Source organism: Dermacentor variabilis, chromosome 9 (assembly GCF_050947875.1).
Source record: "Dermacentor variabilis isolate Ectoservices chromosome 9, ASM5094787v1, whole genome shotgun sequence".
NCBI classification, from domain to species: domain Eukaryota; kingdom Metazoa; phylum Arthropoda; class Arachnida; order Ixodida; family Ixodidae; genus Dermacentor; species Dermacentor variabilis.
This window is the reverse complement of record NC_134576.1, coordinates 91,603,157-91,675,245: the sequence shown is the minus strand read 5'-3', so window position 1 is coordinate 91,675,245 and position 72,089 is coordinate 91,603,157. Positions and strand designations below refer to the sequence as shown.

Genomic DNA, 72,089 nt, shown 5'->3' with positions numbered 1-72,089 from the left:
ACCTAAGTGGACGCTGTCACACTCTGTTCAATCTGCTCTGAGGGTGCCAGATCAGCGTTCTGGCTTCCACTGTCGGTATGCGCACGGCGCACACAGACATCAAGTTTAAGGTTTGCTGAAAGCCCGTCTGGTCAGGACGGAACATGGTGAAAGGTCTTTCACCACATACACATTAGTACTCCCTCTTAGCAGTTGCATGTGTGCATACCACACTGTGGTGTATATACCGGTCTGAGTGGAACGTGCAAAAACTGCAAGCTAAATTTGTGTTATCCTTTCTTTGGATGTTGACAATGATATGCTGACGGTTTTCTTTTGGCGTCATCTTGTATGCCATCAAGATGTGACGCCTGCAACACTCATTACGCGAGCATTCTGAAACGCCTTAAGCAATAAACTAAACCTAAACCCTTCCGAAGGTTTCAATGCTTCACCTTCGGATTAAATTGACAATTTTCCCCAACAAATGATGATACCAACTTGGTCTACCATTAGGATGATAACAAATGAGAACTGAACTCTCTATACACAGCACATTTTTGCAGAAATGTCTACCAAGAGTTCAAGAATATTATACTGTTTTCTTTTTTTTTTTCCGAGGAGGGTTACCTTACAGCATAATAAAAAAAACATTATTGTATATACCCTGCATCATGCAAGTCCAGTAAGGCTCTCTAATGACAAGAATCTTGATTCCACTTGCCGAAGTCAGCATCGCGGTTATGCGGAGGCCAGATTGCTTGAGCGAGGACTCCCGGATGCGTCATGTTCACTGCCTGGGCAAGTCCATAACAGGTGGTGCACATTGGTGCCTTAATTGTGCTATGGGTTATACAGTAGGGATAGGTGGCGTCGCTGTTGATGAAGCCCTTCACTTCTACTTGCAGGTGAGAGCAGGCACGAGGGCTACCCCTGCTCACATTCGCTTCAGGGTGATGACGTTGCAGAGGTAACTCACACAGTAATTATGCAGAGTTCGTATGAGATGGGTACATACAAAATATTCATATGCTTATGTGGACACATGCACATAGAAAATTCAATAAATACTTTGCCTGCTCATTGCTTTCCCTTTCCTCTCTTTCAAGAGCACATACGTGTTCAAACCAAATAATAAAAAATATTTCCAAGGATATCTAAGCACTTCTTACGAATTGTGAATGCAAAAGCATTGTCCAATTGAATGGCACTGAGCGCTCCTTCAAGTTTTGTGCTGTGAGTAATGTGCCACAACGACACATGCTGTCCGAGCCAGCGAGCCGCAGTAGCATGCAGTGCCAACGCCACATGCCGCCTATGTGGCGGTGCCCACTGGAAGGTGCCCTCTCCCCTAACACAACATCTGGCGTGTTAGGGCAGCAGATGTAGCCATAGCATTTCACGCACTCTTCAAACACCTCTACTCCAGTGAGGAGGACCACCCGTGCCGAAAGTGAGGGTGATGTGTTGTCACGGCAGAGCCCTCTGCCCTCACACCACACCTGGCAAGCTAATGTGGCAGCAGGCGCTCCCTTCTGCCTGCTGTGCTGTCAAGGTGCACCTCGTGACATGGCACTGCAGCCAATGGCGATGCGAGTTTAGGTGCCGTTTTGCTGCTACAGAGGACAGATGCCGGCTTTTTCGCTCAATGGGCCATTTGATGCTTTTGCATCAATAATAAATACATTTGAAACCTTGGCTGCAAGAACCGGCCAGGTTTGACAATAGAAAAATAAGCCATACATGCCCACCGGCCACCAACAGCATGAAAATAAAGATTTCATCAACACAAATGAAAACACCTGAGTGATGAAGGCTCCTGCTTCTTGCTTTCATGTCATGCCAGTGGGAAGGGGGACCTCTTGTGCAATCCAGGAGTACTACAGCTGCTGTCACCCACCCGATCAACAGAGCAGCTGGTGTTGGTTGCACGGGTTTGAGCTGGACAGAACAGCCTCCCACTGTTCGGGGATGGGCTTTCGCAAAAAAGAGCTGCTGGGCGCTGCTGCTGCTGTCTTGTTCAACAGCCCACACAGGGCAGCACTCGTATAACAAACCAGCATCTGTACTACCTCTACAGATGTGCCAGTGGCTGGCTGGCTCTATTCTCTATGGAATTATGCAGTGAAGCAACAAATGGTACCTATAATATAATCAGGGCAACAAAAACATATGGGGCTTCAACTGCATGACACTATTATGAATGCAAAGCTTTCGATGCAGTCTTTTCTAGGGTTTGATGTGTTCAGCTGCTTAGTCAACTTCTTGCTGAGTAATGTGGGCCGGTACTGTAGATAGCTAGTGCAACAGTAAACTGAGGTAATCCCACAGACAGCGCAATCTATGGATGGGTTACGTGGTGGAGATTTCTGCGTGCTGCCGATTTTCTGGGCAGGCACGTAATCATCACGCTGCAAAACATGTTGCCAAAGATTAACAATCTTATAGATTTTAATGAACTGCTTCACAAAAGCTTCACATAACAAACATTCCAAACTGTGCGTCAGATTTGCAAAATTTTCTTTACCTCTGCGCACGATCTGTGTAGTAAAGAACACGAGCCACAAATCCCAAAAAGATGACCGACAACCTCTTCACATTCGCGTCCACTCCAAGACATATCTTCACAATGTGAACACGTGGCATTCGACTGCTGAGCTAAAGGTTGCAGGCCTAACTCCCAGCTACTGCGATGGGTATTCTAATGGTGACTGAATGTAAAAAATGCTTGTGTGCCGAGCTTGTGAGCAGACCACAGGTAGTCAAAAGTTAATCAGATCTACCCCGCATTGTTTCAAGGTTTTTGTAGTTTGATTATAACTTAGGCTGAACACCGTTTTTTGTTTATCACATGTTAAGAAACTAGCCACAGAAGTTGATTATGCTTTTGGCAATAACCACACAAAGTCTGATGTCTGCAACTTCTATTTTTGACTGAAATAAGGTGTTTTTATTGTTTGGAGATAAGCGCTGCTCACGCCTCATACACATCCTTATCTACTGTTCAACACATTAACAGTACCTACAGTGCACTCGGGGACACATCACGAGGAGCCCGCCGTGTGTGTGTTGCCTCATGCCTCTTCAGATTGGACTCATCTGCACAAGCCTTTGGGCAGAAGCGACAGTGAAATGGCTTCTCGCCTGTGTGTACCCGTACATGGCGCACAAGGCTGTCTTTCCGCGAGAATTTCATGGGACAGAGGTGGCAGTAGAATGGTTTCTCGCCAGTGTGGATAGGTAGGTGTTTGTCCAGGATGCTCTTCCGTTTGAACAACTTGCTGCAGTAGATGCACTTGTGTGGTCGCTTGCCCTTTCTCTTGCTTGTGAGGGAAGTTGTTGTGTCACTGCACACAGGGTGCTGCTGCAGATGCCTTCCCTCATTCAAGACTTGTTGAGGGGACGGCTCCAGCCGGAGAGGTACGTCAATGAAGCCTGCACAGAAAGAAAAAAAAAAGAGAGAAGTTTTGAGCAAGACACGGCACCTGTCGGTGTCCCATGCCGGCAAGCACTGTTGCTTGCCCTCGTGAAGCTGCCAATTACCAAGGACGGTCACATTGCAACAAGCTACATCGAAACCTGAATCTTTATTTTCCCACGACATGTTGGAGGTATTCTAGGCGAAAAGCTGCCATAGGCTCCTTGACTGCACATAGAAACCGTTGTAGAACAGAGAACGTCCAGGTACTACAATACTTGAGCACATTTTACATGCCAATACTACGTACATAAATACAATACTACAATACATACATATAATACAGTTCAGCGAGTTGGAGTGCATCACCTAGATTCCTGTATACGCAGCATGCTTGTGTTAAGCTAGCAAGATGGACGAACTTCCAGATTCCCTTCATGTTAACATTCCAGCCCCACGACATGACAGCAAAAAAAGAGAAAGAAAAGCTGTGCCGCCCTGAAGTAGTACTTCGGTTTATGTGCAATCCCTACTCTCCTGTAGCACCCTCATGCCAACAAAAAGAGAGAATATCATGCCCACTCTTGACACTGCATTATATTACAGCACAAAAGGAGTGACCGAAAATGGTCAGACAAGGAACGTCTTTCAACAGTTCTTCAAGGAGAGTTGTATTCATCAGTGCCCTGACAAAGACAAGCCTCTTTGTCAAAATATTGGTGGTCGCGGAAGCAGCAGCAAAAGCAGCAGTAGTCCAGCTTGAGACAGCCTTTGTTTAACCACGGTTTACCACAGCTTTAGTGCTTCCTCTGAACCTTTGACCTGCGAACCTTTGTGTAAAACAAAAGGAGGCCACTTTAACATCTTTTGGATTGTATGCCAGTTTAAAGATAGTACACAAAGAAATGGGTAAATGGGAGGGACTGCAAGGAGCTACTGTGGCTGCAATGCTTTGTTTGCTAATGAATGTTCTTGTTGCTTTGTTAACAACATTACCAGCATTGCCCACGATGTCTACAGTCTTTGTCAAAAGTCTGAAGGCTATATACATTGTCAGACCACCAGGCTGATCGCAGGCTGTTTAAGGGAGTTTCTGTGGCATAACATAATTTGCAGCCCCAGGGAAAATTAAGAGAACTCTCATGCTTACCATTTAAAAGGCGTGGAGTGTCAGAAGCACCACAGGAACCACAAGACGGAGCCAAAAGACATATACCGTGAAGGTGCCGAGTAGCCTATAAACTTTTGACAAAGACTGTGCATGTTCATCATGCAACTGGGATCCGTTATCATGATACACCTTTTAGCACACCAATAAAAGAAAAATACTGAGCGAGAAACATTCCAAAACCTAAAAAGCACAGCACTACACCCAACATTTTTTATGCACTTGTTTACCACTACTGCCATCCGTGTCAGTGCAACTAATTGTTGTCTGTGCGATTCCACTCAGACAGTCTCATGCCTCATGTTTGTTACAAGACCACATGGCACTTGGCAAGAACACACCGGGGATGTACAACCACTGTGCATTTGCAGGGTAAATAAATGTTGGCATTTTTGGTAGCTGAGAAACACCACGTTGGTAACAGTGTATCAAGACTACAGTTGACCCCCTTTAAACGGAACCTCAGGGAACCAGGGAATTTTTTTCCATTTAACAGGAGTTCAACTTACTGAGAAACAAAGCTGAAGGGTGTTATGAATATGAACCAACCAACCATTAGGACATGGTGTTCCGTTTCAGTGGCACTTCTGTTTAAAGGATTTCCGTTTATCGAGGTTCCACTGTGTTTCTTCAATGCTTAGCAGACACCAGCAGATTTCCTATGTTTGAGGTTCGCACACTGAGTGAAAATGGGAAGGCAGTGGGAATGACAGTGGTAACTTCAGGAAGTTAACTGAAACAGGCTTGCTATTGATATTGGGCTGACTGACACCATCATAAGATTGTTATTTAATGTTTCCCGGTGTTTAAGCAACAGACCAGTGCTTTCTCCAAGGATGAAGTCAGAAGAGCTATGCACTATGTGAATAGCGTGAGCGAAATGCTGACACGCATTCTGTGGAAAAGGAGGGGGCCAACGTCTTCCACATACCTTTTTTCACACTTGGCCGGTTTCTTTCGTGACCAAATGACTGTCTACCCATTCACAAGGCAGAGGCAATTGCTTACAACATCCCCCTGCTGTGACAGCAGGTGTCTGAACATTGGTGAGAAAAAAGATCTTCCAGAGTGCCTCCGCCAACCTGAAAACGACCTTCGGAACTTCAATTTTGTATGCAGCGCAGTTGACAAGCACTCGGAAACTTAGGACCTCAGTAGGTCTTATAGTTCGCATAGTTGGTACAGGTTAACCTTCATAGAAACGGCACTAATCAAGATGATACATAGTAGTAGAAGGTGGTACAGGTGCTACTAACAAACTTTATTTTCTGAAGGTGGTGCAAGACATATACCCCTCTGACGGCAGTGCAAGTGCACCATGCCAATGTTCAAGTCACGTGTCATACAATATTTTGGACATTACCGGGATGCAGCATACAGACACATGCAGAAACATTGATGTATAACTTACATATTTGTCTCCCTTTTGCTTTATGAAAATACTTATAGTATCTCACGTGAGACAGTGTTCCTGCTTCTTCTCAAAAGTTTCAGCTCACATATCTGTGGTGGACATTTACGCTGCGCACTGTCTTTATGCATAATGGTAAGCACATGTTACCTAGCATGGTTGCTAACACAGCACCCCATGACGCGATGCAATTCTTTCCGCATGTGAAGGATATTTCATATACCAAGCCTGTGGCACTCAAAACGTAGTGCCTCAAAGCACTGGAGCTGCAAAACAGTAACATTTTGCTGTAACGTAGCCACTCACATGAAAATTTCAATGACGAATGTGAGCCCTCTTACGGGGAAGTACTCACTGCACCTTCTCACATATACACAAGCTCACTGGCCGAGACAATATTTTACTTTTTCTCTCAGATTATGTACTCTGTGTGCTCTGGAAACCTTCATGACTGACGGGAACATTCCAGTCTGTCTTGAAAATTATACAAGCATTTGGCAAAGGCAACGTCATAGCGACTAAAACCATCGCATAAAATGTTGACAGAATATGGCAAGGCCCTTTAGAAAGTAGTCAACTGCTTCGAATGCTCGATGCGCTCGTGGTTCCTTCGACGCAGCTTTCGTGAGAAAGCCACGGGGCAATAGCGGCACTGGTACGGCCTCTCTCCAGTGTGTGTTCGCACGTGACGCACGAGAGTCACCTTTTGCGTGAAGGCCCTCGGGCACAGGTGACACTGGAACGGCTTCTCACCGGTGTGGATGCGGAGGTGAATGGTCAGGCTTCCTGTCTTTGTGAAGACCTTGCTGCAGTAGCCAAAAGTGTAATGCTCATTGATGTTTGCAATTTCAGAGTAGCCTGGATTACTTCATTATTTGGTAAAAGGGAGGACTGCAGGTCTACTTGTCTGGTAGACGAGCCATCACCGAGATGATGAGAGGTGTGCTATAGTAGTCTAGTGGAGCCTGCAAGACAGAGGATGCCACTGGTCGCATCAACTGCAGCCTGTAGGACGGCTGATCATAGGACATGTATATCTGGCAAATACAGGGTAATAGAATGCAGAAGCACAGGCAAGAGGTAATGCATAAGTAGTTCAAAGTATGTCTCTATGATTCTGACCTTCATGTTAAACCTTCCTGTTTGAACAAAGACCTTCATGTTACGAAGTTGCACATTGTGAAAAATTTGCTTCGAAACCTTCATGTTGCATGTTTCTACAAATATGTAAACAATGCAGAGGCAAATACAGAATACAGTTGAATCTCTATTTAACTAAGTGATGAACATGCTCAAATTATCTAGTTATATCAGGAAGTTCGTAAAATGAAGAAAGGTATTGTTCGGTCCTTGAAAATCTAATACTGTAACTTAGCGACACCCAAAAGCTACTACAACATTGTATTTACTGCTAACCCATGCCTGCGCATGGGAAAAGTAACGTAAAGCTATGGCAAGCTGCCAATATGCAAAGATGTTGAGAAGGAATGCAGTGATTGTGCGAGCAGGCCGAGAAAGAAAGTTGCGAGGAGACGATCAATGTCACCTGTAGCTTAAAACATGAAAAAAAATGAAAGCAACCATCGCCGCCCATAGCGCCATCTGGCACGTAAGAGCGCTACCGACTGCTGAGTCCATTGTTCCATACGTGGACACGGCATGCACCCTCGTCAAAATAAAGGTATAGAGCAGTGACTATGGCTCCGAGATGTTTTAACGCGATAGTGTTAGAGTGCACGCTCAAAGAAAAACCAGTCTGTGTTAAAATTAGAAAGAAATCACTGCTTTTTTACTCATTTATTCAGAAAAAGCTTTGTTAAATTGGGTTTGGTGACCAAGTTAATGTCCTTAATTCGGGTTGATGACAATATTGAACCCTAGGGGTACCTGCCAGGGAATGGAAATTCCTAAGTTAATTCGGGAACTTCGTAAAATCAGGTTATGTTAGATCGAGTTCTAACTGTACTACATCCATGAGTTAAAAAAAAATGCTTAACATATGACACAAATTTTCAGCTTGTGAAGTTCTTGAAACGGAAGCTTGAAAAGAGGCATATAAATAATATGTTCACATAACGAAAATAATGTTCCATACTTCAATGGCATTCACTGACAGTAAATGACTTTTTACACATTTGTCTGCAGTGTCAGTTCCCTGAAAACTGTCATTATGAATTAAAAGATAAAAATTTTGATAAGCTAAACTTACTGAACATCAACAGGAAAGAATAACCAAAGTATATGATCATGAAAATGGAAACAAAAATAACACAAACAGCAAGATGGCTGAAGCAAAGGAAGATATCAGTAATGGTAACTGCTTTTGCTTTGGTTGTAGAAGTTGTTATTGGTTATGAAGAGACAGAAGAACATGATCATGAACACATCACACAATATGACAGCAGAAGGCGCTATGCTGTTCACTGCACTCCTATACTCTTCATACCTGGAAGGCATTGCTATGAAGACTAGAGAGACCTCGTTATCAAAAAACGTTGCGTCAGATATCAAAGAAAGACATAGGTATGCGTCATGTAATTTGATGTGACAATATGCTTCATACTTTTACATCATCAAAGATGACAAAATTACTAGATGGAATGCATTGGATACACAAATTTATTTGCCACTGAATGAGCAGAGTTGAATGTTTCTGTGGTTAGCGGCCACAGTGAAGTGCTTGGGTTTGCGACCAAAATATAGGATGTCAAATATTCAGAGTACAAAGGTGCACAATTATTGCATGCTTTGACGGAACCTTGTGTCCACTAGTTGTAGTTGTGATAGTAAGTGAAGTAGTTATTGCATAGTAAATGCCTCGGATTATGCAAAAACTGCACTGTGAGACATGTGAAACTTCTATGACTGCGCTACTCGCATAATTTTGGAAGAGCTCCTTGCTAAGTAATAAATGGAATATAATGACGGCTAATTTTCAAAGTGCAAAAGAATAGCACGTTAAAGAATCAAATTCTCAACTGTGAACTCATATACAATGCAGACAAGAACTACACTCGAAGTCATCTTCGTCTACATTTTCACAGATCAATACTTATGACAAGGAACAGACAGACCTAGCCCCAAAACATTACAACAGACACAAAACAGAAAGGGCTGCCAAGCTGCGCTTAGTGCGCTGACAATGAGCACTGTTTTCAGGAGTTACTTTACAAAAGACCAAACATATTGCAATCCCTACTAGCACAGCAAATTCCCTGGTAATGTGACAAAACGACATGAGCTAGAGATGCACAAGTAGGCGGCACCAACTCAAATGGTCGTAGTGGTGGATCCTATGCATCCTGTGGTGATGCTGCAAGCAAACTCAATAGACTTGCTTGCATGCAGACACTTGTGGATAAATGGTTAGCATCAGTTCCATTAACACAACCTTGTGCTGCCAGCTTGTATTCTTGTGCTTGTTCATCAGCCTGGACGCCTGCAAATCGAAGCGCAGAGAAGTGGACCTTTTGGAAGGTTAATCACTGTCACAAGTGATTTCTTAAAGTCAATGTCATGCACTGAATAACCGCATAAGTACTGGGCTCTTTAGGTGTACAGAACAGGGTGCATATTCACATTACTTCTTACGTAAGTGCAATTCACAAGTGGTCCGTGCCAAGATAGCTATCTTGTTACCATTCCAACTGCTGTCTTGTGCAGTGGGCGCATGACTGTTGGTCAATAAAGAAGCCATCTTATGTAAAAATATCTTTGTGAATGTGGTCTCGGATTCGTAAATTGCGACACTAAAGCTACTTGGTTTTGCCAAGAGCTGTTGCTGCTGCCAGAACTTTAAGGCAAGTTGGGCCTTTGTTACGACACTGTGGTATCAGAGTAAAAAGGTACTGTTTTGTAAAATCTTAGAATAAATTTAGTAAAGCAATGAAGGGGGCTAGTTGGTGGACGTTCATGATTATATTGTGCTTAGTGTTACACTAACGAAAGCGAAGGACAGGACGTGGACATACGTAGTGCTACGTATGTCCCCATCCTGTCCTTCACTTTCCTTAGAATAAATGTTTGTTCTCATGTGTGTGTGCAGTGCATCAACAAGCAGCATGCTGCTCCAGTTGAAGCTGTTGCCGGGACAAGGGGCGAGCTTCTACTGGTATACTTTTGGCCCTCAATGGCAGTGAAGTACAACCAATTTCTCACTCTCTCAACTGAAAGGGTAGGTTGAAACTCACCAGACAGCAACATTACCAGAGCTGCAAGAAAAACTTGTATAATGTTTTTGATAGGAAAGCTCCTGAAAAAAATATTCATGCTAGTTGAGGGAACCTGTCTGGATCTTTTCTAAAGCTTAAAGCTACAGCCTAGTGTCACTAGCTCGCTAATATCCACCCCCCAAAAGTTTTGTTTTGTTTTGTATTTATTCAAACTGTCAGCAGCCTTTTGGATGCATTGCACGATAAAACTGTTGAAGCACTGTGTGCTCAACAGAAGCAGCATTACATGGCCTGGAATGATCCCTAGTCGCATGCATTGTGGCCTGCGTAGTTTTCACAAGGGGTGTATCTGCTTCTCCAGCATTCACTGCATGCTGCAGCAAGTGCCAGACACATTTGATGTGTAGAACCAATCCCTGCAGATGCATTCCACATGATAACTGTAGACCGAAGTCCATCCTGCAAATATCAGAAAAAATGTACAGTGCAGTCTTGCATGTCCTGAGTGTGCGATTCACTGCATCCCGAAAGTCAGCGCAATACATGCTGTGCATTTTCTGCAATACAGCTGAAAACGCCTGGACTGCCCACAGGAACAATTTCACTCATTACATGCATTGGCATATTCGCTATAACTATGAACAGCACTGTAGAAGCTGGAATGAGGAACCTACATCACGGGCCGCAGTGAGCAATGAATGAATGCTTCTGGGGACAACAAAGGGATATATATATATATATATATATATACACATATATATTAGAGAGAGAGAGAGAGAGATGCCAAGGAGAGAAAGGCAGGGAGGTTAACCAGAGTTAAAGCCTCCAGTTCGCTAGGAAAGACAGAAAGAAGAGCGGGGACAAAAATAAAGGCATGAAAAAAAAGGGGGGGGAGGGGGGGGGATCATTATAGTTTTTCTAACAGGCCACTGCCACGTAAAAAGGTCAACAAAGCCTTGACAGACTTTCAGTGCGACGACAGTTCATGTCAGCATTCCAAGACAACAAAGTAGGTCCAAATTAGGCATGAGGTCCTGCAGCTCTCATTCACAATTGGAACTTTCACAATAAAAAATTTATTGAGGTGAGTGACTGAGCTGCTCTTTTCTCTAGCGTTAAGTTGTTGGCTGTGGCACACCCACCAGAAATATATTTTGATGCCTTTTATCTTTCAAAGAAAATTGCCAGGCAACAACAAACATTCCTTGCAACGTATTATTGATCCCAGCATCGCAGGATATCACTGCCGCCATTGCTGGCCTATGATATGCCTTCATGTTCCACCACTATACACCTGAGCAAAGATGTCCCCACTATACTAAAGCCCTTCGGTAGTTATGCATCAGTCACGAGTAAGGACTCATGCAAGCACAAGTCAACCAATGCATGAAGCACACATACTGACTATTGATAGTATTGCAATTTCGCACAGATTTACTGCTTTTCAAAAAGTTTAGTTTTATACCACGTTCGCAACCATTACTTGCCTCCCCAGTTTCATCCAGGATAAATCCAAAATGTCATGCAACCTGAATGAAGTAAACGTCATGCACACTGGTGCCTTTAGCGAAATCTGAGACGAGACCAGCCAGCAGTTTAACAGCAAGAATTATATTGTCATGATGCACAAACAACAGAAACCGTCAAAACAGTGCAGGTTGCATTAATTAGGTAGGTACACTGGAATGATTAGGCAAGAACCTCATATATTTTTCTAATTGCATGTCATCTTTGTGGTTCTCTACATGCTGGAGATTGGATGTGGCATTTGCCTTCCTCTAGAGAGAGCATTGTCCTAATGCTCCCTCAATTGGAGAAAGATGCCATGGTAGACAAAGCACTGGCACTTCATTCCGAGCAATTAGACTTCACGTGAACAATGTGCACGATTTCTGGTGGATGCTGCCATGCCCTGAAGGAAGAAGGGCTATCAGGGATGACCTCAGTTGAGGTTGCTGAGGTGTCATACAACTTTGTACATACCAAAGCACCTCCTGAGTAACTTTCCAGAAAGCCCCCATCAACAGATGAGGCTCCAAGCCCAACTTTCTCGCCTGGCTGACAGGTGACGGCTGATAAGTGATATATCAGGGCAATAGATTGTAACATTGTGCATTGCAGTCCTGATGCTGGGTAATACAGATGCATGCGACCTGTCTCGCTTCTTCAGCATGTGGAGTGAGTGTTTGTGTCTGTGCCACTTCAGCCATGTCGTGACACTGCATTGTGCATTGTTATCACTTCACGGCCATGAAGAAGAATAAATGGTGTCCCCCTTCATGCTGTTTCCTGCTGTGCCATGCTATAAGCGAATGCGATGTACACTAAAATGTCATCCCAATTTTTGTGTTCCCCATCTACGTACATACTCAGGATGTCTGCGATAGTCTGGTTTAAACTTTCTGTTAGGCTATTTCTTTGCAAGTGATAGGCTGTAGTCTTTCGATAAGCCATGCTGCTGAGACGAATCACTGTCACTGCCACAGTGTAACTGTGGAGGCCATCTCTCCGTCCGTTGAATGTTGTCATGAATGTTGGCACACCAGGCCTCGAAATCAGATTCTCAATAAGGAATCATATTGCTTCCATTGTGGTGCTGCTTGAAAGAGCCTCGGTTTCTACGTAGTGTGTGAGATAATAAGTGGTGATTACTCCCTTATTTCCAGTATTGCAAATCGGAAATGGTCTGAGATGGTCCGTCCCCATTTGGGCAAACGGCATCACAGGCAGCCAGCCCTAATGTAATAGCCAACCTCATTTTAAAACCGGCGGTTTGCATCGCTGACAATCAAGGCACATGTGCACATAATGTTTCACAACAGTTGTAGTCTTGGCCAGTGATGTCTGTTTGACTCGGGTCAATGTTCATGCGAAGCCAAGGTGGCCAGATGTCGGCTCGTCCTGGCAGGCTTGTAAGGCCTCATGACGGATAAATGTTAGGACGACACGTAGGTGGCTTTTCCCACTAGAAGAAAAGTTTTTATAGAGAAGAATATTGTGCAAGCAAAGGATGGCAAGCTTCTTGCAAATGTTTTGGGCACTCTTGACATCCGGCCCTTTAAGAAATCAATAAGCACAATCAGCCTGCCGTCTTCACACTGCTGATGAGCCAAGGTGCCTGTGCCCAGAACTCATATAAAAACCATGTTGTTGTCATCTTCTGCGACTTCTTCCTGCTCAATCAGTGACTTTGAGAGGCAGTCAGCATTCGACTGCTGTCATCTAAACTGGTGCTCCACCGTAATATCAAATTCTTGAAGTCTTAGATTCCACCATGCTAGCCAACCAGACGGATCCTTCAAGTTTGTCAGCCAGCAAAGTAAGTGATGATCGCTAACCACATTGAAGGAACAACTTTAGAAGTATGGGTGAAATTTTATAACTGTTCCTGTGGAAAATTTCCCTGTTTCCATGGAAATCTCCCTGGAAAATTAAACAGCATTTTATGCCAAGTTACGGCCGCAAATCCCAATGCTCATATTCTTTTATACGATGACTAACTTTCCTGCTATTGACTGGCGTGACCTATTTTCAGCAGCATCAACTAATGCTGAAGCTAGAGACTTCAACAATGTCTGTTTGAACTATAATCTTTCATAGCTTGTTTCTGAACCAACACATGTCTCACATGACTATGCAAACATCTTAGACCTTATTCTAACTAATCATCCTGGCAGCTTATCATTATTAACCTTCCTTCCTGCTATCAGCGACCACAAAGTTCTCTACGCTACCTTTTTCTTTTTCGTGCTACCACGTGCAACATATCGCAAAACTATCAGCCTATATGATAAAGGAAACTTCGAAGCCATTAATGATGAACTGACTGCCTTTTTACCAAAATTTCAATATAGATTTTACGAGCAATCTATTCACAATAATTGGACGCTGTTTAAAAGTAAAATTATTGAATTAGCAGACAAACATACCGAAAATTACCTTCTGTGCAAATCGTCAGAGCCCATGGTTCACTAACCATGTAAAGCGACTAAAAAATAAGAAAAAAGAAGACTTTTTCGAGCTGCTAAGCAATGTACGAATGCTAACACATGGGAAAAGTATTATTCTGCCAAAAAAATGTACTTATCTGCTGTTCGCAGTGTCAAGCATACTTTTTTTTTAACATCGACTTACCAAAAATACTCGGAGAAAGCCCCAAGAAATTCTGGGAAGTAATAAACCCCACTCAAGCTCACGCCATAACTTTTGCAGACGATTCGGGAGATATTATGACTGATACCGACTATGCCATTTCTTTTAACAATGCCTTCGCCTCAGTTTTTACTAAAGATACTAGGTGTTCTCTACAATTAATGTCTAGTAACAGAGTATCTGAAATGCCGGCCATCACATCCTGTGTGGATAGTATCTCCAATGTAATTGATAACCTCAAACTGTTGTCCTCCACTGGTATCAATGGTATTAACTCTAAACTATTAAAAAATACTAAAGATATCTCAGCTGCATTTTTGTGTCTCTTGTTTGCTCAGTCACTTTCAGCAGGCTGCATCCCTTATGACTGGAAAGTTGGAAAGGTCATTCCTATCTACAAAGGAGGCAACAGGAATAACCCACTAAATTATCGCCCCATCTCCTTAACGAGTCTTCCATGTAAGGTAATGGAGCCCGTCATTTACTCGCTCATCATGGACCATTTAGACGCCAACCATTTTTATCATTCTGCACAGCATGGATTTCCTAAGGGCCTTTCTTGCAAGACCCAACTAGCTGTTTTCATTCATGACCTTCATGTGAATTTTGATTAATCAACAGACTGATGCTATTTTCCTCGACTATGAAAAAGCTTTTGACAAAGTCTCTCACCATCACTTACTACATAAACTTTGTTTCTTGAATTTAAACATGGGTGTATTAAAATGGCTAGAAACATTCTTCACTAACTGCGAGCAATTCGTTACTATCAACGACCAGTCCTCCGTCCTCCTTCCGGTATTTTCACGTGTCCCTCAGGGGTCTGTTCTTGGTTCACTTCTCATCGTAATTGCATCAATGACTTATCCCTTCAAGTACCTTGTAAAATTCGGATGTTCACTGATGACTGCGTGATTCATCATACCATTAACAATGACACTGATGGAGATTCTTTGCAACAAAATCTCAACCATGCGCAGTCTTGGTGTGCTCGTTGGCTAATGACTCTTAATTCAAAAAAATGTAAGCATATGTCCTTTACCCGTAATCGTAAACCCTTCTTGCCTTCTTACACAATAGCCAACAATCCCATTGAAACAGTAAAATAATTCAAGTACTTAGGCACCTTTTTCCTGTGACCTTAACTGGGGCACGCATATTAACAGCATAGTATCATCGGCAAACAAAACTCAGCTTTATGAGGCACCACTTGCATCATGCCCCTCAGGATGTCAGATTTGTGGTGCACAAATCACTTATCAGGCCTAAAGTTGAATATGCGTCACCAATCTGGAAGCCATATCAGATATATCTCATTAACGCACTTGAGTCCTTCCAAAATCAAGCAGCAAGATACATTCATTCATCCTACTCATATGACGTAAGCACATCATCCTTAAATGAGAAATCTTAGTTACAGTCGCTCTCGCACCGCCGTAATATAGCCAGCGTTGGTCTTTCCCATAAGTTTTTCTACAGTTCACTTAATCATATGCCATACAAGCAAGAATATCACAACGCACTCATCATTCGCTCCAAGCTTTAAAACCACGCTCACACACAACTACCTTCTCTGCTTGGTTTTTTTTTCTCGGACAGCAACTTATTCGAATGCACTTCCCCACCATGTTGCATCTAGAAATAATCACCATGTGTTCATTGCTGATGTTGCTTCAATTTTGCCAAATTAATTGCCCTTTCTTGTACAGATTCATCATCTAACGTGCACCTTTGATTATATAGAATGTATCTATCTTTTTTCAAATGTTCCACTAGTTATTGAAGTGAATTGCCCATTGCAGATGTTCTTTCTCTTCTGTCAAAATAATTACTTTTTTTCCCTTTTAATTCACAATTTGTCGTGAGTATGTATTTGTTTATACAGGGTATCTACCACTTTTCAAATGTCCCGTTTATTATCACATTGAATTGTCGTTGCATGATGTACTCCACCCTTATGTAACACCCCTGATAAAGGGGCCTTTAAGGAAATAAACTGATCTGACCTGACCTGACTGTCCATACCAACAAGAGGCATCCCTTTTCTGCGGGTGAGTAATTGGGCTCAGCATGTTAGAGCGTCCTGCTTGCATATGCAATGACTCTCTCTGCCGAGTCTTACCACTGAACAAACACAATGCCTAGACCTGCATCGCTAACATTCGTATGAATTATGGTCGGAGTCAGCATAGGAGGTTCTTGCAGGCACTGTAGGAAATCACTGAATGCTGCTTGTTTTTTTTCATTCCATATGAAGGCAATGTTCTTTTTTAGTTCACTGACACTGAGACAATGTGTGAAAGAAAGGCAATAAATCTACGGTAATACGCACAGAGACCTGGGAAACACCTCACTACCTTCTTATCCAATGGCGCTAGAAACATTGTGACAGCAGCAATTTTGTCGGGGCCAAGGCGGACACCTTGAAAGCTCACAACATCACCTAAGAACTGGAGTTCTTTAAAACCAAAGTGGTTTTTGTGCATTAGCGCTGACAGCCAATGAGCCTGTGGCCAGTTGGTACTCACTGGTATCAGAACAATGGTATCAACTTTGGCTGGTCACCAATGAGTGGCCAACCAATGTTGATACTATCATTCCATTTATCTGGCATCTTTGTTCAAGCGATTTTCTTTTATTCATAGTCAACTGTACCTTTTAGTTTCTGTCATACTATGTTTATTATGGATACTCATTTTCAAACTGTATTCCGTCTAGTAAACCTTAGTCATATGTATGTTGGCAAAGGCCATGCTATGTGAAAAATATTTGGAACATTTTCCATGCCACATGACCATGCTCAGACAATCACTCACGAATAACGGTGGGAGAGCACAGGAAGAAAGGTAGCTGGATGAAAGAGTGGTGCTACCTTGCTACTTATTTAGGAACCTTAAGATAAGTTTTGTCATGCCATCTGTCATATAAAAACTAAACCTACCGTAAAGCGTTAGTAGCATAACCAAGTTTCGAGTAGGTGGTGCAAGCAGTCTATGTAAGTAATCAAGGGTTTGACAAAAGTTTGATCAGGTAGCACAATGATGAGGCCGCACTCATTGACCAAATCAGCATGAAAAACACAGACGTTCCAAAGCCCGCACGGGCTCCTTGATCCCACTAAGCAGCCTTACTGGTATTAAGGAATCCTTACGGGCCCCAAAAGGTCTCTGTGTTTTTTACCTTGACTTCACCATCAGTCTACATGTGTTCCACATCCACAAATTACCCCAGACATGACCAGGGATATGCATCGGCAACCTGTCAAGTCCATGAGCATGGCACTTCAACGGTTAATTACTTAAAACTGTAACTTATGATGCTGACGTCACAAAGTGCTATATGCATTCCAGTTCCACACCAAAGTACTTCTAAACGAATCACACCAGTCTCACAAACATAGGCAAATGTCGTGTGTTTGGGTTTGGTTCCTGCATGACAACACACCCACACCTGAAAGTAAAAGTACACTCGCCATGTTTCCTTGAAAGAATGAAATTTTTTTACGAGAGTGTGAAGTTGGGATAGTTGGCTGAGACGCATTTTGAGAAAAACAGTGCAGTAACCAGACCAATGAATTGTGAAACAACACAGTTGATAGTCAGGCAACAGAGTTTGAGTTGATAGTCACTGCTCTTACCTCTTGTCGTGCTACTCCACTGGTCCCTGTGTTGGTCGTTACTGTACTGCACTGTGTTATTGGGAGATTCTTTGTAGCCTATGTGCAAGTGCAAAACTGAGAAATGTAGTCTGAACGTGGATGAGAGAAGGCAACAACAAAACAATCAGCTCTAGTGTTAAGCGAACAGGATCTGAAAAAAAATTCAGCTTTTTTTTTTTGTGGACACATGGTCCATGTAACTGCAACTTTACTTACAACACAAGTCAATTACTATGCAAAGAATGCAACGTACAGAACTTGATCAGGCAGATGACAAAGGCGCTGAGCTGTCAACTGGAACGAGCGGCTCAAAATGAATTAACATTTTATTTTCATGGCTGCATTGCACCGAAAGAAAAATCACCAGAAAGGTTATGCGAGTTCAGGCACCTGGATTGATGCCTCTCATATCTACCACTCCATCAACAACAGGGTAACAATGTGACCTTGATGCAAAATTCCCAAGTTTTCATGCTACGCCTGAGCGACTGCAATGTAATAGCATTATGGCATCCCACCATTCAATGGTTATCTGTCAACATCCACATGCTTCCTTCCTTCTCTTCCCATGGTCATTCGTAACCTATTATGAATTTATGATTTTATTTACTGATGCTGCCTCCCAACTCCTCGTGACTTTCATCTCCAACATATTATTAAAGCTTGTATCTTTCTCTCTTGTGGCCTCAACTTACTAATGTTGCCTACCTACTCATTACCTGATGATCCACAGATTCACCCTACTTATGATGCATTATCTGTATGCCCGACTTCATCAGAAGAGGATCCCAGCTATTGGGCTACAGTGCCAGGTGTTGAACTGTACTCATACTGTTGTGTCACCAGTGGACTACTCAAAGTAATGCATGATGACCACCATGGTAGAGAGACATATCCACTACTTCGGTTCATACCGTGTGCTCACGGCCGTGGCTTCAGAGCCAGTGGCCAGTTGAGGCTCTCAGAGATGACACGGGGTGCAAGAGCCATTCAAGAGACAACCTTTACTTCCCGAAGCCTCAGACCAACTGAACAGCTTCCCGGTCGCCGCTCCTCGCACTCTGGCCCCAGGCTGGCTGCGCGTGGCATGGGCACATGAGCCAGGCCCAGATGGTGGTGATGGCAGCACAGCAGTGCATCCATGAAGCCGGCGTCACCATACTACCCCCTCCCCTGCAGATCGCAGATTCATGTCGAGGTCGAGGAGGTCCTCCGTGAGCACTTGTGGCTCAGGTGGAGCAAGTGCCTCCGCACCTGGCCGATGCTTCTGGTGAGCAGCAAAGGCCTCCTCTTGAAGAAGGTGTGATCACAAGGACTGGAGGAAAGCAACAGCAACTTCCGCATGCCTGGAATTGGCAGCTGAAGGCCAGGATTGCAAAGCACAGTGGTGGCGAGCCTGGCCCGGTGGAGACCTGCTTGATGAGTGCGCCAGGATGCTTCCGTAATACGGCATAAGGCGCAGAGTATGCAGGCTTCCTCTGGCGTGTAGATTAGAAGCTGCTTGGAGCGATATCTCTCTGTAAGGTGAAGGCCCCTGAGCGGCTCAGGAACCAGCTCTAGCGAGTCCCCGATGAGCGTCCGTGACTGCAGCTACCAAGGCAGCCATGAGACCCACTCAACCAATAAACAGAGCTGTTCGTGTGATGAAGAGCTGTCCAGCTTGCGATGGTGCGGCGGTCACCTGGCAGTGAATGGCGAGTAGCATGGGGGTAGTAGGGGGCACACCGGTTGTGGATCTGTGGACACTGGCGGTACTAGCGATGAGAGTGGGAGATCTGGAATATGCGCAGTACACTGCACAAAATTGCTGGCACGGCAATGCTGTTAAGAAACTTCTTAAGTCCAGCTTGAAATCTTGCAGCTTCAGTGCTGAATGAGCCAGCAAAGGGGGTCACGAGAATACCATGAGGTTTAAGAGGGGAGTGAAACATTATGGCGTTTGAGCTCCGAGACATGCACTGGTCCAACTAAGGTGCTGGTTGAGGTGTCTTTCAAGCAGTAAGATAAATTACCAAACTTGCATGAAATAGCAAATGGACCATCCCACTGAGGTGCCAAGGACGCTGAAAAACCTTTAGCCGAGTTGCTCAAATGATGCATTAGTGTAATACTAAGTCACCTGGCTCGTACTGAACGTCACGGCGGTGTGAGTTATTTTGGCAAGTTTTCTCGAGCCAAGCATTACGCAACTGCTCACGAGCAGCAGTGATAGAGTTTGTAAGCCTCTTACGTCGTGCATTCATGAAATGGCGGTTATTGGAATAGGCCGAATGTGACAGTACCAAAGTATTGGTTAGTGGAAATGAAATTTCCCTGCCAAAGTTCAAATATGCAGGTGTAAAACCAGTGGATCTGTTGACCGTGGTATGCATCGCAAATGTCATTTCCGAGAGCTTAGCATCCCATTCCATATGATCGGTGGTATGTGCCATAAGCATTGACCTAAGGTTTCTGTTGATGCATTCAGTTATGTTAGCCTGTGGATGGTATGGTGTTGCCTTAACACGCCTCCGCGAATGTGCGATTCGTGAAGTAAGAGGCGTTGCTGATTACCAGTTGAGGTGGGAAACCAGAGCACAAGAAGAAATCGAGGAGACAGTGCGAAATTTTCCTCGAAGTAAGTGCATGCAATGGGTATAAGTCAACCTACTTCATAAGTGGTCAGTAACCACCAATAAGTAGCAGCTTCCCCAAGGGGTATGGGGGAAAGGGCTCATTACGTCACACACCACGATTTGCCGGGGGCTTCGACTAAGAACTGGCTGCATCAAGCTGGTGACAGACAACCACATGGTTTTGCTCGTTGACAAATTGAACAGCTTCGTGCATATCGTAAAATGTTCTGCTGCATGCAGGCCAAGTAAAAGCCTGACATATTATCATAAGTCTTGCTGGCATAACTGTGACCAAAGCAGAGTCGTGGAAGTAACTAATAAAAGCTGTTCGGAGACTTTCGCGATCACTGTGTGAAAGGGAGAGTGACTGTCATCATCATGAGCTTGTGGAATGTAGCAAAGCAGAAGGCCATCATAGCGAGTACATAAACATAGAACTCACCAAAGGTAGACGTGCACTAGAGCCACCTAGCTGTTTGACGACACGCCAGCAGAGGCTGTTTTTGCATTGCACTTCGAGGAAGCACTTGGTGCTGACCAAGGTATCCTATTGGGGGTCTCAGTCAACATCAGCAATGAGAGAAGGTGACTCCTGGGAGGGAAAAGGCTCTGGCAAAGGCGCACGTGGGAGTGCATCAGCAACTTTTTGTGCAGCAGTACGACATTTGATGGCAAAATTATATCTTTGCAACGTTAATATCTAGCGAGCAAGGCGCCCTGCTGGATTCTGTAAATGCTGCAGTCAAGTAAGCGCCATATGGTCTGTTTGGACAATAAAAGAGGCACCGTCCAAGTACATGTCAAATTTTTTCAGTGCGAAGACAATGGTAAGACCTTTTCACTCAGTTACAGTGCAATATTTTTCTGCGAGTGTTAGAGAGTGACTTGCAAACGCAATGGGCCGTGACTCACCCTCAAATTCCTGTAGTAAAACAGTGCCTAGACCGTAGTCACTAGCGTCCGTTTGTAGCACAAACGGCTTGTTTAAGCAGGGGCTTGTAGAGCTGTGGTCTCAGCAAATGCACGGGTCAGTGTTCTAAATGCATTGTACTGAGAGTCAACCCAACTCCATTTTACGCCTTTGCGAACTAGTTGATTAAGCGAAACCATGAGCTCTGCGCAGCGTGGTATGAAAGAATCGTAGAACGCAATCATCCCCAGAAAATTCTGCGAGCTCTTGACGTCTTGCGGGCAAGGGTATTCTGCAATGGCGCAAAGTTTCGCATCATTAGGATGAAGCTAAGCATTGTCCACAATAAAACCGAGAATGTCTACTCTTGAGCACGTTAACTGGAAATTTTTTGGGTTGGCAGTAAGTCCCGCTCTCTGCATTTTCTGAAGAACAATGGCAAGGTGTTTTAGGTGTTTCTTGAAATTGCGTGAAAAGATGACATCATCCCCATATGTGCCATTGCAAATTTGTAACGCACTTCATTGAGAACAATATCTATTAGTGTTGGAAAAAATTAGGTGAGTTCTTCAAACCAAATGGCCTGCGGACAAATTTGAAGAGTCCTTTATAGCCAGTGGATGCTGTTTTGGGGATGTCAGCAAGTTCTATTCTAATTTGCGGAAATCCCCGAGAGCAATCGAGTGTAGTGAGCACCTCTATGCTACCCAGACCTGATAGAATTGACTTAATTAAGGGAACGCGATAAGTGTCCCGAACACTGGCATCATTTAAGTGACAATAGTCTACGCATAAGAGAGCTGTGCAATCTTTTTTAGGTGCCAGGACAATAGGAGAAGCCCAAGGGATCTGGGACGTTCTCACGACACTGGTGTCAATCATCTCCTGCAAGGCAACGTCTAGGAGCGCACGCCTGTACATGCTCAGTAGCCTTAAGTTGCAGCTCCAAGGTTGTGTGTTTCCTGTATCGATGTGGTGAAGCAGTACAGGAGTGCAGTCAGGCTTTCCAGTGAACATGGCTGCGAATGGCTCCAGCGTGCACACAAGATGTCATTCTTGTGCATCTTCAAAAGTGCATTTCTCGACAGTTTCCAGTACCTTAGGTGACAAAGCACAGTTAAAGAGGTACGTGGCCATGTCTTGAGTGCTACGCACTGAAAGAGAAGCCGGAGTAAACTGACACAAATCACCAGTGCAAGTAACTTGAAAGCTGCCATTTGCAAGGTCCAATGATGTTTTCACGGGCAATAAAGTTCCAGCCCAGTGGCATGGGTACTGCCAACCCCTGGCAATAAATTTATTTACAATACCTCAAAGGCCCTAGTGAAGGGGTTTTACATGAGTGGTGGGCTATTTAAAGATGGGTTAAATGTTATATAATTCTTCAATCGCTGTCTCAAGTAGGTGCTACTGGAGAGGAGTGCAACATCAGAGGGAAGGTCATTCCAATCTTGTGATGTGTCATGTGACCAACAGCCACATAGCAGGCATAAGCAACACTGCGAAAGCTATGCAAGGAGGGCAGTCATAGAAGTTTCGCTCTGCACATTTTGCATCGCAGTTGTTTTTGACCCTCAGTGCTTTATATAGAATGAGTGCTTCATATATGATGACTACGACTTTGGAATGCATCATGTAACCGCGCAAACAACAAGGGACAAAGAAGGAAACACACAGGACAGGCGCTTCTTTGTCCCTTGTTTGCGCGGTTACATGATGCATTCCAATATCGACCACCAACTAGCCCGCCTATCCCTGTTTATTAGACTACGACTTGTGGACGCAAGTTTACGTCAAATTACATCTTATTTGTGCACCCTTGTGCGGCCACCATATGGAATGCTACGATTTGGTCGCAAGCGCAAGTGGTATGCTGTGGCTGCTCGGCACAGAAACATGTCACTCTGCTCGTTTGGTGGTAAATAAGTCAAGATCTCCAATGCCTTCTATGTAGTAAATATGTGATTGTTTGCAACATAAAATAAGGAGAATTAGGTTTACATTCAATTAGATTATGCATACGTAGATCTTTCATATTTGACGCACTATTTCTTGGTAACGAATGTGAACATGTGAGAGACGTCTGTCCAGCCTTCGTAACACTGCCTGCTATTTAAGATGCGCAATATATATATATATATCTAGCACAGTGATTATTACGCATCACTGCAAGTAGTAATAACACCATTACAACCCATTACAACTGCAGTTCCGCACCCGCTTCAGTGGCTGTTTGCTGAACACAAGCTCATGCGTTACTGGCGACATTCCGCTGGGGGCAGAATGTAAAACCGCTCATTTACAATGCTTTGGATGCATGTTATAGAACCCCCAAGTCTTCCAGAGACCTTCACTATGGTGCCTCCCCCTGCCCGCTGTGCAGCTTTGGGACATTAAACCCCGCAATTTGAATTTTCACTGCAGTTTAATGCAAACATACTTATCATTCTTGCCATCTTTTTCGCATTGTAACCCTTTTAAGGCCGCATATCGTATCATATCTCAGCAACGATATGATTTATATATATATATATATATATATATATATATATATATATAATTTCGGTATCGGCACCTACGTCTTTAATTACACCGCCTCCGTGGTTGGCCAACTGAGTGTGTTGCGTAGAAACTTTGAAATAAGGTCTTTGACTGTCCTGTACAATGACAGCGCATTAAAAGTACATTCCTTCGAAAACGATAACTTGCGACCACGCCTGACAGGCGAGAAATCAAGCCACTGGTGACTGCGCCGGGTCACCAAAACCGAAGGAGCACATATGGTCAGCGGACTGGCCAAGACACGCGCCTGTCCTACCACGGCGTTGACAGTGAAAACGGAATAACGGTTTTGCCAAGACGCAATGGCGCGCGCTCTCGTCCTCACAGCTAGTGCGGGCCTTTGGCACTGTTGTGCAATACGGGTGCAATACCAGCGTCTCTCTTCGTCTTCAATGGCAAGAGGTTATTCGCTTTCCGTGCGTCGTTTCATCCAAATAAAGTGTCGTACCGTACCATTCGTATGGGCCGAATCCACTTTTTTGAACGACGGCGTAGGACCATTCGCCCGCGCTGTGGCACTGCATGGAGTGCGCGGTTTCCCGCATCATATCGCACTCGATCGCTTCGAGCACAATTGTGCGCTTCTTTAACACGCCCTCATAGGAGCTATTAATTTACGGAAACACTGCGCACCGCTTACGTGTATGACACAGTTCGTCGAAGCGTTCGCGTTTCTCAGCCTTGTTTCGGTTTCCACATGGCGCCGTATTCCAGCAATATACTTCATCAGGCCACACACTAGCTTTCACGCCGGTCTAGTACGAAGACGGAAAGCCTTGAATGCAGGGTCAACCAGCTTGGTCAAGCGGAGTTTATCCGTACTGCGTTGTGTCCAAACGTTGCAAAGCTTTGTGGCCAATCGGGAGCTCCAAGCTTCGCAATTCATTAGTTGCCAAACGTTTGGCGATGATCAGCAAATATGCACTCAGTCGTCTTTAGTGCGAACTGACAACACAAACACAAATTTTCGCTCACAAGAACTTAGGACCCGGTCACACGGCACGTCAAAAGGAAAACACGCGCGAAATGTCAACTATCAGCCGATAAATCTCATAAATTTCGTGCTTGCTGATGCTAACGACGATGGAGCTTTCTCATAGAATAAAGAACCAAGCTTGGCTTTCTAGGCAACGCCCGGACAGTTGTCGAGGGAGCTTTGCAAGGAAGCTGACGCGTCATGTACTACATACACACTTTTAAGCAAAATTACACCCTTTTGCGCCACACAGTAATAATAATCTGTCTTGTCCGCATTTCCTTTCTTTAACGCGGCGAGCCGGTACTTTCCAGTAACGAAAGGCATGCGCGTTATCAGCATGACATAGCATTCCCGACAGGAAAGTTGCGGGTGCGGCGTTTTCAAGAAAGGAAACGCAAGCAAGGCAGATGACGATTAACGTTGTGTGGCAGAGATACACCCTAAGAAACGTTTACACCCTTTGAGTCGTATCATTGCCATACAACGATAAACGTAATCTGTCTTGTCAGCATTTCCTTTCTCCCTGTACTTTCCACTAACGAACGGCATGCGCGTTATCACCATGCTAGCATTCCCGACAGGAAAGTAGCGGGCGCGGCGTTTTCAAGAAAGGAAACGCCTCAAGGCAGATGGCGATTATCGTTGTGTGGCAGAAGGGGCTCTCCAAATAAAGGGTGTAAACTGTTCTTACATCTCTAAGAACAGTTTACACCCTTTGGCGTGCCCCTTATGCCACACAACGATAATCGTCATCTGCCATGATGCGTTTCCTTTCTTTAACGCTGCGAGCCCGGTACTTTCCAGTAACGAAGGGCATGCGCGTTATCAGCATGATACCATTCCCGACAGGAAAGTAGCGGGCGCGGCGTTTTCAAGAAAGGAAACGCCTCAAGGCAGATGGCGATTATCGTTGTGTGGCAGAAGGGGCTCTCCAAATAAAGGGTGTAAACTGTTCTTACATCTCTAAGAACAGTTTACACCCTTTGGCGTGCCCCTTATGCCACACAACGATAATCGTCATCTGCCATGATGCGTTTCCTTTCTTTAACGCTGCGAGCCCGGTACTTTCCAGTAACGAAGGGCATGCGCGTTATCAGCATGATACCATTCCCGACAGGAAAGTAGTGGGCGCGGCGTTTTCAAGAAAGGAAACGCATCAATTGAGGCAGATAACGATTATCGTTGTGTGGCAGAAGTGGCACGCCAAAGGGTGTAAACTGTTCTTAGATTGTATAGATGACGATTATAGTTGTGTGGCAGAGACACACCCCAAAGAGCGTAACTTTGCTTACACTCTTCACTTTTAGAAAACTTTACACCCTTTGGGGCTTATCTTGTCCCACAACAACACTCTAAAAGGTTTACGCCCTTTGGGGTGTATATCTGCCACACAACGATAATCGTCATCTGCCTTGCTTGCGTTTCCTTTCTTGAAAACGCCGCGCCCGCTTCTTTCCTGCCGGGAATGCTACACTCTATCACTCTTAGGCAAAGTTACACCCTTTGGCTTGCTCCTTAATTTATGCCACACAATAATCGTTATCTGCCTTGATGCGTTTCCTTTCTTTAACGCTGCGAGCCCGGAACTTTCCAGTAACGAACGGCACGCGCGTTATCAGAAGGGGCACTCCGAAGGGTGTAAACTGTTCTATGCTGATAACGCGCGTGCCGTTCGTTACTGGAAAGTACCGGGCTCGCAGCGTTAAAGAAAGGAAACGCATCAAGGCAGATAACGATTGTTGTCGTGCGGCAGAAGGGGCAAGCCAAAGGGTGTAACTTTGCCTAAGAGTGTAAGAACAGTTTACACCCTTAATTTGGCGTGCCCCTTCTGCCACACAACGATAATCGTCATCTGCCTTGATGCGTTTCTTCCGGGCTCGCAGCGTTAAAGAAAGGAAACGCATCAAGGCAGATGACGATTATCTTTGTGTGGCAGAAGGGGCACGCCAAATTAAGGGTGTAAACTGTTCTTACACTCTTAGGCAAAGTTACACCCTTTGGCTTGCCCCTTCTGCCACAACAATAATCGTTATCTGCCTTGATGCGTTTCCTTTCTTTAACGCTGCGAGCCCGGAACTTTCCAGTAACGAACGGCACGCGCGTTATCAGAAGGGGCACTCCAAAGGGTGTAAACTGTTCTATGCTGATAACGCGCGTGCCGTTCGTTACTGAAAAGTTCCGGGCTCGCAGCGTTAAAGAAAGGAAACGCATCAAGGCATATATGACGATTATTGTTGTGTGGCAGAAGGGGCACGCCAAAGGGTGTAAACTGTTCTTACACTCTTAAAACGGTTGCACCCTTTGGGGTGCATATTTGTCCCACAACGATAATCGTCATCTGCCTAGCTTGCGTTTCCTTTCTTGAAAACTCGGCGCTCGCTACTTTACTGTCGAGAATGCTGCGTCACACTGATAACGCGCGTGCCGTTCGTGACTGGGAAGTACCGGGCTCGCAGCGTTAAAGAAAGGAAACGCGGGCAAGACTGATGACGATTATCGTTGTGGGACAAGATAAGCCCCAAAGGGTGTAAATTTTTCTAAGAGTGTGCCTTGCTTGCGTTTCCTTTCCTGAAAACTCGGCGATCGCTACTTTCCTGTCGAGAATGCTGCGTCACACTGATAACGCGGCGTCGTTCGTGACTGGGAAGTACCGGGCTCGCCGCGTTAAGCCCAGACCACACGTACGCTTGCGGACGCGCGCAAGCTCGCGTTCACGCGCCTACGCATGCGCACACGGTGTGGCATGGCTCGTACGCGTCGAAACGCGGCGTAATCTCCGGGAACAGCTCCTCTCTGTTATCGCGCGCTTGGGTTGCCTCGCGTCGGCGCGCCTGGCTACGCAGCTACGGCGCGGAGCGTTCAACTCTCAGTGAAGCAGATTTATATCGTGCAAGAATGTGATTCTTCCTTCCTTCTTGCACTGATCCAACAGCTATAAAAATATAACAATTACGTTTATAAATATTGAAGCATCTTGAAACGCTGTCAGTAACAAAGTACGAAGCGGCGCCTGCCGAGGCGTCTGTGAGTGAGCCCAGTGAACGCGCGCTGTCGCGCGTCTTTGTGGATGCAAACCACCATTACTCGCGAGGCGCGGCAGGCGCTAGGCGCGCGGACGCGAGCTAGCGCGCGTCCGCAAGCGTACGTGTGGTCTCGGCATTAGAGAAAGGAAACGCGGGCAAGACGGATGACGATTATTGTTGTGGGACAAGATAAACCCCAAAGGGTGTATATTTTTCTAAGAGTGTAGAGTGTATGTCATGCTGATAACGCTCATATGCCGTTCTTTACTGGAAAGTACCGGTCTCCCCGCGTTAAAGAAAGGAAATGCGGGCAAGACAGATGACGTTTATTGTTGTGGCAATGATACGACTCAAAGGGTGTAAAAGGGTGTTTCTTCGAGTGTGGAGATGCCTGTGACCTGGTGAAGGCGTACGACGTGGTGCGCGAAGGCGGCTCGGAGCTCAAGTTGCCGCTGCTCCCGTGCCAAGGAGGCTTGTTTGAACGTAAGCCGTCCGTAAGGCGCGCATGCTTCAAGGTCTAACAAAGTTATTGTACTACACATGCATATATATTAATTGTGCTGTGCGCATCGTGCTGCAGAAAAAAAAAGTTTCGTGTTTTCATTTTTTTTTTCGAGGATCTACAAAGCTCAATCAGGACATACTATACTCCGGTACATGGGACACTTTCACTCGTAATAAGCCCGATTGGGATCGAATTTCGCGATTGTTATTGACTCGATCCCTTTCAGAGCCTGTACAAGAAAGCCGATCGCGAATAAGAAATTTGATACCGGCTGGGCTCGGTCACGATCAAAAGTGCTCGTGTGGCTGGGTTATTAGAGGTGCTCACGCAACATTTACACTTAGTTCATTTTTCTAAACGAATGGGCTTTACGGACGCTGTTTCGGAATTATATTCGAAATTACCGCGCCTGGTACATAGTTTTCAGCATGGAGCGAACAAGGTGTTCTGGTCAGTCAATTAACCCCACTACGCCTCTAAACGAAGAGCTACACGGCGCGAAGGGCGCGGATTTTGTCCATGACTTTAGTTGCATATCACGTGACGCACGCCAGCATGGCCACCAGCCGTGTGCGCTTATCGTCCTTTCGAAGTTGTGCGGACAGTGTGGTTGTGCGTGAGCAGTTTTTCCACCTTGTGCGCTTCTGGACCTAGTGATTCTGCTCGCGGTGGTGTCTTTATTATTCCCAGTGGTTTGTGTTGCTTAACGTGCAAGCCTAGAAGAACGTCGTCAAGGGAGAATCGTTCACACCTACTTGTTTTGCCGCCGTTGCGTGTGTGGTGGTGGTGTTTGTGCTTGAGTGTTTGGCTTGTTTGGCGCGCTAGGCGTTCTCTACAATTGCTTTGGGGGCCGCCTTCGGTAAGTATGCATGTACCTTTCACACTACTTTGCAAATAGCTGCGGCCAGACTTCTCAAGAGCGCCTGGCGATAGGTACAGAACCTCACGTCTTCTTGCTTTCGACGATCACTTCGGCCGGCACCCTCCAAGGAGAGCTCCCCACCGTTATGTATTTTCAGAAAGCGGCAGTAAAAGGGAAGGACCGCGATGGAAAGAAAGTAGAATTAATCAATTTAAAATCGAGTGGCGTGGAACCACGATCCTCGTTGGTTCGCGGACTCGCTGTTATCCTGTTGCTTATCGCGATATGTGCTTGCGTTTGCAACGAGGGCCTGATAAGAAGAGCCGCCGTGGCCTTTGGCGTCGGCGATTTGGTCGCCGGAGCAAGTTCACTTGAGTAGCATTCGCGGTAGGCGCCAATGTCAGGGCTGTTCTGCGCTTGTGGACTTAGATCGCAGCAGCCCGGTGCACAGAGTTTGACAGACGCTTCGATCCATCCGAATAAACGTAGCACTGTGCTTTCACTTGCACAGGTTTGAACAGCGCACCGTTTCTTGTTTTGTCTGTTGTGCGACGTTCACCGCTGCTATCTCGGAGCGTTTCGTGAGTGACACGGAAACGCAGACATTACCCTAAGAGCGAGCTGTCGCTTTGCAGAGAGAGTTACTATGCACGTGGCAGCCTTTCTCGACACAACGAGAGATCCGCAGCTAATGCACCGGTCAGTTTTGTCAAACTGGCTTGCGCTTTCTGCTCTGCTTGTCAGCACCAGACAAAAACGTGCGTTGCCAACCGAACAGAATCTGTTTTTGTATCGTTTCAACATGTAAGTAGAAATAACACTAGGAGGTCCCATAATTTGAGACGGAATCGGGATTTCCTTTGGAACAGGTTTGCAAAGTTGGAACGCACAGCAAGAAATGCCATGTTCTGTCATTTGCTTTCAGTACAACGAAGCCATGTGCTCGCATCTGGATGCCACTGTCATCTGCCTTCGGAAGCTGTTGCATGCTCCTTGCCTCCTTCAACTGCTTTGTTGCAAAAATACAAAACAATGTAGAATAATGCTTACTATAAACAGACAGTATTTATTAAGGGAAGTCTGATAGTTTAAAACTTCTGCCATTGCAGGTATTCGTAACTGGTTATGACACCATCCGAATTTTTCTCTAGCCCAGTGCAAGGTACTGGATGACGAAATTTCAGTATCAGTGGAAGTGACAGTCTTCATTTATGGGAGACTGTGTGTGCTGTATTGTAATTTTGTTTCACACTTGTGACGTCACAGCTGATGGAAATAAGTATACTTCTCTGGACTAGTACAATGTAGCGATTCCTTTTGCCAGATTCTATGACTTTGGCCATTCGTCGTGACTATGCAAGTGGAGTGCGGCTCGCACCACTGACGAAGCGCAAGAGCGATACGAATTGGAATAGAATCGCTGTATTATACCAGCCCTGATTATGCCATATTCTATCGTTCGCATCTGTGGTGATGATAGGAAAAATTAAAACGCATTGTGCGTGGTGGTGTCAATGGCTTTGCTGACTAGTGATTTTCTTTCTTTTCTCATGTCTGCGGGAGTTAACTCCTAGCTCTCTCAGAAGTAAATTCATTCATTTCTTTAATATTCTTAGCTCATTACATATTGTTTTGCACCTAGAGACTATGTGCCTGAAGGGGCTCTTAAACAAGAGTACCAGGTTTAGCAGGATGGGTAAATTGCAGTAATCGAATTTCAGAGTGTCAGTCTTACCATGACCTGCCGCAGTGGCTTACTGGCTGCGGTGTTCTGCTGCCTAGAACAAGGTCTTGGGTTTGATTCCCGGCATCTGCAGTGGCCACATTTAGAGAAGGTGTGTAATGCGAAATCACTCGTGTACTTAGATTGATGTGCACGTTAAAAGAAACCCATGTGGTCACAATTATTCTGGATCTCCCCCACTACAGCAACCCCCGTAATCCACTGTGCAGCTTTAGGGTGTTAAACCCTACAATCTTCATTTTAGTCATATTGCAAGCAAAGTTTCGGTGTGTCAGAAAAGAGGCAAAGTCAAACGGCGGGATTGAAGTTCTTGTGCTACTGTGTGATGGCATGTGGTTTGGACAACACCTGCCTGGTTGACACTTTATCAATAAACAAAGACTACACATCTTTCTAGAGGAATGAAACTCTCAAGTTTGCAGGTTTTAGAACATTTATTGAACTCAAAAGGCCCAAACAAGAAAGAATATTTTGTTTGAAGTCTGTGATGTACTAACATACAGGCACTGCAAGTCACCAGCACTGCATACTCCTAAGGGGACACTAAAGAGAAAGTTTAAATCAGTTTAGACGAATAAAATATCCTTTCAAGACTTTGTCTGCATTAATTTCCCAGTGAGAGGATAATTACTAGAAGAGAATATGAAGGTGCCAAACTTTCATTTTCTACATTTCTCGCCCAAGCCTCAATGCTAATATATCAGTGTGATGTTGCAGATTTCAATGCATTTTCACGCATCTGGTACTTGCAGCCCCTGTATCATGTCCAGAAACTTGTTTGGTTCAATTTATGACTACTTCAGTGTAGTTCGTCTTTATGATTAAGAGAACTAAGCCTAAGCAGATGCCATCAAAGTCATCATGGCTGGCTAGTGTGGTAACCTTAAGGCTGCGTAGGTGGCGTTGCCACCTATCTTTTGTTATTGCATCTTTTCTAGCTCCCCAAACCCTTACTCATGGTAAGGGTGGCTTTCTTGGTATTCTAGAATGGTAATTTACTAATGCAAGTCAATCTTTTCCTTTAAATGCAGCTGTGACCCATTGCACCCTTTTCCAGCTGCAGGTAGCAAGCAAAGGGCACATTTAGATAAGACCACATAGAGGCAACCACATATTGTGACGGTATGATCTCTGTTCTTGATAGCACTGTTCCTTCATGCTTGCTTATCTCATTTGCACGATGGTGCACAAATTTAGTACCAGCAGCTAGAGAAGATGGAAATAGTGTGATAACATGCGACAAAGGGAAAAACGAAGAGAACTGTGCAGAGGGAGAGAACACGATGGAAAGAGAGGTGGTGGCTCATCACCTATATCTAGTAAATGCATTGTAGGACAAACAAGTGGTTGTTTCTTCCCATTTTCTGAGCCTTTTCAGTCTGTGCATTCTTTGAAACTTGTAAGGAAGCAGCTTGAGGGCCACGCGTATGACTCTTTGTCATTGTCGTCTCTCATCAAGTTCCAAGACCTTCTTTCTTGTGCTCCTTCCGTGTTGGTGTCACATTCTCTTAGTGTGGCCCCCCTCACTAGGTTTGGGCATTGCAAACATAAAACATGTTGTGGTGCATGAAACATGCAGTGACAGTCGTACAAAGTATGACACCAAGGTGTGCTGCAGCAACAGTTGAAAGTTCAAGTCGTCGTTCTCTTCGCCTCGGAGGAGCCACTTCGGTCGTCATGCGTTGTGGTGCTTCCACATTGGGCACATTTCCTGTAGCGTGCAAACACTCAGCATCAGTGAGACAAACTCGAGGGTTTCCTCTGTGACAGGATGATGATGATGCTGAGGGAGGGCCAGCTGCTGTGCTCTGTTTTGTGCTTGAGGAAATGCTGGTTAATATTGAGGGAGATTATTAGGGATTTTGATCATGTCAGTAACCTCAGAGAGAGAGTGTGTCTAGCCTTAACAAGCAACAAGAATTGTGAACTTTTGTCAAATAGACACATGGCATTCTTTAAAAAATTGTGGGTATGCAGGATGCTCAACCCGCACATTGTAAAATGCCTACAAACTCTTGTAAAACACTGATGTAGAAGTTGTGAAACCAAGAGAGATTAATGTACAGGCAAAAGGTGTCATTAATGAAGGCAAACTCTCTATCTTGACAGTGTCAAACAACTGTGTTGTGCATCCTGCACTTTTTTCTGTTGTCTACAATTACATGTCTTGAAGACAGAAATGAAACTCGTTTTGAACAAGCTCCTGAAAAGCTGCTCATTTTATTACACTACATTTAGTTTGATGGTTAATGAACTTGACCGCTGTCAGTAAAGTTTTTTTCTCTCTTGTTACAGTGGTGGTATCAAGTGTTGGCTACATCAGAAGAACCATTGAACACTCAGTAGAAAGACTGGTCACCATTATTCCTTGTGACTGCTGTAGTTGCTGATTTGTTATGAAGGCTTGTGTATGTATGGCAGACCAATACTGACAAGAAAAAGATGCTGTTTGTGCAACAGCTAAGCGTTGTGTTTTTACATTTGCACTACATCTATGATCCTGGTATCTTGTATTTGTGTTCTGTGACCAGTGACTCTTGCACCCAGAAGTGTGCATTCACAATAGTTACTGCAGCGCTTGTGCACCGTCTATTTTTATGGTAACAGTTGTCATCAAGCAGTCTCGATAAAATGGCCATTGTGTAAAATTTGGATGTGGCTTCTGGCTCTTAGCAAATGTGAAAGTTTCAGGATGTGTTTCCCATTCTTTAGGTGTCTAGCAATGCCATGTAGGAAGATAACAATGTAATACATTGATCAAGCATGCAGACAAGATTGAAAAATATGAAAGCATGCTTTTTACCAACATTTGTACATAAACGTATTTTGTGGTAAAATTAAACCTACACTAAAGAAGACGAATTGAGGGCCTCATTTTGTTACAATGCTTTCTTTATTGCTTTTGCCATTTGTATTTGATTTGTCTGATGCTATTATTTCTAGAATGAGACACTCGTGTGCACTGGAGTGTAACAAAGTGAATCTAATTGAAGTAAAACAGTTATTGCCAAACACAACCTTAGAATACCAAAACTATGTGACCATTCTTCAGGCACTGGGATATGGTATAGTGTCCTTGATTAGAAATTAAAGAAGCTCTTTGCATTCTTAGTGTTCGTATGTCTGCATTTCATGTGGCTGTTTCAGTGCATCATCTGTCACCTTGTGCACGTGCGAGCTGACACAGAACAAAAATCTTGTAAGGGACGCTAGGGAGAAACACTACATCAGTTTAGGCTGTTCAAGGCACACTAAAGGCAAATATGAAGTCAAGCTAAAGTGATAGATTAGTGCTTGAGAATCTCTAAGGCGTCAATATTATCGCCAACAGGGCCTTAGTAGTAGAGAAACTGAGGTAAATGCAGGACATGATTAGAGTCTCCTCGGGACATTCAAGCACTTGCCCGATGATGAAAGCACTCCTCAGTTAAATTCTGTCACTAGCACTGAACCACTCGTTGCAAAAGACATTATTGTATTGTAAGACGAAATAAGATGCTGCCTATCCAGTTCTATTTCATTTTTATAAAAAAATAACTCGTTGAAATTACCCTGGAAAATGACGCAGGCGGTCGAAAGGTTTCGTTTGTGCTCGACTCTGTGCAGCCCATGCTTTCGCGTTTCAGCAGTTTCGTTATCACATAGTGCTGTGCTGGTTTTGCTGGCTTGCGAAACTTGCGCGAACTCCAAGTGGCAGAGAATTCAACTTCCATGTTATGTTGCGGGATGCATGAACGGTCTACGCCACTTGACCAAAAAGCAGCTGCGGCGGCAAATCTACCGCTCTGTCATGGCTCGGTGCCGCCATCTGTCGGGCCCCGTTTTACTCACCGAAGGCAGCAAAGGGTGGCGATGGCATATGCAGTGTCACCCAGTGGCGTAGCAAAGGGGGGGGGGGGGGGATAATGGCAACCTGCTGTTCATGATCTGAGAATGCCTGCCAAATGCACCCCAGCCCACCCTTATTCTTCTGATTATTTCAGTTTCATGATCCGGTTTCATAGTCACTACCTGCCCTAATAGATGTATTTCCTTACCACTTCCAGTGCCTCGCTACCTATTGTAAACTGGTGTTCTCTTCCGAGACTGTTAAACATTGTTTTAGTTTTCTGCAGATTAATTTTAGACCCACCCTTCTGTTTAGCCTCTCCAGGTCAGTGAGCATGCATTGCAATTGGTCCCCTGAGTTACTAAGCAAGGCAATATCATCAGCGAATCGCAAGTTACTAAGGTATTCTCCATTAACTCTTACCCCAATTCTTCCCAATCCAAGTCTCTGAATACCTCCTGTAAATATGCTGTGAATAGCATTGGAGAGATAGTATCTCCCTGCCTGACACCTTTCTTTATTGGGATTTTGTTGCTTTCTTTATGGAGGACTATGGTGGCTGTGGTGCTGCTATAGATATCTTTCAGTATTTTTACATACGGGTCGTCTACACCCTGATTCCGTAATGCTTCCATAACTGCTGAGGTTTCGACTGAATCAAATACTTTCTCGTAATCAATGAAAGCTATATATAAGGGTTGGTTATATTCTGCATATTTCTCTATCACCTGATTGATAGTGTGAATATGGTCTATTGTTGAGTAGCCTTTACGGAATCCTGCCTGGTCCTTTGGTTGACAGAAGTCTAAAGTGTTCCTGATTCTATTTGCGATTACCTTAGTAAATACTTTGTAGGCAACGGACAGTAAGCTGATCGGTCTATAATTTTTCAAGTGTTTGGCGTCCCCTTTCTTATGGATTAGGATTATGTTGGCGTTCTTCCAAGATTCCGGTACGTTCGAGGTCATGAGGCATTGTGTATATAGGGTGGCCAGTCTTTCCAGGACAATGTTCCCACCATCCTTCAACAAATCTGCTGTTACCTGAGCCTCCCCAGTTGCCTTCCCCCTTTGCATAGCTGCCAATGTTTTCTTTACTTCTTCCGACGTTACTTGTGGGAATTCAAATTCCTCTAGACTATTCTCTCTTCCATTATCGTTGTGGGTGCCACTGGTACTGTATAAATCTCTGTAATACAAACTCCTCAGCCACTTGAACTATCTTTAACTATCTTGAACCCTTTAAAGTATTGGTCTGAAATTCTATATTTGTTAATTTATCGTTAACAGGTTGGTTCTTAAAAAAGTTAAGCTTAGGTTAATGCCCCATTTCAAATATTTTGCACCAGAACCCAAGTGCTCCTAGGCTAGTGGGTTGCCACAGCTTTCAATGTGAATTTTTCATATTTGTGCAATTGTGGGTCAGTAAAAGCTTTTGAAATTTGCTTAGTTCGGCCCTTGGCTTTTCTAAAAGGCAATGTAGTCCATCTTTACAGATAAAACAATATGTGACTTCATAATAAGTAGCTAGTGCGGGAACTTCTAGGTGGCGGCACCACCCGTTTTTCCTCTTCGTGTCTTTTGTAGCATGCCACTTCTCATGATAAGACTAGATCTAAGCAATTGTGGGAGGGAAATTTACCATAATACAGCTCAAGTTATTTTTCTCTTTAATCTTTTAATAGTGGCACACAGGCAGAACTAGCAGAGAGTTTGCACTACTTTACTTTAAGCTTGTTGAATACATTCCTTAATTTATACAAATATAAAGTGGTTGTTGTACTAACCAGCCTGCATGTTAAACATTTAATTTCTGCTTGCTTTATTTGGTGTCCAGTCTTTCCAATTCACAAGATGACTTGTTGATGGGATGTAAAAATTTTATGTGAAGCGAGAGGTTTTAACATTTGTTGTCACTTCAGCCTTTATAGTATTGTATGCCTTGCATGCATAAAAATAGCCAAAGGATGTGTACGTGTGAACAAAAAATTTGTGTAATGGTTGTAGTGCGAGTTGTACATGTGGTTGGAGCCTTTCCAAATAAGTCACATATTGCTTATTTCGTTTGGCAAGTACACTGCCTTGCTGTGTTATGTGAACTATCTTTGTGTCTCAAATCTTCAAGCTGGTTGGGGCAATTTCGGTATTACTTGATCACTAAAGCTCTAATTTTAGTGTTTTCAAATTGCAATGCTCAGGGTGTAGTGGCATGTATGGATTTTCTTCTTGCTAATCACTAAACCTGCTGTGTTGTTGCTGTTGTGTGCCATGTTGGCAACTTACCAATGTGCATTGATGTACAAACGGACATTGCTTTTGAGCAGCGGCTTATGTAACGTTGGGAATGTTGTTTGAATTGTGATGTAGCAATAACAAAATGTTGTATTCTGTAAGGTTCTCTTCTTTCACATTCATGTATTTTTTCTGGTGATACTCTTTGTTACGTAGTAACAGCAAACAGCAGTTTTTTAAAAAGTCTGTAGCATGTTAAATTATTATTTGCTATAGCCTTCTTGTTTACGTGAAACTGACAGGTGTGGGTTGAGAAAGCTGTCAAGGTCCTCTAAGGTCGCCCTGCTTGACCCCTGCCCAGGTTTATGTGAAGCTGGCGTTACTGAGACCGCAGTACAGGCTTGCATGGAAGTGGACCATGTGGATGACAGGCTAGTCTTGAAATTTGTAATATGCTTCTGCAAACTTGAAGGCCACACTGTGAACAGAAAAAATTAGTTTCTCTCTTCTTGCTGCAGATCGATTGACAGCAAATTGATTTGACCTGCCTCGAGCACTCACGCAGTCCAATCTGCTAGTGTTAATGCATAAACGTTACAGCTGGTTTCTGGCACAACGAAGCAGCTCAACCCATCCCCGTCGAGTTTGTGTAAACGCCCCTAACTTTAGGCAGCCCTTGGCAAGAAGCAAGTTGCGGTGGATTAAGTTGCCAACTGTCTGGCGGTTCTCTTTCTCCCGCAGAAGTCATGAGCCAAGTGCAGATGGCTCGTGCAGCTGCTGTTGCCGTCGCGTCGTGTCCCGACGCCCGTGACTGCCCCATGTGCGACTATGTGGCCACAGCAAGGTCATCACTGATCATCCACATGCGCAAGCACACTGGAGAGCGGCCCTATCGCTGCCACCTGTGCCCTGCCGCGTTTGCCAAGAGCAGTGACCGCAGCCGCCACTTTCGCACCCACCAGTTGCACAAGCCCTTTAACTGTGGCAGTTGTGGCAAGTCGTTTGCACAGAGGGTAACGCTGCTCTCGCATCGCTGTCTTCTAACTGGCAGCACAGGCTTTAAGGGCCAGTGCCATAAATGTTTGAAAATGTTTGCCAGTGCCGCTCTACTAAAGGAACACACTCGTGAGTGTGGAAGTGCTGCAGCAGGGCCTTGTTTAGACTAGCCAATGGATAGGCGATATAGGAGGGCCATGTAGGAATGGCAATACCTTCTGTCTAGCGATAGGAGAGGTGATGTATGAAAAATATGAACCTTCGTGGTGAACGAGTTCTGAAATGGTGAGATGAAAGAACAAGAGCATAATTCGAACACTATCTAGTTGGCTATAAGTACCATGCATTAATGATTAACGAGTCAAAAACAGTCGGTATGAATTGCACAGGGGGATAGGCTAGTCAGTTTGCGTTTAACGTGACTAACAGAGGGGACAACAGGACAAGTGAACAACAGTGAGTGCCAGTGCACCTGTGTCGTCTGCACTACTTGCCATATTGAGGTGGCATGAAGAAACCCTCAAGAGAAAAGTATATAATAGCTGTGTCTTACCAGTACTCACCTACGGGGCAGAAACCTGGAGGCTTACGAAAAGGGTTCTACTCAAATTGAGGACGACACAACGAGCTATGGAAAGAAGAATGATAGGTGTAACGTTAAGGGATAAGAAAAGAGCAGATTGGGTGAGGGAACAAACGCGAGTTAATGACATCTTAGTTGAAATCAAGAAAAAGAAATGGGCATGGGCAGGACATGTAATGAGGAGGGAAGATAACCGATGGTCATTAAGGGTTACGGACTGGATCCCAAGGGAAGGGAAGCGTAGCAGGGGGCGGCAGAAAGTTAGGTGGGCGGATGAGATTAAGAAGTTTGCAGGGACGGCATGGCCACAATTAGTACATGACCGGGGTTGTTGGAGAACTATGGGAGAGGCCTTTGCCCTGCAGTGGGCGTAACCAGGCTGATGATGATGATGATAATGATGATGATGATGATGAAGAAGAAACCAAGACCAGGGAAAAAGAAAAAGATCCTGCACTTTCTTTTCTCATCCCCGGTCTCCATTTATGCATGTATATATTGCATGTCTATTTTACAGTACTTACGTACATCTATTGCTTGTTGAAACCGATAGGTGTGGTGTTAAACAGGAAGAAAACAGGAAATGCCAGAACATGTAATGACAAAGCATGTAATGCAGCAGTGTTTGCATTGTCAGCTACGCCATGGGTGTTCCTATTTAAAGGGACACTTCAGGCAAATAGTTCATCCATCCATACTGTTGGGTTACCCTTCTGGAATCAGCAAAATATGGTTTTACGTGAAGAGGTGACAGTTGCCAAGAAAATCTTGACTGGAGGAGGCTGGACAGTTTTCCGCAATTGAGGTTACCTGCACCAAAAGGGCTTATTAATATTGTAGCTGTTCTAGAGATCATGGAGGTCATGCTTTGCCAAGGTACCACTCCTTGTATTGAGTCATTGGCTTGCACGGAGAGTTCACCACACTGCTGCATAAAGCACTGACAGAGTGGTGTAAAGAGGTAGCACTTGAGAGTCTTCTAGGAAAACCCACTAAGTGTCACCAGATTGTATTCTATTCCATGCTAAAGTGCAATGTAAATAACTTTCCTGTTGCCAGAGGTTGGCTGCTATTTGCCAGTTATAAATGTGATGTTTTTCATCAGTGAAGCTGGCTCTGTATTTTCATGGCAGCTGTACCTGTTCCATCCAACATTTGTAATTTTTGAATTTACGAGAGCTGTTTTTGGTATGACGTTCGAACACCTTGGAATGTAAATCTGTTTCTACAGCTTAGCCTAATGTTTGGTCTTCTCTTTGATGCCCACATTGACAGAAACTAGTCACTATTTCAGGCTATAATTAGAGTAGTCATATTACTATGAGAGCTTGCGGTTCTGCTCCATTTGCTGCTTGAAGCCACTATAAGAGGGAGTTTTTATGAAGTACTCTATTTGAACAGTGATGGCAGCAAGAGAGAATCATCTTGACACCAGATTCGATGATGATGAACACCTTTACTACATGCTGTTGTACTTGTAGCTGAGGTGTACTGCAGGCTCATCGCTCGCACTGCTTGTTGTAGTACCTGTGGCCTGTTGGTACCTGACCTCTGCGGACTGTTGGTACCTTGAGTAAGCACACTGCCTGGAGTTGAAGTTGTGATGCTGGCATCGGCAGAGCCAACTGTTTTGGAAAACATGTGCACTAGTCTATTTTTACAAACAGTGTTGTCAGTAAAGTGCTAAAGTTTATTTCTGTAGCAAATATTTAGTCCACTGGCACTGTATTATGATGGTGGGAAAATTCAGAAATGCTTCTGTACTTAGATACAGGTGCACATATTAAAGTACTTATGCTGGTCATAATTCACGTCAACCCACGATGGCCTTCCTTGACGCTCACTGTCCAGTTTCATGATGTTGAATCGCATCAGCTATCACTTATGCGGGACAAGTGTGTACTGGATTGTGCGGCTCGTGTTCAGCTGCTCTGAAGGAGGCTGAATACTTTTGATGATTGCGACCCTTATAAAACTTGTGCCATTCATCACATTATTCACTGATTGACCAAGTGGTACTCTGACTTTTGTGGAGTCTCCTGGTAATGTCCAAAAGTGCAATTCTTTATTTACATTTTCATTGTGCCGTCAGTAAATGGATTGCTTGTCAGTAAAGCTTCAGGCATTGCAGGCGTGTGATATGCTGCTGAAACTTGGTTTGCAACTTGCAACTTCTTTAGAGCAGTATTGGCACAGAGTCTGTGTCATTTTTATTTTCCTCCTTTATTAGGCAGCTCTAGTTGTTCGAAGCCTCACTTTCTCAAACATGCAAGGAATAAAGAATTACATAATATTTTAATGCAGCCAGTTCAAAATGCATGTCAAGCGCAGTTCAACTTCAGCCATCATGACAGCTGGCAATGATGGCGGTTAAATGGTGTTGCAAACCTTGTGACGCGTGTGCCAGTCAGCCCTTTGCAATAAACATAGGCCATACTGTGAAAGGATTGCCAAAACGGAGCCCACTTCCTGCTTCATAATGTACTTTTAGTGTTTAGCAAAGGATAAGCCTATATATTAGAAAAGTGCATAGTTTGACAGAATAAACAGATACTCGCTCATACTCGCTCACTAGTATTTTCACAGACTATGTACTTGCTCACACTTGCGTGCGCCCACACTTGTCAGCACTCGATCACATTCCTACCCATGCCCACTCATGCTAACCAACACTCATTCGCTTTCATAGTCATTTCTATTCACACATACCGGCACCGACTCTCGCTGATTGGCACTCGCTCGCATACCTAATCGTGTTCACTCACACTCGCTGACAGTCACATACGTTCATGCCCGCATCCATTCAGAATCACCGTCGCTGGCTTTCATTTGTACTTGCGTTTATGGGCACTCACTTCCATTCATATGTCCAGTCACGGCCTTCATCGCTCACTAACGCTCCCTCTCATGCCTGCAAAATAGGGGTGAGTCGAGTACAAGCCAGTGTACTCATAAGTGAGTATGCCGAACTATGACATAAGTTGAGAAGGATAGCGGTTACTGACGGGCTCAATTTTCATTGGTTACGTCCACATGAAGCCACAGAAAACACAGGCAAAATTAACATACTTTTTATTTATTTATCTAAATATGAAAATAATAGGGAAAAGGGAAATGAAAGTGGGCAGAAAGACAACTTGCTGCTGCTGGACCTAAGTTGGCATCTAAGAGGTTCATTGAAGAGCAGCACATACGCATAGACAAAAGTTAGTTCGATGGTTGTTTTCGGACCCTGTTCCCTCAGCATCGCAGCCCGATGCTTTAACCTTTAGACCATTGACTATATATATAAACGGTGACCCAAGTTGACAGGAAAATGGTTAGAGAGATGCATAGGTAGGCCCTTAAAAGTGCGTGAAGTTCACAAAGAATGCTAATCGCATTAAAAAGGTTGTAGTGCACGCTAACTGTGGTATACTTCTTGCATCGTGTCCGAAGCACTGCGCCTAAAGCATGTTCTGAACTAGTTGCTATAAAAGTTTACATAGTTATTTATTGTGTAAATCAGAAATTTATGGTTTATACCTTATTTTCATGTGGCCACTGTGAAAAGTAATGCTGGACACTAATGAAGTCACGTCTGTGTAGCAGAAATCCTTGCACTAACACCAGTAGCACCACCAGCATCATTGACACTGTGTGCTGTGAAATACAGTGATGTTCTGCTTAGCTGTGTCTCAAAGTGTGTGACAGAGGCTTTTAGAGAAAAGTAAGTTGAATGCCAATATATTTTGTAACGCATTGTGGTTCAGTGTCTTGAATCTGTTGGTTGCCTGAACATTTCTGCTAAATGGACATGACTTCACTAATACCAAGCCCTAATTACTCAGTGGCAACATGTGCTATAAAGTATATATATATTTGAACAGGTAATTACCAGTAGTTTGTTAACTGATCATCACAAAATGTGAAGCCAGTGATGTTTTCAAGCCAGTCTGCTTAAAAATACCTTCTCTGTGTTAAAACAAAAACAAATCCACAGGGTATTTCAAAAGTATGGCATTAGGGCTTCAACTCATTTATGTATATGTATGCTTCGTGCTAGCTCAGTTGGAGTTTACTTGCCATATTGTGCATGCTCTTTGCATGTACCTACAAGTCATTTGTGTGCCATGACCTGAAGCTGCTGCCTTGTTATCTTGTTTATTTTTGTGCTGCCAAAACTTTTCTCATTTGTTGTTGTTCATCCTTTGAAAGGCAGATATGGTAGCACTATTTACAGATTGAGTTAGCATATATATTATGGCATCGTTAGATGTGTGGCAGATGTCCATAATTTTCGCCTGTCTTTCTGGTATCTTTCAGAGCAAGGAATATTACAGCAGACAAAGGGTTGTCAGAAGTTTGGCTGTTTTTGTTTTTATTGAGATAATTCAATCGTTATTACTTTGCCTTGTGCAAACTAGCTGTGGTGTTTCTACTTCGTGCTTACTGCTGTTAATTTTTGCCTGGAGAGCGGTACAGTGTAGACCGGTGTTAAAAAAAGTGCATAACTAGTTGGATTAATGCCCACATAAACTTGAGCATTTTTGTATTTGTTAAAATTAGGGGCAAGGGGCTCATTTGGCTTATTTGGCATACTTGTGTGCATAGAAATATAATCTGCAAGCCTTCATGGTGTACAACCGTGTGAATTGTAACCACTGGCTTACAGCTATGTGTTCCCTTTAAAAGTGCATGATACTGTACTTCATTACTATTGAGCATTTGAAACCTTTAAAAAAACACTTCCTCTGTAGTTACTTGTGTAAGAATTTGTTTTAGGTAAGCTTCAAAATGCATTCCCTGCACATTGGCTGCTAGCTGCAGTGGCAAACAAAAATCTTTGATGCGAATGTCATGTAACTTGAAACATTAGCACTTTAGTGCATCTTCTTGCATGTTGTTTTGTCATTTGAGAAGCACACTTGTGCATGTTATTTTAGGGCAGCCATTGTTTATCATTTTATAATAAAAATGATTTCTTACTCCAAGTTCAGAAGCTCAATGTGAATTTCTTGTCACCCACCCTACTGCACTCTATGCAGTCTTATTGCTGTATCTGTGCTTTCACACAATTTCATTCCCTGCAGCTCTTGCACTGGTTGATTGAAAATAAGAACAGAATGTCCGCAATAAATAAACTGTATAGTTCATGGGTTTTAAAATAGGGCAGTGCCTGCTTGTATTCTATGGCCACTGGACTTGGGAGGATCCTGGGCCACCAGGTTTCCAATATGCAGTTTGAACATAGCAGCCTTACTTAAATGACAGTGTGGCATTTAGTTGACATGCCATTTCGAAGCTGGCACCAGGCGTCATGCTGTTAAAGGGCACATATGGTGTATAGAGGGTCGTACAAAAAAGAACATTTGGCATTTTCGGAATTCTCAGCCAAACAGCTTGTAAAGCTGGCACTGTACCATCTTATACCAATGTCACAGTGACACTTTGACTTGCAATTGAGCTCAATAATGGTTGAATTTTTTAAATCACAATTGGCTGCTTTGCACAAGCTGCATGAAGGAGACAGCCACAATCAGGCCCAATTGCAATCAAAAGTGTCTCTAATGACTGGTGTATACAGCTCACTAGCCTTGGACGATAGACAATAACTTCTTGAACACTCATTGCCACATAATTTGCACTGTATTACATACCCAGTGTCTGAAAAGCCTGCGTCATAAGGAAACTGTGTCCATAGGCCAGTACGTCACAAAACATGTAGTAGAAAAATTTTAATGATAAGTGGAGAGGTTGGCATGATACTTCAGGTGGAATGGGCAGTGAGGGAGGAAAGAGAGAGAGAGAAAATAAGAAACATACAAACATGTGCAGAACACAAAACTTAAAGAATGTTGATAACATTTTGCACCGTAAAATCAACAAAGTAGATATCATTGCTGTGGAAATGGCAAGAAACAAAATTTTGTCCGTCACCATCCTCCTGGCATCTTGTGCACATCCCATAGGACAACAATGGAGAAAGCAGCCAATTGTTTTTAAGATGCAGGTAATGGATTTTCACAGGAAAGCTGCCCTTCTTTTTTTGATGAAAGTTGCAATGTGGGCTCGTTGGTACTGTACTGTAACATGTTCTAGTAGCACAAGCAGTAACATTGACACAAGGCACGTATACACAGTGCTAACTTCCAGTAATGCAATGTTGTTTGCAGTTTGCACTATGTGTATATTTTTGGAAGTTAGCAGTGTGTGTGTGTGTATTTGTATCAGCTCATGCTACAATGCTATGTTTTATGGGTAGCAGGCAATGCAAAAGGTGCTGTGCAAGTAGTGTGGTCCTGGAAGTCTCACTGCATGCCTTTTGCAAGGCAGTTTATTAATCTGCAACGTTTTTCTTGGAAGATCTGCTTCATATACTATGACTATGTGTGGATGCAATTTTACTTCAAATCACATATTACTTGTTTGCTCCTGTGTTACCAGTATACAGGTAGCGTACTATATGTGTGTTGTGATTGCTGAAGACGTGCTGTAGTCACTGGTTGCAGAAACGTGTCGATCCGCTAGTTTGGTGGTAAAAGATTCAGAGCTCTGGTCCCGTTCATGTAATAAATGCTCCATATTTTGCTACGTAAATGTATGACACTTAATTTTACATTGAATTACATGGTGCTTTCCTGCATAATTATCTTTCATACGTGGTGCACTATTTTTGGTTGCGGATGTCAGCAGTGAGAGAAGTCTAGCCTTTTTAGCATTGCCTGTTACCTATGAAGCACAGTATAGAACACCTTACAATGGTAGATTTTTGGTCACTACTGTATATAATGTTGAATTCCAATGGCGGAGTCGGAGAAGCTGACGGACTCCACGAGCGAGCACTCGACTCTGGTGCAGAGCAACGCCTCCAGATCCGCGAGTGGAACACAACCTGCGCCGCCAGAGCAAGGCGGAAGCGGAAGTTCTATCACCGAGTTACCCAGGACATCTTTCGTGTTGTCATTTCCTTCCGCTGTTTGCTCCCAGCACCACCGCACCGGTCACTTGTCTCTTCAGCGCCGTTCACCTGTGTTTTTAAAAGTGCGGAATGGATATCTTGCCAAGCGTGCAGCAGTTTCTGCTTCCTCGCGAGTCGTGACCGGTGGCACCTCCCAGCAGACAAACGTGGTAAAGGAAATACGTCACACAGAGTTCCGGTCCACTCCGCCGATTTTGGTGGAGCATCTTTTCCTGCTCCACGGAGTGTCTCCCGCTCTGAATCCCCTCCGACTCTCTCATTGGAACACCTTACTCCCGCCCTCACTCTGCCATTGGAACAAACTTGCTCCGAAATGAGCAGAAAAACTTGCTCCGACTCTGCCATTGGAATTCAACATAAGTGTGTTCTCTGAACAAAATGCACTGCCCATTCTATGATGCATTTCGTTATTTGCATAAATAGTACAACCGACAGTTGTGTAATTGTTCTACAAAATTTTGAAGATCAGCTTGCACAAACTGCCCTGTCTGTAGTACAGGAGATCCACTTGCAACCTGCAATGTTTGATGTGAGTTTTACAATATTAATATTTTAAAGTGGTGCCTTCTTTGCCTATTTCCTTTACTTTTTGGGTGCTGGCTGTCTTGCCGAGTTGACACAAGCCCACTAACAAGTGCTACTTCTCACTAGGCCAGTACCGGCTAGTATTGACTTTGTGCAACACTAGGACCCTAGTACTAGTACTGCTCGTCTACCTTAAGCAAAGCTTTCTTTACCTAATCCCTCACAGTCATAGGTAACTTTACAATATAGAGCTAGAGATGTTAATGAAGAGAGACAAGGTCAAGGAGATATAGGCAATATGCTAGACAGCTATGTATGTATATAATACATAATTAGTTCAAGCAGGCTAGGTTACTATTCATCGCCGCCACGTTTCAAAGAATGTGCAAACAAACCGTCACCATGTGAAACCATTCATCACTATTCTTCACATTACGTTCCCATGGAAGGAAACCTCTGTGTCAGGCCTGGTAGTGAAGCATATGTAAAGGTAAACGAAAACAAAATGAAAATACGCCAGTAACAGCGTGTCATAAATCATTGGTCTACAGCCGCTAAAGTGGCATCCATGTAAGCCTCCCCCCTCTCTTTTGGTGCAAAGCGTGGAGGTGTTGGGCTTAGGTAGACCGTAGACCAAAGAGTAATGACACATTGTTACAGTGAATTTGTTGTATGCTTCGCCATTACGGACTTGGGCAATCCCATTTGGACAAAAGTTAAGCGCTGGTCCTCTTATGGTGCGCATTGCCATCGGCTAGGAACGAAATAAGCAAATCGTGTTCTTCGTAATGGCTAGGCTCAGTTACCCGATTTCTCTCTCGCAACTCGCACGTGCATACAAGCATCGAGCATAGGTGGCACAGCTTTCGAGCATCTGGTCCCTTGACAAATCGGAAATGCATGTTTCTATGCCTGAAAAAAGAAAAGGCAATATGTAGAGTTTCACTGATCTAAAGGCTACTGGAAATATGTGGCGCCGGCACATGTGCATCAGTGTGCGCTGTAAATCAAATTACACCCATGAGGGTGTTTTATGTTTCTACAACATGCACTCTTTTAAATATGTGTTTTGTGTGCAGAAACACTTCTATTTAAGGGGTACTGACATGACATTTCCAACAACTCTTTTTTTTCTTGCAGTAAATGAAGGTGCTAGACCTCTATAAGCTCTAGAAAAAATAGTGACATGCCTTAAAGCACTGTAAATAATTATACGATAGCTTTTCTAATGTCAATTTTGGTTTCGTTTCCCAGGAGGATACTGCATTGTGACATTGCAGCAAGTAGCGTTGTGCTACTAGGCCTGGAGGGTGCAGGATTGAATCTTGGCTGTAGTGACCGCATTTCAGTGGAGGTGAAATGTAAGAATGCCCATGTACCGTGCATTGGGTGCACTTTAAAGAATCCCAGGTGGCCCAAATTAATCCAGACTTGATTAGGAATGCTCAGGGAAGGTAGGATGGAGAGGCTGGGTAGGCTGGGTTGGCCGCGTAACAAAAAAATTCAAGGGAGGGGTGGCATGTGCCCAGGTGCCCCCGCGGTACCCCTGGCTAGCCACTGCAGTTAGATGTTTACTGTTGAGGAACGTCTTTGAAAGTGAATGTAGTCATTTAACCAGGGGCCTGCCACATTGATTCACCTTGGAATCTCAGAATACAATGGAAATGCTACAAATTCAAACTGGAAGTCTTTTCACTGGCACAAAGAAAGGTGTCCAAATACTCCAGGATACGCATATCCAGTGAGCATGTTAGACTTTATATAAAGTGAAGCTTTCATAAAGTGGTCAATTAAATGCTGTAAAACTAAATGCGAAGCTCATCATCATCTTGTGCAAATAATGTGATGCAAATGGACGTGCACTAACGGTGTTTACAAGCTATGTCAAAATGCAAACAGCAGTTCATGCGAATGCTTACTGTGAGATGACGATATAGTCATGTCACGAGGAGGAAAGTGAAGCTTTCACACATTTTACGCCATATGAACATGCTAATCGTATAAAAAATAGTTCTCTTAACGAGAGAAGTTTGTGTGCGAGTGACGTAATGGTTTTAAAGAGAGAGAGACACACCATTTATTGATACAAGAGGTTATGTGGAACCTCCTGTGGCGAAAGGGTCGTGCATTGGTCCTGGACCTGGTGAATGTGCGTCATATTAGGAAGTGCCACGGTGTTGGTTGTAGATGCTAGGCCAACATGGTAGAGGAAGGAAGGGGCAAGTTTGTGTCGGGTGAAACGCCAGAGTGCAGTAGGCGTGTCAGATACTACCCACAGACATGATATGTGTGAGGAGACCTTGTTTGGTGTGTTGAATGGTTACATTATTAGTTGGTAATATTTGCTAAAAGCAATCAGAGCTGAGCACTGTGGACAACAGCGCACTGCTTGGATCAGAGGGGCCCGCAAATCCCGCAGACTATTTCACCCGTGCGTTGACGCTGTAATCCAAAAGGAGCTAAAGTTTGCCTAACAGGAGCTGGAGTTCTTGAGCTAGAGAACTTTTGTTGCAATAGCAATTAAATAGACACTCCAGGCGCATTTCTACTGTCGGCATTGCCGTGATGTTCTGTGTAAAGTCCAAGAGCGTTAACACCGTCACCTCGCGGCATATGCTGCATATGTGAGAAAGTGTGCGAGGGTGAGCCGACGATGGTGGCTCAATATCGCCTGTGCAAGGGAGGAAGGCGGGCAGGAAAGACCGCACAAGGCCCCCGGGTGCGGGGAGGCGTTCTGCTCAGACAGCAACTGCATATGGCGTGGCCGCATGGGCCCTATCTTGAAAGCGATCTGTGATGGCGACCATGTGCGCTGAGTGCTGATAGCTTCATGGGCGCTATGTTCTGGCTGCTTAGTTTGTGTTGAAGTGAGAGGCAGCATGAAGGTCAATTCACTCGCTGCTGCTGCCACGCTTCCTCACTTCAGCATTTTGACAGCAAATGTGCACGGTCATCGAGTGAGATGTGTTCACGTTTGCTTCTGCACACATGACACCATGCTTATTTAGTAAGTGAAGTTTAAGATTTAGCAAGGTAAAGTTGTAGGCCATTTGGTGAGACATTGGTAATAAAACCACTACAGACATGGGTTGGAGGGAGACGACAGCACAGGACGGTACTTTAACCAGGTAGTCAGGCCCACTAATTTTGAAAGGATCTTCAGGTTTGAGTTCGCTCAAATGTGTTTTAAGGAACTTGCCAACTTGTACTTGCCAGCTTCTCCTTTCCATTATAGTGGCCCTGAACGGGCATGAATCTTCGAGTATTAGCGGTGAAGAAAATGCTCAGAACATTCAAATCACTCCCCGAGACCTGTTTTGCCAGCTTCTGCAGGTTGAGATCTTCTAAAAGAGCAAGTGCCCTGCTCTTCACCTTGGAGGGCTTTAGAGATACGGCCTTGAAATTTTTACTCACAGCATTCTTGGATTTTTCCTGAAAAAGGTTCTGTGGAAGCACATTGAAGCCACCTTCCTTGTCAGCCTGGACGAGAGCAAGGTCGTTCTCACGAAACTGACGGGCCATTTCACATAAAACTTCAAAACTACTGGACTTCTTGGTCAAATTCAATTTGCGAGCCAGTCAAGAGACCTCTGTCAGGCCACGGCAACCCCCTGCTATTCCCGATGTTACAGCCAGGCCTCTTCCTGGCTTGATGAAATCCTCGTCTTTGCCTAGGGGCAACTAAGACTGACTTATAACAGTCCAAAGCATCACTGGGCAGCACCATTTCTAGCACCTCCACAGTCACACATCAGACCCCAGTAGTGCCTGCTTGTGCTTCACTGTGCTGTTGGTTTATTAAGAGAATGTACTATTTGTTTGCTGTAAAAGAATTTGTCATTTCAAGTGCTCATGCATTGCCAGTCATCAGTAGAGGCACTCCCTTGAAGGAACCTCGTTACAACATCCAACTCGCCGTTAAGGTGGTATGCACGCCTGTATGCACAAGCTCCTCATTGAAATCTAGGTTGCAAAGCAGGCATCAGCTCTCACCGATTGCCTTGCAGTAGACCAGCAGCAGCGAGTATGGCACCACAGGCATTTTCGGAGCAAACTAAGCAACACCCATGGCATGTGTGTGGTGGCAAAGCTTTGAGGCATGTGAAGAACTGTGATAGCTGCATACATAAGTGTGGATGGGTTGCCCTCCTAACCGAAAATGGTAGAGCCTTTATGACACTCTTGTGAGCCTTCAGAAAATTGTTGCACAGCTGGCAAATGTATCAAATAAGATTGTGAATGTATGGTTTGGAACAAAGGCTTCAGCAATGAATTATCCGAGATAAAGTAAGATTGTAGTGATGTATTCACGAAATTCTGCAGTGCACCTGTACACAATAATGGAGGCTTAACTATCATACTTGCAACTGAACTGCTAATGTGCCAAAGAGGATTGTAAAATGTGAGTATATAATGGATTCTGATAAAGGCTTCCACAATGTTTTACCCAAGATAAAGTTTGATTGAAGTAATGTTTCCATAGTATTATGGTGTGCAGTTGCAGGCCACGAAGGAGGCTTAACTACTGCACTAGCAGCATACCTGCAACTGTACTGCACCCACGTAAGTAGCTAATTAGTTTTATAATGTGCTTGTAGCAGTCCAAGGCAGTATTTGGTAACATTTGTTAAAATGAAATAATTTCTTTTCAGCCTATGTACCTGACAACTGGGCTTCAGCAAAGGAAGATGGCTACCTGCATTCATTTCATTTTCATCCACTCATTTTTGGCTTACAATATTTCGAGCCTATGCTTTCTGAGATGTGCTTGCTTTATTTTTGTTTTTTTATGCCGAACGCTTTTGCTTTTTGTCTGCTGCAGTCTGTAGAGCGAACTGCACTGTGCGGGCTGTGTGTTCTGGTGCTGCAGTTTCAGTGGTGGTAGTGAAAGTGACTTAATGCATAAGCATTTTTTGGCAAGTACCCCAGCAAAATTGGTCTGTCACCCGAAAAGTGTAATGCCTTGTGCCTGCACAAGGATGTGTAACTTGGGAAGTTAAGGCATTTAATTGTTATAATAGTGTAAATGTAGATTATTGGTACCTTTATAAACGAGAAGGAACAATTCAACTAAAAAATAAAATTGATTGGAGAGTGAAAACCCTCCTCGTCAAACTGCCTTGAAACCTGACTTTTCCACATTATGGATGTGTGTGCAGAGAAGCCTGCTTGGGGGCTTCTAAGTATAAAACTAATAATTGATTGGTACCTGTGATTATAGTTTAATAACAATAATAAGTTATTGGAGTCATTAAAAAAATGAACTGGTGATGTCGCCATCGCCGCATCAAGGTCGTAACAAAGAAAGGAAAAAAAAAACATGAAATAAAATAAAAAAAGGGGGAAAGAACAGTTGTGGTGAAACTGGCTGCAACAGCATTCCAGCTCATTTGATACGAACACATTGAAGGGGCCCTTCAGCTTCCTGGCAGCTTGTCTCCACACCGTTCATTACACGGATTTCATTTCTTTGGCACTAGAAAAGTGGTGGGTAGACATGCATGACCTAGGAAAAGCAAGTAAGCAAAAGCAAAGTAACAGCTTACCCAAAAAATGCTTATGCATTAGTAGATGATTCTCAGAATTTCTGTACCATATTTTAGGCCTGGAACTGCCTCATTTTCTCTCCTTGAGGGAGGGACAATCACCGCAATGTTTGTCTCGCATCGGGGTTTTCAACATGCTTGGTGTTCTGTGGCAACAAACTGTCACAAGGGTCGTTTTACAGTTTACTTTTGCTTGCTGTGTCTTTCTTATTATTTTGTTCTGTCATTTATTTTGAGTTCTTGCTTTTCAAGTTAGCATGGAGCCTTAGGGTGAGGGGACATAATGTTTTTGCTTTTGGGTCTGTTTATCCAGTCAATTGTCGCATGTCAATAGTGCTTAATTTTGTTTGAGAGCACCTTTCTGCATGCAGAAACGATTCCTCTTGTGGAGGGCGAGACTGCTCAGTCACTCCTTCCACCATACATTGAAGATCGCCCATGTGCTGGTTTTGTCTTTGTATTGAGAAGCTATGAATATGATTTTAAACCGTGGAACTACGTGCTAGTGCACGTTCCGATGAACCCCACCCGATGTGCCACTTTGTTACACTTTTTTATTACCATATAGAAGCACTAAATTTTTTAAAGGCCAGCTCTTCAAGAACTGTCAGAATATAAGGGTAGCTATAGTACACCAAAATCTGAACACTCGTGAGCGAAGTGCCAACAAGATGGATGTGCATTAGCTTGCAGTTAACATCATTCACTTTCAGGCACCAAAGTTCCCTTGTGGCTGCTAGATATGTAACTTCATAGAGAAGCTTTATTGAGCAATTCTCCGTCTAATTCCGTGTCATGGTACAGGTTGGATGTTTTCAAAAGCATCTCGTGGGACTGAACTGTATGATGTAAGAATTCTTCTTGCAAACCCATGTTTTCACATTTCCTCATAGTCTTGGACGTCATCAGTGCTGAGATCAGCCATTCAACATGCAGTGTTGAATGGTTGTCAATTGAGAAAATGTGGAAAGAATGGATCACGAAAGATTCCTTGTTTAATATAGCCCTTAATGTCATAAGCAGCACCTACTTGATGGCTTTGTTCCTTGTAGATCTCAGGAAGGCTATGTTCATATTTATGTGCAACGCTGTGGCAATGACCTGTTGGATTTGCTCGCAAACAGTTTGGAGTCCACTTTGCATGTATGCCTGTTGTGTAATAAGGTGCCTTTTGTTGCTTGGTGCTTGCTTGTTGACTGCATTTTGTATTCAATAAGCTGTGGGAGTCTGCTCTGTTTTGTAGCATTTTTTGTTAATTATCTCTAATGATTCGTGGCATTGCTTTTCGTGTGGCGGTGGTGAATGCTCATTGCTGGGAGCATATCTTTCTTTGTGCTTTCTCATCTTCTTTCTAATCTGCCATTTATTCAATCTCTTACGCAAACATGACTGAATGTGCAGGAACTGTTTAGTGTGTTGGAGATAGATTTCTTGCAAGTCTCAAACAAGAGAGGCAATGCCTCTTGGACGTTCATAGTTTTTCTTTTCTAACACCGCAGCGCAGGGACCTCCAGTCATGGACCTGTCGCCATGCCTCTACACCAAGGTTGGCCCCAGATACAAGTGTGTCCTGTGTGACTTCGCCACGAAGGTCGCTGACAACCTATGTGCTCACATGCACGCACATAATGCTGGGCCGTCCAGTCTCTATGCCCAGCTTGGACAACATTGGCAGTGCCTGGTCTGCGGCTACATCTCGAAGGCAGCCGTCAACATGCTTGCTCACGTGCGTACGCACACAGGCGAGAAGCCGTACAAGTGTCACCTGTGTCCTTATGCCTGTGCCCAGAGTGGAAACCTTAGGGCTCACGTCCGATCTCGCCATCCTACGGCTGTCAACGTTAGCAGGGTCTCCTGCCGGCCACAGAGAGAAACAAGCCGCCAGAGTACTCTGCCGGTTCCCTGAATCGTGCTATGCCCTCATGTTGCTGGTGCCATACTTGGGTACCAGCAGCCTGGTACCAGCTGGACTCAAATATATATACTGCCAGGCTTTAGATCTTTGCCGCTTGTGCCAAATTGTTTGAAATATCTTGGCCACTGAGTGATAATTTCACTTTTCACCTGCTTGAAGTAAGGTGAGCTTGAAGGATCATTAAATGTTTCACAAATGTGTGCCTGTCCCCATGGCCATATCTATTGCACTTGCTTCTGTTCAAGATGAGCTGGAACAGGGTTGACCTTCAAAGTGTAGTTGCCAAGCTATTTACATGAAATTTTTGGCACACTGTCCTGCGTTTGTACAAGCTGGCATGTGTTGAGCACCTCTGGTCGTGTTGACATCAAATCTTGCAGTTTCTGGAGACTTGGCTTGTCATATCTTCGTCTTGTCTTTTTGCATGGTTCATTTTCTATTTATGGTGCAGATGAAATTATGAGTCTTTGGTTGCCTTGTGTTCAGCAGTCTCTGCAGTTGCTGCTTCTGTAGCGTGCACATAATCATTTTGTATGATGCTGTTGGTTTGCACGAGGCTTCCCTTGGTTGTGTTTCGGCTCCTTCAGGTTGCGGGTATGTTGGGATGATCAGCAAGCCACTGGTGGTTTCCACATTTTTGTCGCAACCACTTGAGCGTTGTTCTACAAATGCGGGTGCTATGTTTTGGTGCTGCTGTAAAGTACCAAGGGAATTCTAGTCAGGATAAAGACCGGTTCAGAACTAAGGCCAAATAATTACTAAAAAAATGAATTGCTGAAATTACTGAAAATTACTGAAATAATTACTCCAAACAAACCCAAAATACGCTCAGGTTCATAGTTTTTTTGTTATAGCTAAATAAGAGGTGGACTGGCATGTGTGTGTGGTGTAGAGAAGTGGCTACTGAACAATCGCCACTGTGATATTTTGAAGTTGTTGTGTACAAGAAGTTTGATTTCTGACACAGATCGGTAATACAACATAAGACATGTAATAATCCATCCATGTGTATGCAGTCAACTCGTGTTAAACTTTTTGCTTAATCCAAACGAACTAGAAAGTCTTGGCAAAAGAAGTATACATAGCTATATAAGGAAAACATGTTTACTTCAAACATGAAAGCATGCTGTTTGGCTAATTTGGAACCCCACCGGTGCCCCTCAGGTGCACAGCAGTTACTGAAAGCCTGAAAATACGAGAAATTCAGTAGATGGCTCTACTGCTTTCCTAAGCCTGAAGCTGTTTTTATCTTTCAGTGGCCAACACTCTCTCCACCCATGAAGCCATTTGTTCCCTTTTGTTTAGCGTTGTGTCACTACTACGGCTCACGTTGGGCTCAGTGGTGCAGTTTCTCTTCGCCGCATGCGGGTTAACTTGTGATTCAAGAGCAGGGAAAAAGAAAGACATTGCATACTACTTCAAAAAAAAGAAAATGATTTTGACTTCATTTTCATGGTTATATTGCGCTCAGTTTTACACAGACAATATTAAGGGAGGACAGGACGTGGATGGATTGCGCTACGTCCGTCCATGTCCTGTCCTCCCTTAATATTGTCTTTGTATAACTGAGTGCAATATAACCATGAACGTTCACCAACTAGCCCCCTTCATTGCTTTACTAAATTGACTTCATTTGCTTTGCAACTGTTTGCTGGTTTGGCTTTTCGGATAATTTGGCCAGACCTTGCTGTCCCTCAAGGGTTGAATTAACGGTAGTCGACTATATTGAGATAACTTTAAGCTTTTTCATTGACTAGTTGTCCCTTAAACAAATATAGAAAATAAGCTCTGTTGACTGCTTCAATAGAGGAACATTGGGTGATGAATCGGGAAATAAGGTGATATTTTGTCATGTATGTGCAGAAATACAAAGCTTACTGGTGGGCCAACTATCTACAACATCTGCAGTGGGTGCTAAAAACCAGTGTTGCTATGGTGAATCTGGGTTACCCAATATTTGTTTATCCACTTGTATTTTGCTGAGGTCATTTGAGTTGCTTCCATAGTTTGGAAACTTACGCAGGTCAATCAGCGTTTAGTGTTTTTCAAGAACAAGAAATTGTGCCACAACCTTTGAGTTTAAGCTTTCTTTGGAGTTAGGGCTTTCCTTTGTGCTGTGCCAACATTATTTGTGCTGCAAATGTTTGAAATTTACATTTTTTTTCTTTTGCATGCAACATTCAGACATTCTATTGTAAATGGATGGGGTTTGTCTCTATGCTACTGATCTTCTGCTGTCAATGCCCTTACCTTTTTGTTTGCTGTCTGTCACTTGAAGTTATTTACTACAGCTATTTTGCACTTGGGGCTCTGTGAAAAGCCTGCTAATTATTTTCAGTGCGGAGATAATACACTCTTTAATATCTAGTTGTGTTGCTGTGATACTGATGTTTGTGTATGTGGTACTGATACACAAATAAACATGTTGGTATTGTGGGAGAGTGCATTCTGGTTGTTGTGAGCACCTAAGCAGTTGAACATTTGTTCTTATATCTAGTGCTGCTCGATACTTTAGAATTTACTGTTATGTCTACTTGAGCTGCTTTGATACTGTTGATACACACATAAATGTGTCGGTATTTTTGGTAAAAGCTTTCCGATTGTTGTAGGTGCATAAGTAATTGAACATACTATTTACACAGTGGTGCTGTGATACAATGGATTTATTATCGAACAGACTGTTTGATATCTCTTGGTGCTTCTGCAGTCCTGATAAACAAATAAGTATGGTGATATAGTTAGAAAATGTGTTCTACTTGATTTGCACAACACAGATCATTGTACTGGGCAGGTTCAGGTACAAACCCAAAATATGCTCAGGTTCATAGTTCTTTTGTGATAGCTAAATAAGAGGTGGACTGGCATATGTGTGGTGTAGAAAAGCGGCTACTGAACAATCGCCACTGCGATATTTTGAAGTTGTTGTGTACAAGAAGTTCGATTTCTGACACAGGTTTTCTCCATATGTTGATCTAGAAAGCCAGTATGTGCAGTTTATAAGATTGACTGTATTTACTGCTGAGCTGCATCATTGTCTAAATCATCTGCTTGCATGTACTAGTGACATTCTGTATGTTCTTTGAAGCAATTTTCAAGTCGTATAATGATCGTGTGACCCATGCATGAATAAAAGCATACGAAACAAATAAAAGCAGGTATTGTCAGCATGTTTACTTTGGAACATTTGCTTTTGTGATGGTCTGCATGCTGAGCAATTCAATGGCAGTTTACAGTTTTGTCCTCCCAAATTAAGGTTTGATGGTTGCGGCTGTAGGTTTGCTAAATGTTCAATATGGAAAGCCTAAACCAAAGGCTCAAGTTCGTACATATAAGATTGGCTAATATTTCCTAGCTTGATTCTGAATTATAACCAGTGATGCTACGCTTAGAATTTTTTGTCTTGGGGAAGAGTAATGTACCTTGAATGAAAATCTATAAGAGAGTAGATGACGGTGCCTGGGACCCAATAGCAAGTGTTATAGTCATTGGTCAGTGCATGTATTTGGCAGTGTATAATAGCGAGCAAAAGTCCAGGACCATGGCATCAGCGAAAATTGAAAATTTATTTTAGCAGAGTTGTGCAACTTGGAATTGTATCAGTGGATTGCGTTAGTTCAACAGGCACATGCAGGCTGTGACACTTCATTTCAGCCTTCATGTCTAAACTACGAACAAAAACTTTTTACGTGGAAACTATGGTTTTCAGACTTTTGCTCGCAACTGTACATGGCACTATTGCAAAGGTTTGATGTGTGATACTAAAATTTAGGCTGAACCTCAGACACCTGTTCTAAAAACATTTTCTTGCACAGTTTACCTTTCGCATGCGCCAAGATGGATAGTTACATCACTCACATGTTTAGGTGTAACATAAAGCAAGCGTGAAGGAAAAAACACGTTTGACAGTGGCATGCAACAAAATGAATACTTGCGTAATAGCATAAAAAAATTCATCAGAACAAAAATTTTAAATGCAAGAACAAGCAGCCACAATGAAAAGAACCCAACTATAGATTTTACATCTTAATCAGACAATTTTGATGGCCATGCTTTTGTAAACTGGTGCTGCCGAGGTTTTTTAAAGCTTTGAGGACTGTGTGTTTGGGGCGTTTCTGCCCGCTGCATTTTCCAAAGTGAGCTAAATTCGGTTTCTGCTGCAGTAACATGTTAGCAGATTTTAAGTTCAAATTGTATTGAATGGCAGTAGTTAGACCTCGATATAACGAAGTAGGTAAAATTGGCAATTTGCTTCATTATATAGAAATTTCGTTGTATTGAAATTCGACCTTTTATGCAAATAAGTAGTCGCCGATCGATTTTTCTTACACGGAAAGGGGCCGCAGAATTTTCTGAATGATTGGGAAATAGGAAAAAGCAAATTTGAATGAGAAAACAATCCATTTTGATGAATTTGGGAGTCGGCAATGAATGATACGATTTCATGCCACGTCGACGATATCTTCGTATAGGCGGTACGAATTAAGCCACGCTCTCGCGTGCATTCCGCCCCCGCGGCTGATAGCGTCGTCCGCACTCGGACGACGTCATCATGAAAAGCGCCAGCAGCGGGGAGCGAATGTTTCGTCTGCCCCTCGTTCAACGGGTCACCGAAACTAGAGGTTACCCAACCTTCAATACTAAACGCACGGGAAGACAGGTTACATGATGCCACACCGTCTCTGCACGCCCACTCTTTGCACACGTGGCAGATCACCTCTAAAGCAGGGTGCGCGGCTTCGTATGCGCTCAGCCGCGCTTATGCGCATGCGCAGCCACGGCCGAGGTGCGCGCTTGATCGGGTTACCATAGAGAAAGAAATACCGTGGTCTCGCTCCCCTCCCCCTATTTCCCTTTGCTCGCGTGGGGAGGCGGCACTCGTGTGTGAAGCCACCATCTTTCTCGCCCTCGCACTTTCACTCCCGCCTAAAGCACGAAGTGCACTGGGCGCGATAGGATCTTATCGCACTTGGACTTTAAACGGAATGTGATGCGGCTTCACTTCGGCGGTAGCTATTGCCACGCCGCGCGCGATTTGAGAGGTGTGTTTGCAAGCAGCCGCTTGTAATTGAATCATTTGACCATCTGCATCCGCGCAAGTTTACATTTATTGTCTCGGCATTCCTTTGCTGCAGAAGCAAAGTTTCGTTATATTGAAATCGCATACAAACTCACTTCGTTATATTGAGGTTCTAATCACGTGGTGTTCTATGGACAAGAGGTTATGAAAAGTTACACTTTGTTTCGTTATATTGAAATCGCATACAAACTCGCTTCGTTATATTGAGGTTCTAATCACGTGGTGTTCTATGGACAAGAGGTTATGAAAAGTTACACTTTGTTCCATCAAGAATTTAATTAAATTGAAGTTCGTTATATTGAGGCGTAACTATACTTTGCTGAACGTTGAAATAACTTTTTTTGACCCAGTATCCAAATTGGTTATGGTAATTGTGTCGGCTGTGGTAATTGGTATTTTACCAAAAAAGTGGGTGTGGGTTATTTTATGATTGAGCTTCTCCAATTCAATGTTGCATAAGAAGATTTTAAATTTCAGCTTCGCTCAAAAACCATATGGACTTCTTGTACCAGTCCGCTATGTTGGAAGTGAGGATGTATGCCACTCGCACAACACTGTCTTGTAACCATTTTCACGGCACTTGTTGCACATGAATAAAGTTTTCCACGAAATTTTATTTTGACCAACTTCTGTATAGATAGTACCAATACATTTGGCTTTTGCAATCGCAGAGTATCTCGGAAGGGCAAGAAGTGGAAATTGTTGCACGCCTTAACTCTGGTGTTGTAAGAGGTGCGCGCATTTGCCCCAACTAGGCAACTCTGAGGTACTATATTTTTGGAAAGTTGTATAACATCCACAAGTTCCAGTATGCCTGTGGCAATTAAAAAGTGTCGTGTTCGTTGCTGTGGAAGCTGCCTTGCGAAGTTGTATACCGTGAGACATGGATGTTAAAAATAATATTTTAATAAGCTGAAAGATATTTTAGCCTCATCATTAGCCAGATTTCGCACAATCAGATGCTATATCACTTCAGTGACACAACCTTTACATGACTATTTCTGCGATAAAGCCGTTGATTGCATGAAATGGTCCCAACTTGTATGAGTGGATGGGCTGAAAAAGTGCCTTGTTTTTCATGACTGTGTTCCGAGTTAGGGAGACTCCTTTTGCTGTGAAATGTCTGTTAATTACACAGGTAGTTGCAAGAAATTTAGTTCTGTGCTGTGATTTGTACACCAGAAAGCTTTATTAGAGTACACTGCAATCCATGTATAACACTTTTAAAACAGAAAGCTGTGCAAAATAAGAGATTTTGAAGTTGAAAGACTATGAGGTGGTTTGTTAGGTACTGATAAGCAAGAAGGCTGTAAGTCTGTGTTCTTCTCAGTGAAGGTTGGCAGTTGTATATAATATCCAGCCGTGTCATGTAAACTGATGAGGGACCTTAAAACCATATGACATGTATCTAGTTTTCAAAATTCCATAATTAGCAACCCTGGAAAGTTGCTTTCCAGCCAGGCAGTCTTGACCACTGTGCAACTTTTACATTTATTACAAGGGTATTATCAGGCATTCTTGAAGAATTGCTAAAAGAGTCATTGAATCAATCTAATATGGTAGTAACCTGCTAGAGACCTCACATCATTTGTTTTATGCCAAAGTATGACTACTATTGCAGAGAAAATGATGAATTCAGCATAAGTACAGTTATGAAAACTGGGTACCATCACCGACAGCTTGAACAAAGAGCCATTAGTAAACAAAGTTGATCTCTCTCTTCTCATTCCCCCTACTGTTACTCAAACTTCCTGCAGTGAAAGGGGTTCTTTGCAGAGTGATCTTCGGCTGCGCCCATGACTCTCGAGTTAATGCTTTGCCACCTATGTTGAGTTGGAAAGCACATTTAACACAATAAAGTTTGGTGGCTGCTAGCGTGTTTAAGAATTAACTGTGGCAGTTGCATGCAGTTTGTACTGAAATAAGAAACAGCTTGGAACAAGATTGGTACAACCAATGCCAGTGGGTCAGTGGCATGGCTGGAGCCGTTTCGCCGTGCCCACTAATGAAGAAATCTTGTGGTCATAGTTTCGGTATGCATGGGGCGCTTACTTTAACTAAATGTATTCAGTTCTGCATGCAGATGTACCAGAACACACACAAAACAGACAACCTTGGGCTTATGGTACTGAATGTGCAATAGGTGACCTGTACTACTGTGCAAGACATCTTGGTTTTGTTGTGATCTTTTCTTGTTCTTCCTGGTCTTTTTGCCTTTTGGTGTCTGTTCTGTGTATATTCCACTATACAAGGTGATATTATTTTATAATTAACAGGCTTTTAAAAATTGCAATGTGACAGCAGTGCGGGTGATGTTTCCACATACATTTTATTACGAGGGCTGCCAGAAAGAAACCCACACAATATGCATATTTAATAATAAATCACTAATTAACTTCTAAACCACAACATTCATGGTAATTATTTATATGGCAGAAATAGGGGCAATAACTTTTAAATACTAGCTGAATTTTTTAAAACTCTAAAATCTGTGCACAGTTCTCTAAGAGAATTTTGACCAGTGACGTTATTTACATAATAAATTTAAATCATAGTAACTGAGAAATTTTTGTTGCCAGCACTTCTGTGCTGGCCAGGTTAACTTTCTTGTGATGTGATGGGTGCATTCAATTATGCTTGCCAATAACACCAATAAATATTTCATCAACATTATCGCTTGCTTGGCAAGAATTGATATCACAAATCTGTCAATCGCATCTAATAGTGCATCCAAAGCGAACAAAACTGATTTATCATACTACATGGGCATTAAATACTGCACTTATATTAGTACGACTTTTGCAAAACCCTTCTAAACGTTGTAACAAATTCATGCAAGATATACATTAATCCATCAAATTTGTCAGCTTTGGATGTTCTTTCAGATGCAGTTTACAGAACTGCGACATAATTTCTTGGTGCAGAGTTTGTGGTTTTGTAAACTTAGTAATTCTATGTTTTTCAAACAGCATTTTTTGGCGATATTTGTAAAAAGTTTAAGCCCTAAATCGAAATTCCACGTCAACAGTCGCTAGAATTTAACTTTCTCTCTCAACTGCAACAAATTTCATAAAAATCGGCCAAGGGGTTATCTTAAACAGCATTTCTGTGTTTTACACATATTTGAATAGGCTGCATAAGATATTCCTAAAGCTTTGTCTTAAGCTTACTAACTCTGCTAATATCTAAGCTTCTTGTATTTTACTTGCAAGGGACATGGAAGTTTGTATAGTTTATTTAATGCATAGCAGGCAACACTGCTGAAGCTAGGCAAGTAGTGCAGTTGTAGACATCAAATTCCAAGAGTTTCACAGCGTGGATATTCTTGACCTGCGATGCCTTTTTACAAAATAAACACTTTGTACGTTACTATAGCTTGTGGTGGTCACAAGGTTAAGTCAGATTACATATTACTTGCGTAATTCATGCTTCCAGTATATGGCCTATTATGTTATGGTTGTTAGAACATATGATACACTGTGGCTGCTCATCTAGGAAACATGTCACTTTGTTTATTTGGTGCTAAATAAGTTCAGATCTTCGATGCCTTTCCTGCAATAAATACATAATGTTTTGCTAAGTAAAAGTATGAAACTTAATATTACATTGAATCCCACGATGTGTGCCTATATCTTTCTTTCATATGTGTCGCACTATTTTTTGGTTGCACATGCGAGCAGCGAGAGAATTCTCCATAGCCTTCGTAGCGTTGCCTGGTACGAGCAAAATGAAGTACTATAGACATTTCAGCATTCTTTCTCCTTCCTGAAACTTTTAATTCACTTGAGCTCAGAAAATGTAATTTGGCTTTCATATCCCCCTATTAGGTTGCACATGAGATGGAGCTGTGAGGATTGAGTAAATAAAACAGCATTACCATGCAAGTTTCAGCCAGGTAAGCTGTGCATGTGGTGTGATCATATGCCTCCTTGCTTACTGGCTATTGCTTGAAACCTCATGTGCCAGAAGTATCATGAAGCCTGGAACATATGCAGTGGTTTCCAGTTACAAATACTTTTGTGTATACTTCTAGCTGTGGTCAGCAGTGCTTGCTTAAGCACTATGGTGCCATTGTTATAACTGTTTTTCTTTATTAAGGTTTGCCTGTTGCTTTGGATTAGTGACTATGTCGTTCTACTGCGAGCACAAAATCATGGGTTAAATTCTGGCTGCAAAGGCTACATTCTGATAAAGTCAGAATGCAGAAACGCTTGTGTACCATGCTTTGGGTGCATGGTAACAGGTAGCTGACCTATTCTGCCATCACTGAGTCTGTGAATGGCCTCCTCCAGCTTGAGCTGCCTCATCTGACTGATGTTACAGCCATGCCTCCGTTTCTTCTATGCTTAATGGATGCTTCTATGCTTAATGCCTGGTGTCAGAGGCTGCCACCTATGTCAAAATGATAAGTCCTACTACTCTTGTCAGTGACTATGTGTAGCTCTCAGCCACTGGCTGGGTGCTTCACTCTGAATAACATGTTTGTTACCTTTACTGATAAAACGTGTGCTTCTCTTTGCCTTCTGCCTTCTGAACTTTAGGTCTTTCACTGAAATGTTTCTGCAAGCTATACTTAGAGGCCTCCACTGTGGCAGGCCTCCTTTTAACTCACTCAGCAGGTTTGGCACACTAAGTCCCCGAATTTAATTTTTCTATTAAAGTTTAGGAAGAGCTTCTCTATGTGTGTGTTTCATGTTCCAGCACCAGGCCTGTGGCACCATACTCACTGCTGCTGGTCTACTGCATGGCAATCGGTGAGAGCTGATGCCTGCTTTGCAGCCTAGATTTCAATGAGGAACTTGTCCGTGCAGGCGTGCATACTACCTTAATGGCGATTTGGATGTTGTAACGAGGTTTCTTCAAGGGAGGGCCTCTACTGATGATCGGCAATGCATGAGCACTTGAAATTATAAATTCTTTTGCAGCAAACAAACAATACTTTCTCTTAACAAACCAACAGCGCAGTGAAGCAGTAGGAAGCACTACTGGGGTTTGATGTGCGATTGTGGAGGTGCTAGAAGTGGGGGCCCCCAGTGATGCTTTGAACTGTTATAAGTAAGTCTTAGTTGCCCCTACGCAAACACGAGGATTTCATCAAGCCAGGAAGAGGCTTGGCATTAACATTGGGGATAGCAGGGAGTTGCCGTAGCCTGACAGAGGTCTGTTGACTGGCTCGCAAATTCTGATGGATTAACCTCCACTTCCATCGCATTGAAACAAAAGCTGTTTGTAGATATGTGGCAACCTGAACTACTTGCTGTCTGATTCTATAGCTAAGTTTTCTGTTGGGGGCAACAGTTAGTTAAATCTCAAAGATTTGTGTGTGTTTGTTTTTTTCAGCTTGAGATGCCAGGATTTGCTACAACAAACCTGGGGTGAATTTGATCCACTACCAACCCTCAAGCTAAGACAGTCATTCTGGATCAAGTCACTCTTGAAAAAGAAATGAAAGCAAAAAAATTTTCCTGTCTGGTGCAGTGCTGTAGCAGCTATTGAGGGTGGAGCAGTTATCCAATGCTAATGCCCAAATTCTGTTTTTTACACATATTCAGTGCATCACTCACTCTAGTGAACCTGATGTAAAGTGAGGTGCATGTAAAGTGAAATGTTTTTTGAGAAAATGACAATGCAGACAAACTATACCTTAGAGGGTAGCTCTATTTTTTTAATAACACCTTTTATTTTTAAATTTTATAATCAACTTTCCTGATGTGTCACAGTCAGTGATCAGTTACCATATATACTCGAGTAAGAGCTACACTTGTGTAAGAGCTGCAACCCCAACTTGTCAGCCAAAATTTCACGAAAAAAAAGAGCAGAAATTTTAAAAGATACACAGTGCCCTGATTAGAGCTTGTCTGACCAGTCATATTGTTGCACGAAGCTGCTAGCAGAAAGTGTCTCACAGCATACGGTACACCATTCAAGCTAAAGCTTGTGGTGTACACAAAGCAGCGTAGCAGGCATGGAGCTGGCTACAGCCTCATTGTTGAAAAATATATATATATGTGTCGGTGGTCCATACAGAAAGGGAACCTCATAGAAAAAAAAAAATGAAAACAATAGCATTTCCTCTTTTGTTACATAGTGATCAAGGGGATCACGCATGGCGAAAAACTTGGACTATGATAAAGTGCCGCTATGTAAAGGCCGCCCTTGTCAAAATATAAAAACAGAAAGAAAGAAAGAAAAGAAAGCACGCCCCTTATGCGGGTATATACGGAATTCATATTCAAACATGGTTTTGTCATACTTTTGCTGGATTGTACAATATTGCACTGTCGCTTTTTCGTTTTGTATATGTGACTTCAGATGCATTGCATGTATGTGAGTGCAGAAGAAAATGCTTTAAAGCTTGGTATGGGTCTTGCACATGGTGTCACGTTTTGAGACTCCAGGTGCTCACCTGTGCCTAATCTGTGTGTTGGCAGACGCCACAGGGGTCGATGGTGCTTTGGAGCATTAGTATGTACACACTTACTAGATAATTTATGCGAACCAGGAACAATTTCACAACTTCACTATATGGGCTTTTTTGAGCGTCTGGGAAACAGAATGTTCACTTGGTGACACATTTCCTGTCCTCCTGTGCATTGTTGGGCATTACATTCATATTAACCGGCTACCTTCACCATCGCTCAGTATTTGCTTCATGCTGCAATTGTCTTGCCTCTTGTTTTGTTTACGTTGTTGCTGAGTCACTGTGTCCCCTAGCTGCATTTCTTTCATTGCTTATATGCATTGTGAACCCAGTTCTTATGCAACATTCATGCGTCCACCAGTGACTGCACAATCTAAACACTTCCCATTGCTTGTTTTTTCTGATAGCATCTATGCACGTCTGCTGGTGTGTTGCTCTTTTCCAGGTATGCTACACTTGTAGATGCAGATTTACTCAGTACATTATTTTTCAATGTTGTGCCAAGGAATGGTGAGCTAGTCAGTATATGGTTAAATGGAGTGCAGGGACCATAAAGCTACCTGTGCATATGCGAAGATGTGCCTCCACTGTCTTGTACAGTCAGCATCAAAAGTTTATGAGACACAGGATATGCGGAAAAGCTGGATTCCCACATATCCTCGTATTTAGAGTTTTCTTTCTGCAGCAGTCAGTGTGACCTACATAGTTGTCGATTCAGTTTGAAGTAGCATGCTTCACCAGAGCAAGAGTTCATAATTTTCGTTAGTCTGTGCCCCCATAAGCTTTAATGCTAGCTAAATCGGTCATCTCACCTTTGTGTGTAAGCAAAGCTAATAAAGGTGTGTGTAGCTAAAGTGACGTGCACAGCTGTGCCTTACACTGCACGCCATTTCATCTTGTGCTGTCTCTCATAGTGCATCAAGCTGTGCACTATGAGTGTTTTTTTTAATGCCCTGTGTGTTGCTCTTTCAGGGCCAAGAAAGACTGGTGTCAAGGCCACATCACTGTTCACCACCCTGGGAAAGATGCACCTGTGCAAGCTGTGCAGATATGCTACGATCAGCTACCCCAACATGGTGTTGCACCTGCAGAATCACGCAAGCAAGAAACCATACAAGTGTCCCCACTGTCCACGAGTCTTTGAACACTTGAGGAACCTTTATAGCCACTCATTCACCCATCGGAACTGAGGGACGTTCAGCTGCCTCACTTGCCACTGTAGCTGTAAAACACAATACGAACTACTGCACCATATGTGCAAACACAAGTAGACAGTCTTCCAGAGCTGTGAACAAAGAAGTGATTGAAAGAGAGAGTGCACTCAGCTACACGAAAAACATCTGTTGGTAACAAAGAGTGTAAGGTGCTTGCAAGTGAAGGATCACCATTCCTTTTTCTGCAGCAGCTGGATCCTGTCTCTTTAGGACCTCTTCTGATATACAGGATGTGACATTTAGCACTCTGTCTTGAGTACAAGAAGCTGTGATGTGCACCTGTCATACTGGGCAGCCTTTTATTTTCTGTGTGAACCACTTTCAGTGAGGTGCGAGCATTTGACCTGCACTGCTGGTATCACCAAGTTGATTAATAATGAAAAAAAGAGTCGGTGTGCTGCATGGATGTGATGTACATGGCAGGCACACCTTGTTGCTGTAAACTAAGCATTGCATGACTAGCTGTAAAGAGAAAATGTGTTGAACATTCACGAAGCTACTCAACTTGTTACGGTGCTAAAAAAATATTGTGCTCTTCATGTCAGTGCCATGAAGATTCAGCTGTTGGTTTGTAGTATATTCAAAGGATCTCTGAATAAAATTTATCCCTCAGGTGGGATTTTCTAGTTACAAGCAGTCTACTTGTCATTACTAATCTTGAACTTTGTGGTCTACGTGCAAACAATCCAATTGCAAACTACACTTCACATAAATAGTTAGTAGGTTTTAACTTGTACAAATGAAATAGTGTGAAGTCTGACAGTAGATTCGACATGTGTTTTGTAATGTACATAGTATAAAATAGGTCAACAAAATCCCTAGGCTTTGAGTGTCTACGTGTTTGTAACCTGACCCCTATATCTTTAGTGAAAAACAAGATACTTGGTCATGTTGTGTGCCTTTTGACTTTTGCCTCATAAGGTGTAAGTGCACTTTAAGCAAAGCCTTTGGTAAATTGACGATGACCTAGCAATGAGCACGGGCCAATTTGCACTTTGGTTATCTTATTGTTTTACGCGAATAGCCAGAGGGTCTGTGCATGACTGGAAACCCCTCAAGCTGACTAATGCTAGAGAATAAATTCGCGCCATGCACCATTTTACACTTGGCAGTAGGGGTGTTCGAATTGAATACATGTATTCAATAAAAATGGCTACTGAATATTCAGTTGAATATATATAATATTTTCTCATATCTAAGGTAACATGAAATACAAAGCTTGTATGTAGCTAGTTAGGAAAAAAAGGTGAAGCCTGTATACATTGATGCAGGCATGTAATCCATTTATAATTAGACATCCAATGAACTGAAGAGCTTGTAAATGTCAAACAATTGCTTCAGTTATCTGGGGCACAATAGCAACAATGTAATGAGTAAAGGGAACAACATTTTACTACATGTACAGTGTTCTGTTCATTGAAGCAGAGAGTTGTGATACTACACAACTGCACATTGTTTTAAAGGGATGCAAACATTGGGAGACTGGTCAAATAAGAACTCGGAACAAATTTATGTATTGGCTTGCTTTTAGGCAGCTTTTGTTATTGAATGACTGGAAATTATTTGCCAGAAGTTATCTGCTCACTGTGTGCTCATGAACTTGAGCTCTGTGCAACATCAGCAGTGCTCCTGCAGCAGAATCATTTGGAAGAGCCCTCACACTCCTCGTTCTGTCTCCTTTGAGACTGCTATAAGTGTTTGCCATATATATCTGAAATAAATTTCATGGATATTCAACAACTTTGAATAGTGAATTGTCAAATTGAATATGAATCAAATAACAAAAACTTATTGATCCACATTCAGAATTTCAACTATTTGCGCACCCATTCTTAGTGGACAATGCTGTGGAAGCTATGCAAGTAGTGCAGTCGTAGAAGTCTGACTCCACATGCTTTGCAGTACAGGTGGTTTACGATCTGCAGCGCTAACTGCGTAGTGCCAGGTCACAGTACAAGTCCCCAGTGATGAAGGTCTCATTTCATTGGGGTGGAGATGGCAAAACAACCATGTGTGGAAATTTTGGTGACTGGTGAAGGACCTCAAGCAGTAGTATGGATGGAGGTAACCAATGCAGCATCTTTCAATGGCCTAATACTCTCAAAAAGCCAGGCAGGTCATTCAACAACACTTTGTAATGCAGTAAAACTGTCTGTTATGGTGAATGTGATTGTGATGTCTTGATAATCCACGTTTCGGTGCATCGGTTGTGCATTGACATATGCACAGCACAGTGTATGCTTGTGTTCTTCCATTCTGTTCATCAATGTTCCTGTTGGGTAAAAGTGGTCTTTTTTTATTCTTTTCATATTTTTTTCAGTATTATCTTAAGACATCTTCATTAATAATTAACACATACCTCCTGTCAGTGGCTATAAATAGATTGATGCAAACACGTGTGATGAGCCTTTCCTGTTTTGGCTCTCTTGCGTGGCATTTTGCCATTTTACTTTGTTGTGTTTACTTTGTTGCTTGAGCAGGCATGGAATTGCATTGTTAAACTTTGTTTAAGTAGTGCTAGGAAATATTTTAGTATGATGAATACCTACATTCATTTTGAAAGTGCCAAGGTTTCATATGAACTCCTATCGTGGTCTCCTGTAGTTATGCTGAGTTAAAGTTATCACAGTACAAAATTTTAATGCCAATACCTTCTCACTGTTCACTTTCCATCTACAAGTTTATGCCTACCATGACATATATTTAATTACCTGTTCCTTAACACATATTTAATTTTAATTGTTTACCAGCAAGGCTTAAAGACTATGCATGAACATTATGATGTGTTACATCTACAGTTATCAGGTGAACGTTTATTTGCTGTGTTATGCATAAACATGCTACCACATGTGTATGAAGCCAAACTAATTGCAAGTTATGAGGCAACATGGTTGGGGCACCACTGTTGCATTACATTTGGATCTGTCTCCTTCGGCAATGAGTGTAAAGGCTGCTCTCTACAAATGCTGTCAGAATGAGCAATTTTTTGTGTTCTTAGACTGCACAAATTAAGTGTTAAAGTAGAAAAAAGAAAAAGAGTGCCTGAAGTTGGTGTCTATGTTTGTTTAAAATTGACGGCAACAGTCCCTTGGACAGGGCATTTTTGCTCTTTTGCTTCTTGTTTCACAGGTGGCTTTTGTCGTGTGCTGTTGACCTTACACATGTGGTGTCAAGTTCTGAGGTTGTTCTTGAAGTACGGAGTGTCATGTCTGTGTATTGACTGTGAGAATGTGTGCTTCATTGAGAGACAAAAATCAAATAGCTAGCATTTCTAAAATAGTGGGCAGTAACGTCAGCCCATCATTTTATGAGATGGCAAGAGGGGGGAGGCATCGTGAACGCATGTGAGCCGGAACAATGTGACAGTTCTGTTCCATTTGCTTTCTTTTTCACACTTCCCCATTGGCTTCAGTGACACCCAACCTACATTGTTATGAAAATTTGTTCTGGAGTGCCAGGTAATAAAAAGGGTGGTAGCTAAGCTGTGAGGAATGGTTATTGTTGAAGACATTCTAGCGCTTTGACATAGGAGGCTGGAGTTGAGTAGCTTGCCTCCTGCCACTCACTAATTATGCACACTAAAAAAAGCTATGCTAAGGGGGCAATGGTAAAGCGTTTGGCATACGCTGAACTTGAACAAGAGACATAATGTGAAGCAGCTGCAGCATTGCGTGAATTGGAAGCAGTGTGAGCTTCATCCAAAGAATCTGCAATTCTCAACAAGTACTTTATGCTGACACTATTCTGAAAAACAGCATAAGAAATCATGCAGAATCTTTCAATCTATAGTTTATGTTCCTGGTGCTCTCTTTAGTTAGATAAATACTGATGCTGGTGGTCACTTCTGCATTTCTTTTGACTTGCATTGTAAAATTCTTGTTTTGTGTACTTCAAGCAGCATCTTCTGCAGTAGGTATCGTTTCTTTCTCCCAAACCTGCCCTTACACTGATGGACTATTGAGCATATTTTTTGTAATAGTTACTAATTATTAAACTTGCTAAAGGAGAGTCTGGTATAGATGTCTAAGATGTCCCTATGATGGCATTTCAAGAACCACAAGGCACTAAGATATGTTGTCAATACTGACTTGAAACATTTTATGGCTTGTTCCATAACTTTTTTTTATGCCAATGCGTTACCACAAGATTCTTGCGACATTAATTTATCTTTTGAGTGCAGCACTGGGCTGATGGAAAAAGTGCTTGGTGGCTTATGCTCTGTCAACATTTTTTTAACCTAATATTACCAGCACTACTTGCTGGCTGCTGCCAGAATATCATATGTGGGTGTCTTATTCGGATAACTATAAGTGCTCTTAGAGTATGTGAACAAAACAGTTGTATAGCACACTCTTATAAGTATACACTCCTTTTTCATACAACATGATTTGGGGCATTTTGCACATTAGGCTATGCTTTTGCGCTATGAAACTTGGTGAAATCCTTGGCAGGTGCTTCAGGGGGTAATGGTGCTATAGTGTATATTGGCATGTATGGGCTTGCCATATAATTTAAGTGAGCCATAATCAGCTTCATGTGTTGTGTGCAGCACCATATACTATATACCTTTTTTTGGCATCTCTGAAACAGACATATTGATACTATATCATTGACTGGATAATGTGCACTTGGTGATATATTTCCGGTTCTCCTTGCATTGTTGGGCATTATATTCATATTAATCTGTCACCTTCACTGTCACACAGTTTGTGCTTCTTGCAGCAAATTGTCTTGCTTTTTTGTTCCATCTTTGTCATTGCTGCTTTTATTCCATTGATTTTCTGCATTGTGAAGCCATCTATTATTCAACATTCATACATCCAATGTTGACTGCACTATGCAAGTGTTTTCATTTATTAACTTTCTCAGATAGCATCTATGCACCTCTGCTGGCATGTTGTTCCTTGCCAGATATGCTATCGCTGTGGATGAAGCATTGTTCATTTTCTGTTCATTGAGCCAAGGAATGGCAAGTTAGTCAGTACATGGCTAAATGGAGAAACAGGGACCTGTGCATGTGTGAAAATGTGCCTTTACTGGCTTGTGCTGTCAGGCATCAAAAGTTTGTGGAACAAGGCATTTGCTGGATTCTTGCAAAGCTTGAGCACGTCACCTCGTATTCAGAGTAGCAGTTCACAGTAATGTGTGTGATCTACACAGTGATGTATTCAGATAGAAGCAACATGCTTTAACAGAGCACAAGTTTATAATTTTCATGAACCCATGCTCCTGTAAACATTTGATGTTGACTCTACCTCACTCATGTCATCTTTGTGCATAGACAGAATGAAGAGGTCACAGAGGTGCTGTACTTAACAATTCCAATGTGATTTATTTTTCCCCTTAAAATTTACTTATGCATGACATGCGCATTAGAATTGCATACAGAACTAAGACTGCAGTAAGTGATGTTCAAATTCACCTCTCCCTCCCCAATCACAAACTTGAACTTCATATCTCGAAGGTTGTGCTGCTTTGCTATAGTGCAGTTAGCAGAAGCTCCCTCAAGTGGCAGGAATTCCTCATCATTGGACACCACCTAAACGGTGTCCAAATAATGCCCTACAACAACCTCACAGTTTTATCTTTTCTTTTTTCAAGTGATAAAAAATTGTTACTTTCCTCACTTACAA

General features: G+C 43.1%; 3 protein-coding genes across 6 annotated transcripts in view; 2 read left to right on the top strand and 1 right to left on the bottom strand.

The window, feature by feature from the left end:
- LOC142558443 (uncharacterized) overlaps positions 1-25,266 on the bottom strand; it is a 36,892-nt gene extending 11,626 nt beyond the window's left edge. The window contains exons 1-4 of the mRNA XM_075670577.1: positions 24,063-25,266; positions 6,730-6,941; positions 5,497-5,647; positions 3,089-3,414 (exon numbers count right to left, since the gene is read on the bottom strand). Coding sequence (XP_075526692.1) covers positions 3,089-3,414; positions 5,497-5,548 — 378 coding nt within the window. The 5' untranslated portion in view covers positions 5,549-5,647; positions 6,730-6,941; positions 24,063-25,266. The remainder of the gene's footprint in view (positions 1-3,088; positions 3,415-5,496; positions 5,648-6,729; positions 6,942-24,062) is intronic.
- Positions 25,267-28,960: 3,694 nt separating this feature from the next.
- LOC142557124 (uncharacterized) lies at positions 28,961-43,768 on the top strand. 4 transcript variants are annotated; one of them, XR_012822723.1, is made up of 2 exons: positions 28,961-29,411; positions 33,454-43,768. XR_012822723.1 is itself a non-coding variant. In XM_075668758.1 (2 exons), exon 2 carries the CDS (start codon positions 37,965-37,967, stop codon positions 38,382-38,384), a length of 420 nt encoding a protein of 139 aa, XP_075524873.1. In that variant the 5' UTR covers positions 28,994-29,411; positions 37,960-37,964; the 3' UTR covers positions 38,385-43,768. The 4 variants fall into 4 exon arrangements, 1 of the variants encoding a protein (XP_075524873.1); XR_012822722.1 differs by having other exon boundaries at positions 32,190-43,768; XR_012822721.1 differs by having other exon boundaries at positions 28,961-32,280.
- A 13,257-nt stretch (positions 43,769-57,025) lies between these two features.
- LOC142557125 (zinc finger protein 296-like) lies at positions 57,026-67,089 on the top strand. Its single transcript, XM_075668759.1, has 3 exons — positions 57,026-62,716; positions 63,523-63,575; positions 66,215-67,089. The coding sequence occupies exons 1-3, from the start codon at positions 62,700-62,702 to the stop codon at positions 66,430-66,432; spliced, it is 288 nt and encodes a 95-aa protein (XP_075524874.1). The 5' UTR covers positions 57,026-62,699; the 3' UTR covers positions 66,433-67,089.
- Positions 67,090-72,089: the final 5,000 nt, after the last annotated feature.

Coding starts and splice junctions, on each gene's coding strand:
- LOC142557124 (XM_075668758.1), top strand. CDS start 37,965: ATGAGCCAAGTGCAGATGGCTCGTGCAGCTGCTGTTGCCGTCGCGTCG.
- LOC142557125 (XM_075668759.1), top strand. Junction 63,576..66,214: donor GGTCTACTGCATGGCAATCG/GTGAGAGCTGAT, acceptor TTGCTCTTTCAG/GGCCAAGAAAGACTGGTGTC.